Consider the following 72,089-nt stretch of genomic DNA (forward strand, 5'->3'; position numbering starts at 1 on the left):
CGAAACTGCTCAGCACCGGCCCAACTCTGCTCCCATTGAAATTAAAAAAAAAAAAAGAGAGAGACTGCACTCTGCACTAATAGTGCAATTAGAACCATTATGTGTATAGAAACCAAAAGATGTGCATGCACATGTATGCACTCACACACACACACACTCACACACACACACACTTACAGTGCTCCTGTTCCCTGCAGTGATACTGCACTGGGGTATTCAGGGTAGGATTTTCAAAGGAGCAGAGTTAGACCAATGCCTAGCACCTTTGAAAATCCTGATCTCAGACCATTGCCCAAATGCTCTAGGGTTCCTTGAAATTAAAATCAAATTTATCTTTCTAGCAATAGGAAAGGGGATTTACTAGACACACTAACATCCCTACCCACTAGAAATGTGAACTGTTTGGTTAAATCAAAAATATTCAAAGACGTCACTAAGGCAAATAAAATAAAAACATTGCTACATTCAGAATGTTTGCGCAGATTTAATACAGCTGGGCTGCTTGTCATTAAATCTGAAGTCAATCTCCAAAGGGCATAGTTCTGTTCTCCAGTACAGAAGACAAGGAATTAAATGAGAGTTTCAGAGGGTGTTGTCTGATGGGAAAAATCACACAGCTCTAGCAAACTCCAGTGTAACGTTTGCATTGCACTGTAGACCCACTTGAACCAAGTCAGGGGTTCCGGGTTTGATACATCTGTGAACCTCAGGCTTCTGAAAGCCTCATTCACCCCAGATAGTCTCCTTTCCTCCATTGCTGCCTTCTCCTCTCCAAAAAGCCCTAAGATCTACTTACAAGAGATGTCTTCAGGGAGTGGTATGGCTTGCTTAAAGGTTCCCAGGGATCCATGTGGACAGAGAGAGAAACAGGATGTTGTTGAATTTAATGCTCCAAATGAATCTACAGGTGTCAGCTTCCTTTTAGCCCCTGTTCAGGGCATAGGTGCTGGAACTAAGGCTGCGAGGAGTGCTGCAGTACCCCCTGGCTCCATCATATACAGTTTACTATTTGGTTCAATGGCTCTCAGCACCCCTACTATACAAATTGTTCCTGCCCCACTGGTTCAGTGGCAAGTAGAATCCTGTTGGATTTCCACAATCCTAGTCTTGGTGAATACAGAATATATCCACTCACTGTCACACATTGGAGATGCACAGTCTTGTTACATAAGAAAGTTTCAGGTCAGAGGCTTGGTAACAGCCAGTCAGACACCTAACAATTGTCTTTGGAAGTAAAACAGATGAAGAAACATTGAGCTCTATGTGCAGTCCATTTTTTTCTTAAGGGGCTTTCAAGTTCTTCTCTGAGCTGCAAAGGTTCCTATCTTATTGTATTTGAAGGAAAAGGGGAATCGGTTTAGATAAAATAAAATCCAACCTAAACTTTTGTGCAAATATGAAACCAACCTGGGCCCTTTGTTGTATTTATAAAAAGAAGTGAATAACTACTACTACTTTTAATTCATACTCATGTGCTCCTGCTTCCCATTTCCACCTGGACCAGAAGCAGAAGTCCTGGAGTACTCAGAGAAAGGCTGTTCTCATGGTATATCTAGGTCAACTAGAAGCATGAAGTTTACCAAAATTCTTGCAAGATCTCTGGCCCAATTTTGCAAATCTAACCGATTCAGATAATTGGGCAAGACTAGTGGGGATCCTGTATCCCTTTTGAACTGCTCTTCACACCCAGACTTACTGACTGTTTGGTTCTGCCAAGTACAAGACACAATTTTCTCCTCATTTCAGTCCCAAGTAGCCGGGAGTCAGCAGCGTTTATACTGCAGTTCCATCTCCAGATTTCCAGAGCTACAGTTACTACAAAAGCATCCTTGCTTCCTCATCCCCAGCTCTGCCTCCTGGGGCTGCTCCACTCCTAGGAGCAGAGACTTAATGGGAAGAGCCAAGCACCGAATCACCCCACCAGGGGGACAGAATGTCACAAGGGTGCTGATGAATGATGGTGGCATTAGAGGGTTTTCTCTATGTGTGGTGTGGACACATGACGGACTGAAAACAGCACACATTTCATATTGGCCACGGAACGGTCACCATATAGCAATGACTTTCAGTCACTATAGTCTGGGCTGGAACTTAACCCACCTTTGGCTTCTTCCGGGCCTTTGAGACAAAGGCTATGCACCGCTGTATCTCAAGATGAAACCACACACCACACTCTGATTTCAGGCTGTTCCTGTGATGCAGTCTGTGGCATGCTAGCAGAATTACCTGCTTTGTAAGTAAATCATCCCTCAGTTTCAAGTCTTTATGTGGCATCTGTGTGCTTCTTCTAAGTCGAGCATGTAATGTGCAGTAGCCTTAAAACCTACTACCCCCTTTCTTAGATGTGGGAAATACAACAGCAGAAACAAAGAGACAGACAGCTGGATAAGGCATTAGTGGGTCCTGATTACTCAGCCAGCATTCCTACACTTTTTATATTCCTGCCCTTTGTAGTGACCCCGGAACACAAGTGGAAGTGTGAACTGAAAGGGCATTGAACACTGATTTTTTTCCCACTCCGAGACAATTACAGAAACGCCTGTGCTAAATAACATTGTGCAGACATCTAGAGCATTGACTAGACCTCTATTTTTCTTTTCTTGGGCAACAGTAATTTAGCGTCCGATGTTCTCAACACTGCATTTCATCATGCGAGGTGGCAGTAGGGGCAGTGATATTTCTTAAAGGACATGTGATTTCAACATACAGGTCCATTTGCTGCTCTTATATATTTCTTTTCAGCATTTAGCATTGACCTAACTCTGCTCCCATTGTAGTCAATAGTTTTAACTTCACCGGGAGCAGAGTTAAGCCACTAGTGAATGCATTTAAAATGCCACCTGTATAGCCTATGGACCCTGTCCCGCTAATTCTGCATTCACTAAAGCCAGTAGGGTTCCCCATATACCAACTACTTGAGTGAGTAAGGGACTGCAATATTTGACAACATGCCCATGTGGAGGGGTCAGTCACCAGCCAGTGTGCCCCCTCATGGCCAAGCATGGTGCAGCAGACTTTTTAGCTGGGGCCCCTATCAATGGCTAGTCCAAATCTGTGGTGGTTTACCCATTCCCGCAACTCAGCATTCTGGCCAGGTCACTTACAGTCCCCATCCCTTCTGGGGCAGTAAAGAGTCCAACAAAGAAATCTAATTACTGTATCCCAGGTTTTCAGTCCCATCTAGGGCTCAGTAGTCACTGCCCCCTTGCATCAGCAGGCTTTTACATCCCTTTTCCTGCTGGCAGGTAGAGGAACCCAGGCCGTCACTATACTCGGGATTTCAGCCCAGGGACCCCATATTAAGCAACTAAGATCTGCTCCCTCAGACTCACTTCTGCTTCACTGGGACACTTCCTACTTTCATCTGCCTCCAGGCCCCTTTCATAGAGCATCTTCTTCCTGTACTTTTCCTTGGAGCTCTTTACACCACTTCCTGCCAGTTTGCTGCTGCTGGTACTAGTGCAGAAGCAGCTGGGTCCCCTTAGACTCCCCAGCCACCTCCCTCTGCCTGGTCTGCAGTCTCGTAACTCATCTGTTGGCCACCAATTAGTCGCAGTTGAAGAGGTATCTACCTGGTCTCTTAATCCCTGAGTGGCTGTGGCAGAATGGGGTTGGTATACCTCATCACAGCGAGGAAAAGAGATAAAGAGCAGAGCTGATTAAAAATTGGAACATCCATCTCATGGGAAATTCTAATATTTCAACATTTGTTTTTATCCCAAATCAGGATGCAAAGCTGAAATATCTCAATGTTTCACTGAATAAAAAGTTCTGAATAATTTTGGTTCAGTTCAGAAATGAAACTTTTTGTTTTGGTTTCTTGAACTGAACCAAAACGTTTCATTCTGAGTCAGTTCAACATTCATTGATTCCAAGGCCAGAAGGGACTGTTGTGAATATCTAGTCTCACCTCCTGCATAACACAGGCCATACAACTTCCCCAAAATAATTCCCAGAGCCTGTCTTTCAGAAAAACATTCATAGATTCATAGATTCATAGATATTTAGGTCAGAAGGGACCATTATGATCATCTAGTCTGACCTCCTGCACAACGCAGGCCACAGAATTTCACCCACCACTCCTACAAAAAAAAAAAAACCTCACACCTATATCTGTGCCATTGAAGTCCTCAAATCGTAGTTTAAAGACTTCAAGGAGCAGAGAATCCTCCAGCAATTGACCCGTGGCCCATGCTACAGAGGAAGGCGAAAAACCTCCAGGGCCTTCCAATCTGCCCTGGAGGAAAATTCCTTCCCGACCCCAAATATGGCAATCAGCTAAACCCTGAGCATATGGGCAAGATTCATCAGCCAGATACTACAGAAAATTCTTTCCCGGGTAACTTGGATCTTACCCCATCTAATAACCCATCACAGGCCACTGGGCCTATTTACCATGAATATTTAATTACCAAAACCATGTTATCCCATCATACCATCTCCTCCATAAACTTATCGAGTTTAATCTTAAAGCAAGATAGATCTTTTGCCCCCACTACTTCCCTCGGAAGGCTATTCCAAAAGTTGACTCCTCTGATGGTTAGAAACCTTCGTCTAATTTCTAATCTAAATTTCCTAGTGGCCAGTTTATATCCATTTGTTCTTGTGTCCACATTGGTACTGAGTTTAAATAATTCCTCCCACTCTCTGGTATTTATCCCTCTGTTATATTTATAGAGAGCAATCATATCTCCCCTCAACCTTCTTTTAGTTAGGCTAAACAAGCCAAGCTCCCTGAGTCTCCTTTCATAAGACAGGGTCTCCATTCCTCGGATCATCCTAGTAGCCCTTCTCTGTACCTGTTCCAGTTTGAATTCATCCTTCTTAAACATGGGAGACCAGAACTGCACACAGTATTCCAGGTGAGGTCTCACCAGTGCCTGGTATAACGGTACTAAAACCTCCTTATCCCTACTGGAAATACCTCTCCTGATGCATCCCAAGACCACATTAGCTTTTTTCACAGCCATATCACATTGGCAGCTCATAGTCATCCTATGATCAACCAATACTCCAAGGTCCTTTTCCTCCTCCGTTACTTCTAATTGATGCGTCCCTAGCTTATAACTAAAATTCTTGTTATTAATCCCTAAATGCATGACCTTACACTTCTCACTATTAAATTTCATCCTATTCCTATTACTCCAGTTTACAAGGTCATCCAGATCCTCCTGTAGGGTATCCCTGTCCTTCTCTAAATTAGCAATACCTCCCAACTTTGTATCATCCGCAAACTTTATTAGCACACTCCCACTTTTTGTGCCCATTCAATCTTGATTTTAAAATAACCAGTGATGGAAAATCCACTACGACTTTTGGTAAATTGTTCCAACAGTTAATTACCCTCACTGTCAAAAATGTATGCCTTATTTCCAGTCTGAATTTGTTTAGCTTAACTTTCAGTTACTGGATCATGTTGCACCTTTCTCTGATAGAGTGAACAGCCTATTATTAAATATTCATTCCCCACATGGATATTTGTACCAAGTCACCGCTTAACCTTCTCTATGTTAAGCTGAATAGATGGAACTTCTGGAGTCTATCATTATAAGGCATGATTTCTAATCCTTTAATCATTCATATGGCTCTTCTCTGAACCCTCTCCACTTTATTATCATCCTTCTTGAATTGTGGGCACCAGAACTGGACACAGTAATCCAACAGCGGTTGCACCTGTGCCAAAAACAGAGATAAAACAACATCTCCACTCATACTCAAGATTCTTCTGTTTATGCATCTCAGGATTGTATAAGCTCTCTTGGCCAGTCTCACATTGGGAGCTCATGTTGAGGTGTTCATTAAATTGCATCTGCCAATGGTGCCATGGTTGTAACATGATCAGTGAAACTGGTATCAGAGGGCCCCTGTTCTCTGGAGGAGCTGCTATTGCCAGGATACCAAGGTAACAGGGAAGAGGTGGAGTTAGGTTGGAATCAACCCAGCCATGTGGACAAGTTCTACTTATTCAGCTTAACCTGCATTCAGCTTCTCTCTTTGCTAATGAAACAATGGCACCTCATGGGAGTTGCAGTTCAGGCACCTCATGCCCCTATTCTTTCCTCTGGGCTGGGCTGCCCAGCCAAACTACATCTCTCACGAGAAATCTGCAGTCATGTGACTCATAATGCACCATGAGGCTTGGTCAGAGGGGAGAGCACATTGCATCATGGGAGATGTAGCCCAGCCAGGGAACCTGTTCCATAGGGGAGCATGAGGACATTAAACCCCCACAGCACCATTGGCAGAGGCAGTTCAATGTTGAACTGGCTCAAAAAAAAAGGGGTTGGTTTGGTTTAATGAAGTGAAATATGTTCATTTGAGTCAAACTGACCCAAGATGAAATATTTTATTTTGCTTTTCCAGACAGAAAATCAAAGTTTCAGCAAAATTGAACTTTTTCCATTTTTGTGGAAACTGCATTTTCTGTCAAATTCTCACCTAGTTTTATTAACCGTGAGTGAAAGGGAGCATGAAAACTCATCCAGGCCCTTTGTCAAAAGAGGGGGAGAAACCACTAAGGCTTATTGTAGTTCAGTTGATTATTTATCCTTTGTCTTTGGGTCTGATCCAAAGCCCACTGAAATCAAAGGGGCATTTTCCACTAACTTCAGTGCACTTTGGATCAAGCCCTTTCTCCAATTCTCAGGCAGCTGCTGACCTTCAGCTAGCAGCAGAATGTAGGAGAAAGAACACACAAAAAATATGAGGATCAAAGGTGTTAGAGACAGAAAAAAAAGTGCTGGGCATAATCCCGGACTACATCACATATTGATTATAAAATTCACACTGCACTTGGTTTTATGGTATGTCTCTGAATAAGAGGCAAGCTGAAATGACCAGTATTGTGCTGAAGTGTTGTTGTAACCTTGCTGGTCCTAGGATATTAGAGAGACAAGGTGGGTGAGGGAATATCTTTTATTGGATCAACTTCTGTTGGTGAAAAAAAACCAAGCTTTCAACTTTACACAGAGCTATTTTCAGAGCTCTGTGTAAGCTCAAAAATGTGTCTCTTTCCCCAACAGAAGTTGGCCCAATAAAAGCTATTACCTCACCCACCTTGCCTCTCCAGTATTACATAGCAGAGATGTTGAGGGAACTAGTTCAGACCGTGTGGAATCAAAATAGGAAAGGTGAGCAAGAGAAACATGATTGACCGAAGGCCTGAAATGTTTTAGTTAGCCTATAACACTTAACCTAATGCAGCATCATTAATTGTAAATGTCCTGGGGATCATCTTCTTCCTCCTCATTTGGCCTTAATGAGTGTCAAACTGAGCTTCAGTTACTGGCATGCATGGCTACTTTATAATAATTTCCCCACGTAAGTGCAAGGGTGTTAAAAATAGCTGAAGAAACACCTAAAATGACAGGTTCTGACAAGTTATTCAGTTTTGCTTTTCTAGAGTTAATGCTATTTTTCCTTTTAACCCTCATTTCCCCCTGCATGTTCTTCAGTGAAACATGGGGCAGGGTACAAAGCATGGTTTAGTAGAGAGGCCACAGGACTAGGACTCAATAAATCAGCATTCAATTTCCATCTCAGCTACAGGACCACTGTGTTACCATGGGCAAATCATTTAATCTACTCTCTGCCTCAGTTCCCCGGATCTGTAAAATTCACATAATATTTCCATACCTTACACGTGTGTGGTGAGAATAAAATCCATTTAAGATTGTGAGTCACTTGGACTCTGTAGCTGACTGAAAGAACAAGTTGCTTTTCATTTGTTATGACTTCATTAAAATGCCCCTGAAAAGAAATAATAATAAAAGAGCCCTTTATCAGTTTTTGAAGACTTAAAAAAGAACAGCAGATGACCAGCTGAATAACTGGTAATTATCATCCTGTTTGCATTTCTATGTTCAGGATTCAAATGATAATTGCTTTGGACAAGATATGTAACATCCAACTACTGAGTCAAGAACAGCATTCCTGGGTAATATGCATGGCAGGGGTGCGGGTGAAAAAGGCATTGAATTCTACATGAAGTTACAGATAAACATTCTCGTATGTCACCCCGTTATGGTAATAGTTAGCAGCTATTATAAGATTAATACTCACTGGCACAACCGTCATTCACTGGAAACTCAAGTCAATTATCTTATCCATTCAATGTATAGAACTAGCTTATGCTGATGCAAATATAACAATAAAAGATAACTATTAAAACACGGAATATTAAGGACCATAAATTGCAAAAATTAAGTCTTATAGCAATGTTAATAAGCCTGTGTTGCTACTCATGTCTGTTTTATGATACACTTTTGACAATATTAGAAAGAGTGAAAAGATGGTCCTGTGGCTAATACATTGAAATAGAATGCAGGAGATTTAGATTCTGTTCTGATCCCTGCCCCAGACTTCTTGTGTGGTTCACTTAAGCTTTAATAAATAGTTATTAGTTAAAATAGATATTGGAACAGGGACTTGAATTGAGGTCTCCTACATCCCAGGTGAGAGCCCTACCACTGAACTATACAGTCCTTCCCTCTGTCTCTGGCCCAACAACTATTTAATGATTTAATACCGAGTGGAACAGCTTCAACAGAAGAACCTGAGGAACACCTACCTAAGAAGATCCCAAAGCCCAGTGGGCAGGGCATTCTCCTAAGAAACAGGAGTTTGGGGTGCAACTCCCTGTTCCACACCTGGTAAAAGGTGGAACTGAACCTAGGTATCCCACATCCTGGGTCAGTGTTGTAACAAGTGGGCTAATCGTTATAAGGGAGGCAGTGGGGGCTTCTCTTCTAGTGTTTTGTACAGGGCCTGATTGGTCAGGTGGCCTCTGAGCACACCTACTGCACTGGCTCTACAGACAAGATAGGTGGGGCAATGCCAAGTTTGAGGATCTTGCTGGGGCTTAAGCGTGAGCTGAGTGCCTGGACTGAGGCATCGGTGTGCATGCATAATGGCAGATTTTTAGGTACCTAAGGGACTTTATCACAAACGTGTCAAGGCTCACTCACTGCGTATGAGATTCAAGTATTAGCATGCTATCTCACTCTCACACACATTCCTAAACTTATCTCTTGCATTTTGAGTAAATATACAAAGATTTAAAACATTTTTACTCAGGCAATGCAAGAGGAAACAATACATTTGGGCCCTCAGGCCAGGGACTTAGAACTTGGAAAGCTTGTGTACTGTGGTAACCCTGGAGACTACAGGCCTCCGTTCCATATGCATTTGAGAGGAGAGAGGAGGTTACGCAAGGGTTTTCTTGGTGTGTGTGGATACTCAAGGGTCAAAAAAATATGAGTTCACCCACAAAACCCCAGCAGGAATTGATCAACAGTTTGTGGATACTGCAAAATACAGTTCAAAATTTAAATTACACTCGACAAATTCATGTTCTCAGAGATCTCCAACCATCTAAATTTTTGTTCCAACCAGCAAATAGTTGTTTTTATTAAAATCCACTGGTTTGCACTGCATATAGAATTCTTACCTGCCCTAGATTTTAGTATGAATTAGGACATTTAAGTGTTTCATATGCAATATTAAGCAGTGTACATTTTAAAACAAACTACTAAGTGCTGGTTGGATTAAACACCTGAACTATTGGATGTCGCCACAGACAAAAGATGAGGGTCCCTGACTTAAGCAATTATCTAACCCACCTGGAAAGTCACATTCTTCGGCCTTGAATCTCACCCTTTGGGGCTGTAAATCTCACTCTTAAAGACAGCCAAACCTTGGTATCTCTGTTATCAGTGGAAACTTAGGGAGTTTAGGTACCTACTGGGTTAAGTGACAGCTGATTGGAGGTTTTGGACGTAGATGCTTAAACCCCTTTGTGAGTCTATCCCTGTGTTTCAGTTCCCCATCTATACATGGGGATAACATTGGCCCAACTCCCATGGTGTTGTGAGGTTAAATATCTTGATACCTGTGAGGTACCTCCAGCATAGGTACCCAGACAGATATTAAGTTACATGTTAAGGCCTTGATTCAGCAAGGTACCTATGTATGTGTGATCTCCTGTGCCTTTAAATGGTTGGGCAGTCTGTACTCAGGGCAGAGCCTCACTGTCAGTTTGGTTTCTGTTTTGCTGCCTGAACTATGAAGTCACCACAGCAGATAGAGAGGGAGTTGATAGGAAGAAACACAGCTATTGCCTGGTCTGCTGGGTCCAAATATTAGCGTATGAGTAAGCTTCATCTCTGAAGTCTTTGATGCTATGGTATTTTTCCCACTGACTTCAATGGGACGACACACTTGCTTATAATTAGGCATTTGCTAAGTACTTTACTAATGAGAGCCAAAAACAGGCACAGAGAATGCAACTTGTACAACCTAGCTGAGCTCATCTTGCGGTAGAAGCCTTAATTTCTGTATTTCCTGTGTTTTTATTAATAATATTATTTTCCCTCTGCAAACTTACCATTGCATTTGCAGAGGGTTTTGTGGTGGATCTGTGTGTGGGCTCTTAGGACATTTCTTATAATAGAAAGAGCATATTACTGGAGATATAATAAGGCTGTTTTCATACAGAGATAAACTGTGCTGAGACAAAGAGTCTTTGATTATGTCCCTGCACTGAGAGCTTAACAATGCATACACACAGTTTAGAGAAAAGGTGAGAAGGGATATGATAACAGTCAACATGAAAATGCTTTAAGAAGAAATATGTAAGGTGGTTAATTAAGGACAGTAAGGGGAGTAATGGCCTAAAACTAGAAAAGGGAAATGTTAAAGAGGCATTAGGAAAAAGTGTTTTAACAACTATGCCAATTAGGGAATGGAAGAGAGGCACTAAAAGACCAGGTGAAGTATCCACACTTCTATACTAGCACAGGCAGTTGCATGAAAAAGGGGACCAACCCTCTCTTCCTGTGGGGGAGGGACATCTTTCCTTCTTCAAGGGAGTAGGACTCAATGCATGGGACAACTTATTCTTGTTCTGTCTGTCACAAGATAGAAGACTTTGGCTTTAGCTTGCCCGTGGTATTTTCAGCTAAATATATATTAGTTATGTAGACAAGCTTCTATTTTCTGGCAAATCAGTATGCCAATGTCTGCTTAAATAAAGCCTAGCACCATTCTTCCTGAGAGTAGGTAGTTGTATACTAACTCATTTTTCAATTTCTTCATCTGTATTTCCAATTACAGCTTTTCATATCAACTCACTTCTTTATTCGTATCAACAAAGCCAGCATGAGGGAGAAATGCTACTTTTCTTTAAATATGTGCTGGAGTTTGTGTAATTACTGTGCTTGGCAAGAGATATGAAATGCTATTGAATTTTCCAACCTTTTTCTTTGGCGAGTAAAACACTTTTGCCTCCCTAGTAGGAACCTCCAGAGAAAGGTAGCAATAAACATTGTAAAAAGAGGATATAAAACCGCAAATGCAGCTGAGTTTCAAGTTTCCATGTTTTGCAAGACATTTGAATGAACAAGTCACTTTAAGGACTGCACCATTTGAGCTGACCCAAATTTCAGTGAATTCCCAATCATACCTATTTCCAAAATGTGCACTGAAAACATTATCTGTCAAACATGAGCTTTGCAAGCAGGACGTTTTCTATTGAGGAATAGCAAAGCGGCATAGATGCACCCTGTTATTGAAAACATTGATTGAACAGTATCTCTGTGTTGTACTCTCTTTCCTACTTGAAATTACATATAGATGACTACAGTAATACACTACTGTTTAATTCATGACCAGATTAAAGTGTAGATGAGCATGTGGCAGCTTGTTCTTGTTCTGTCTGTCACAAGATAGAAGACTTAGGTTTTAGCTCTCCCATGGTATTTTCAGCTAAATATATATTAGTGATGTGGACAAGAGTCTTCTTTCTGGCAAATCAGTATGACAGTCACATGGCAATTATAGATCAGCTGTCCAGTTCAGTTGCTACGTGGGGAATCTTTCCAGTTATGGCACTTTTCTTCCTGTGTTGCTGATTCAAAGTATTGCTGACACTTGCCTTCTAAAATGAAAATCAGTAAAAATCTGACTGCCTGTATTTGTGGAACTGACAAATCCTGGAAAACATACTTACAAGCTCAGTGCAGAATGAATACGAGTGCTTCAGTGTTCTCACATTAACTGCCTCACAATGGGTGAGGGGTCCGCTAGTCCCTATGCTGACTCAGCACTCCCCAGCCTCTCTTGGTCAGAGCCTGCCAGTTTCTCAGTGGCGAACATCAACAAACATATTTCAGGTGTCCTGTGGATCTGAACGTGCTTTACAGGTGCATACACAACACACACACACACACACACACACACACACACACACAGAGCAGCTGTATGCTTACAGGAGCAAGTAAATTAACTAACATGGAGGCCTGTTCCAACTCCTATTGAAATTGATGGAGGTCTTTCCATTCATTTCAATGGGAGATTAAATGGGCACATAGAGGAAAATTTTCAAAGGGTCTCAGTGAATGAAGAGCCTATGACCCACTGACTTTCAATTAGACTTAGGCTCCTAAACTTAGTTTTGAAAATAGGACATGGGTACTTTTGAAAATTTTATCCTTAACCAATATTTTGTGGGTCATCAACTGAGCCATATTTGGAGGGTAATTGGGATTTTTAGCTGGTATGATGCCTTTCCTTTCATCCTGGGCATAGGTAGAGGGACCAGTCACTTTCCCCATTTGGCTGACCTGGCATAGCTCCCCTGACAAATATTCGTGCTATCCCTGATGTTCCATCCGCCAGATATGCCTCTGAAAGCCCTGAGATGTGGCCCTTTGGTCCGCTTGACCCTCTGTTAGCAGGTAACATAAATTATGGTGTTGTAGAAGCAAAAATGGTCTGTTCAAAAGGCTCCCACCCTGAACACCCAACTTGTCATCTCAGTCTCATAATGGTCCAGAGATGCAACACTCACCTGATAACTCTTTTAAAGAAAATAATATATTTTGTCAACAACTCTGTTTATCTTTCATTCAAAATGACTAAAAATGCCTCCCTCCCCCAAAGTCCCACAATTTATCTTCCCTGAGAAGGAAAAGGAAAGAGCATCTTCCTCCTACTCATAGGATCATAGAATATCAGGGTTGGAAGGGACCTCAGGAGGTCATCTAGTCCAACCCCCTGCTCAAAGCAGGACCAATCACCAGCTAAATCATCCCAGACAGGACTTTGTCAAGCCTGACCTTAAAAACCTCTAAGGAAGGAGATTCCACCACCTCCCTAGGTAACCCATTCCAGGGCTTCACCACCCTCCTAGTGAAAAAGTTTTTCATAATATCCAACCTAAACCTCCCCCACTGCAACTTGAAACCATTACTCCTTGTTCTGTCATCTGCTACCACTGAGAACAGTCTAGATCCATCCTCTTTGAAACTCCGTTTCCGGTAGTTGAAAGCAGCTATCAAATTCCCCCTCATTCTTCTCTTCCGCAGACTAAACAATCCCAGTTCCCTCAGCCTCACAGTACTCCAGATGAGGCCTCACCAATGTCAAATAGAGTGGAACGATCACATCCCTCGATCCGCTGGCAATGCCCCTACTTATACATCCCAAAATGCCATTGGCCTTCTTGGTAACAAGGGCACACTGTTGACTCATATCCAGCTTCTCGTCCACTGTAACCCCTAGGCCCTTTTCTGCAGAACTGTTGCCTAAGCATTCGGTCCCTAGTCTGTAGCGGTGCATGGGATTCTTCCGTCCTAAGTGCAGGACTCTGCACTTGTCTTTGCTGAACCTCATCAGATTTCTTTTGGCCCAATCCTCTAATTTGTCTAGGTCCCTCTGTATCCTATCCCTACCCACCAGCGTATCGACCTCTCCTCCCAGTTTAGTGTCATCTGCAAACTTGCTGAGGGTGCAATCCACACCATCCTCCAGATCATTAATGAAGATATTGGACAAAACCAACCCCAGGACCGACCCTTGGGGCACTTTGCTTGATACCGGCTGCCAACTAGACATGGAGCCATTGATCATTACCCATTGAGCCCGATGATCTAACCAGCTTTCTATCCACCTTATAGTCCATTCATCCAGCCCATACTTCTTTAACTTGCTGGCAAGAATACTGTGGGAGACCGGGTCAAAAGCTTTGCTAAAGTCAAGGAACAACACGTCCACCGCTTTCCCTTCATCCACAGAGCCTGTTATCTCGTCATAGAAGGCAATTAGATTAGTCAGGCATGACTTGCCCTTGGTGAATCCATGCTGACTGTTCCTGATCACTTTCCTCTCCTCGAAGTGCTTCAGAATTGATTCCTTGAGGACTTGCTCCATGATTTTTCCAGGGACTGAGGTGAGGCTGTCTGGCCTGTAGTCCCCAGGATCCTTCTTCTTCCCTTTTTTAAAGATGGTCACTACATTAGCCTTTTTCCAGTTGTCCAGGACCTCTCCCAATCGCCATGAGTTTTCAAAGATAATGGCCAATGGCTCTGCAATCACATCTGCCAACTCCTATAGCACTCTCGGATGCAGCGCATCCTGCCCCATGGACTTGTGCTCGTCCAGCTTTTCTAAATAGTCCCAAAGCAGTTCTTTCTCCACAGAGTGCTGGTCGCCTCCTCCCCATGTTGTGCTGCCCAGTGCAGTCGTCTGGGAGCTGACCTTGTTCATGAAGACAGAGGCAAAAAAAGCATTGAGTACATTAGCTTTTTCCACATCCTCTGTCACTAGGTTGCCTCCCTCATTCAGTAAGGGGCCCACACTTTCCTTGACTTTCTTCTTGTTGCTAACATACCTGAAGAAACCCTTCTTGTTACTCTTAATATCTCTTGCTAGCTGCAACTCCAAGTGTGATTTAGCCTTCCTGATTTCACTCCTCCATGCCTGAGAAATATTTTTATACTTCTCCCTGGTCATTTGTCCAATCTTCCACTTCTTATAAGCTTCTTTTTTGTATTTAAGATCAGCAAGGATTTCACTGTTAAGCCAAGCTGGTCGCCTGCCATATTTACTATTCTTTCTATACTTCGGGATGGTTTGTCCCTGTAACGTCAATAAGGATTCTTTAAAATACAGCCAGCTCTCCTGGACTCCTTTCCCCCTCATGTTATTCTCCCAGGTGATCCTGTCCATCAGTTCCTTGAGGAAGTCAAAGTCTGCTTTTCTGAAGTCCAGGGACCGTATTCTGCTGCTCTCCTTTCTTCCTTGTATCAGGATCCTGAACTCGACCATCTCATGGTCACTACCTCCCAGGTTCGCCTCCACTTTTGCTTCCCCTACTAATTCTTCCCAGTTTGTGAGCAGCAGGTCAAGAAGAGCTCTGACCCTAGTTGGTGCCTCCAGCACTTGCACCAGGAAATTGTCCCCTACACTTTTCAAAAACTTCTTGGATTGTCTGTGCACCGCTGTATTGCTCTCCCAGCAGATATCAGAGTAATTGAAGTCTCCCATGAGAACCAGGGAACTGCGATCTAGTAACTTCCGTGAGTTGCCGGAAGAAAGCCTTGTCCACCTCATCCCCCTGGTCCGGTGGTCTTTAGCAGACTCCCACCACGACATCACCCTTGTTGCTCACACTTCTAAACTTAATCCAGGTTTCAGAGTAACAGCCGTGTTAGTCTGTATTTGCAAAAAGAAAAGGAGTACTTGTGGCACCTTAGAGACTAACCAATTTATTTGAGCATAAGCTTTCGTGAGCTACAGCTCACTTCATCGGATGCATACTTTGGAAAGTATAGAAGATCTTTTTATACACACAAAGCATGAAAAAATGGGTGTTTACCACTACAAAAGGTTTTCTCTCCCCCCACCCCAGTCTCCTGCTGGTAATAGCTTATCTAAAGTGATCACTCTCCTTACAATGTGTATGATAATCAAGTTGGGCCATTTCAGCACAAATCCAAGTTTTCTTCCCCCCTCCCCCCCCCCCCCCCACAAACCCACTCTCCTGTTGGTAATAGCTTATCTAAAGTGATCACTCTCCTTACAATGTGTATGATAATCAAGGTGGCCATTTCCAGCACAAATCCAGGGTTTAACAAGAACGTCTGGGGGCGGGGGGTAGGAAAAAAAAGGGGAAATAGGTTACCTTGCATAATGACTTAGCCATTCCCAGTCTCTATTCAAGCCTAAGTTAATTGTATCCAATTTGCAAATGAATTCCAATTCAACAGTCTCTCGCTGGAGTCTGGTTTTGAAGTTTTTTTGTTGTAATATCGCAACTTTCATGTCTGTAATCGCGTGACCAGAGAGATTGAAGTGTTCTCCGACTGGTTTATGAATGTTATAATTCTTGACATCTGATTTGTGTCCACTTATTCTTTTACGTAGAGACTGTCCAGTTTGACCAATGTACATGGCAGAGGGGCATTGCTGGCACATGATGGCATATATCACATTGGTGGATGTGCAGGTGAACGAGCCTCTGATAGTGTGGCTGATGTTATTAGGCCCTGTGATGGTGTCCTTTGAATAGATATGTGCGCACAGTTGGCAACGGGCTTTGTTGCAAGGATAGGTTCCTGGATTAGTTGTTCTGTTGTGTGGTTGAACTGGACAGTCTCTACAAAAAAGACTCCAGCGAGAGACTGTTGAATTGGAATTCATTTGCAAATTGGATACAATTAAGTTAGACTTGAATAGAGACTGGGAGTGGCTAAGTCATTATGCAAGGTAACCTATTTCCCCTTGTTTTTTCCTAACAATCCCCTCCCCAGACGTTCTTGTTAAACCCTGGATTCGTGCTGGAAATGGCCCACCTTGATTATCATACACATTGTAAGGAGAGTGATCACTTTAGATAAGCTATTACCAACAGGAGAGTGGGTTTGTGGGGGAGGGGGAGGGGGGAAGAAAACCTGGATTTGTGCTGAAATGGCCCAACTTGATTATCATACACATTGTAAGGAGAGTGATCACTTTAGATAAGCTATTACCAGCAGGAGAGTGGGGTGGGGGGAGAGAAAACCTTTTGTAGTGGTAAACACCCATTTTTTCATGCTTTGTATGTATAAAAAGATCTTCTATACTTTCCACAGTATGCATCCGTTGAAGTGAGCTGTAGCTCATGAAAGCTTATGCTCAAATAAATTGGTTAGTCTCTAAGATGCCACAAGTACTCCTTTTCTTTTTGCATACTTAATCCAGAGACTCTCAGGTTTTTCTACAGTTTCATACCGGAGATCTGAGCAGTCATACTGCTCCCTTACATACAATGCAACTCCCTCACCTTTTCTGCCCTGCCTGTCCTTCCTGAACAGTTTATATCCACCCATGACAGTACTCCAGTCATGTGAGTTATCCCACCAAGTCATAGACTCATAGATCCATAGATATTAAGGTCAGAAGGGACCATTATGATAATCTAGTCTGACCTCCTGCACAATGCAGGCCACAGAATCTCACCCACCCACTCCTCCAATAAACCTCTCACCTATGTCTGAGCTATTGAAGTCCTGAAATTATGGTTTAAAGACTTCAAGGTGCAGAGAGTCATCCAGCAAATGACCCATACCCCATGCTACAGAGGAAGGCGAAACCCCCCCAGGGCCTCTTCCAATCTGCCCTTGAGGAAAATTCCTTCCCGACCCCAAATATGGAGATCAGCTGAACGCTTAGCATGTGGGCAAGATTCACCAGCCAGATACCCAGGAAAGAATTCTCTCTTGTAACTCAGATCCCACCGCATCTAACATCCCATCACAGGCCATTGGGCCTATTTACCATGAATAGTTAAAGATCAATTAATTGTCAGAATCATGTTATCCCATCATACCATCTCCTCCATAAACTTATCGAGTGTAATCTTGAAGCCAGATAGGTCTTTTGCCCCCACTGCTTCCCTTGGAAGGCTATTCCAGAACTTCACTCCTCTGATGGTTAGAAACCTTCGTCTAATTTCAAATCTAAACTTCCCGATGGCCAGTTTATATCCATTTGTTCTTGTGTCCACATTGGTACTGAGCTTAAATAATTCCTTTCCCTCTTCGGTATTTATCCCTCTGATACATTTATAGAGAGCAATCATATCTCCCCTCAACCTTCTTTTGGTTGGGCTAAACAAGCCAAGCTCCTTGAGTCTCCTTTCATAAGACAGGTTTTCCATTCCTCGGATCATCCTAGTAGCCCTTCTCTATACCTGTTCAAGTTTGAATTCATCCTTCTTAAACATGGGAGACCAGAACTGCATACAGTATTCCAGATGAGATCTCACCAGTGCCTTATATAACGGTACTAACACCTCCTTATCTCTACTGGAAATACCTTGCCTGATGCATCCCAAGACCGCATTAGCTTTTTTCACGGCCATATCACATATCATAGTCATCCTGTGGTCAACCAATAGTCCAAGGTCCTTCTCTTCCTCCGTTATTTCTAATTGATGCGTCCCCAGCTTATAACTAAAATTCTTGTTATTAATCCCTAAATGCATGACCTTACACATCTCACTATTAAATTTCATCCTATTACTATTACTCCAGTTTACAAGGTCATCCAGATCCTCCTGAATGATATCCCGGTCCTTCTCTAAATTGGCAATACCTCCCAGCTTTGTATCATCCGCAAACTTTATTAGCACACTCCCACTTTTTGTGCTGAGGTCAGTAATAAAAAGATTAAGTAAGATTGGTCCCAAAAACAGTCCCTGAGGAACTCCACTGGTAACCTCCGTCCAGTCTGACAGTTCACCTTTCAGTATGACCTGCTATAGTCTCCCTTTTAACCAAGTCCTTATCCACCTTTCAATTTTCATATTGATCCCCATCTTTTCCAATTTAACTAATAATTCCCCATGTGGCACCGTATCAAACACCTTATTGAAATCTAGGTAAATTAGATCCACTGTGTTTCCTTTGTCTAAAAAATCTGTTACTTTCTCAAAGAAGGAGATCAGGTTGGTTTGGCATGACCTACCTTTTGTAAAACCATGTTGTATTTTGTCCCATTTACCATTGACGTCAATGTCCTTAACTACTTTCTCTTTCAAAATTTTTTCCAAGACCTTGCATACTACAGATGTCAAACTAACAGGCCTGTAGCTACCCGGATTACTTTTTTTTCCTTTCTTAAAAATAGGAACTATGTCAGCAATTCTCCAGTCATATGGTACAACCCCTGAGTTTACAGATTCATTAAAAATTCTTGCTAATGGGCTTGCAATTTCATGTGCCAATTCCTTTAATATTCTTGGATGAAGATTATCTGGGCCCCCTGATTTAGTCCCATTAAGCTGTTCGAGTTTTGCTTCTACCTCAGATATGGTAATATCTACCTCCATATCCTCATTCCCATTTGTCATGCTACCATTATCCCCAAGATCCTCATTAGCCTTATTAAAGACTGAGGCAAAGTATTTGTTTAGATATTGGGCCATGCCTATAGTATCCTTAACCTCCACTCCATCCTCAGTGTTTAGCAGTCCCACTTCTTCTTTCTTTGTTTTCTTCTTATTTATATGGCTATAGAACCTTTTACTATTGGTTTTAATTCCCTTTGCAAGGTCCAACTCTACTTGACTTTTAGCCTGTCTCACTTTATCCCTACATGTTCTGGCCTCAATAAGGTAGCTTTCTTTGCTGATCCCTCCCATCTTCCACTCCCTGTTTGCTTTCTGCTTTTTCTTAATCACCGCTCTGAGATGCTCACTCATCCATCTTGGTCTACAACTCCTGCCTATGAATTTTTTCCCCTTTCTTGTGATGCAGGCTTCCGATAGCTTCTGCAGCTTTGACTTGAAGTAATCCAGGCCTCCTCTGCCTTTAGATCTGTAAGTTCTTCAGTCTAATCCACTTCCCTAACTAATTTCCTTAATTTTTGAGTCAGCCCTTTTGAAATAAAAAACCCTAGTCGCAGATTTATTTTTGTTTATCCTTCCGTTCATATTGAACTCAGTTTGCTCATGATCATTTGAACCAAGGTTGTCCCCTACAACCATTTCTTCTATGAGGTCCTCACTACTCACCAAAACCAAATCTAAAATGGCATCCCCTCTAGTCGGTTCAGCAACTACTTAATGAAGGAATCCATCAGCTATTGCATCTAGGAAAATCTGAGCCCTATTATTATTACTAGCACTCGTCCTCCAGTCTATATCTGGGAAGGTAGAGTCTCCCATGATCACGCAATTTCCATTAGTATTTACTTCATTAAAAACATTAAAGAGGGCTCTAACTGTATTCAAATTAGATCCCGGCGGTCTATAGCACACCCCAAGTACTATCAAAGGGGAGGTTCTCGTAGTTTTCTTCCCCAATGTGATTTTTGCCCAGACAGACTCTGTCTTATCCATTCCATCGTTTCTTATTTCATTACATTCTACCTCATCCTTGATATACAATGCTATTCCACCACCTTTACTTTTATTTCTGTCTTTCCTAAACAGCACATACCCTTCAATAGCTGTAGTCCACTCATGACTACTATTACACCATGTTTCTGTTATCCCTATAATATCTGGTTTCACTTCCTGCACCAGTAGGTCTAGTTCCTCCATTTTGTTACCTATGCTACTCGCATTGGTGTACAAACATCTTAATTTTTGCTGTTTGGCCTCGCTCACATTCTGTACCCTATTAGGCACGGACATTCTACAGCCAGTATAACCTATTAGACGGTATCCACTCTGCCCTTCCTCCTTATGTCCATTCTCCTACCCACGGCTGTATCCTTTCTTACTTTGTTTTATAGAATCATAGAATATCAGGGTCAGAAGGGACCTCAGGGGGTCATCTAGTCCACCTCCCTGCTCAAAGCAGGACCAATCCCCAATTTTTGCACCCCAGATCCCTAAATGGCCCCCTCAAGGATTGAACTCACAACCCTAGGGTTAGCAGGCCAATGCTCAAACCACTGAGCTATCCCTTCCCTCTCAATGCTAATATCCGGCGTGGAGATTACCTGGACATCTCCCAACCATCTCCCCAAAATTCCTAGTTTAAAGCTAGGAATAATACAAATACAAAACCAAATACAAATACTTTCTCCTCCAACAGATCTTCCACTGAAACTGCCCTGTTTACAGCTCTGTTTGCTGGCTCCTGTGCCGCTGTAACTGTCTGTGCCGCTGCCTGACTGGCTGGCTACCTTTAAAGGACCCCCAGTCAGAGAAGCCCCGCCCCCTAATCAGGGCTCAGCTTCTCTCCCAGCACAAAGCCCCTACAAGCCTCTACACATACAAATAATACAAATCACATCATAATTTCTTGACTGTGCCAGGACTTCCAGTTCTCCTTGCTTGTTTCCCAGGCTTCTTGCATTTGTGTAAAGGCACTTAAGATAACTCGCTGATCATCCCGCTTTCTCATTATGAGGCAGAAGACCTCCCCTCTTGTGCTCTCCTGCTCGTGCTTCCTCCTGGTATAGCAACTTCTCCACTTACCTCAGGGCTTTGGTCTCCTTCCCCCGGTGAACCTAGTTTAAAGGCCTCCTTACTAGGTTAGCCAGCCTGCTTGCAAAGATGCTCTTCCCTCTCTTCGTTAGGTGGAGCCTGTCTCTGCCTAGCACTCCTCCTTCTTGGAACACCATCCCAGGGTCAAAGAATCCAAAGCCTTCTCTCTGACACAAACCTGTGTAGCCATTCGTTGACTTCCACGATTCGATGGTCTCTACCCGGACTACATCTTTAGTCTGATTCAGAAACACAGGATAGTTCTGTGGGGAATATGTAGGACATGTTCCTTGATTACTTCATTTCACCTCTACTCAGGTTTAGAGCTGGTTGGGAATTTTTCAATGAAACTTTTTCTTTGGAAAGGGCCAATGTGTTGTAACTGAAACTGTTCCCAGGAAAGGGTCAGTTTAGACAAGTTTCCTGTTTTGAAAAAAGTTTCAAAATTGGGCACTGACTTTTTTGAAACAAAAATTTTTTTTGGTTTGACCTGACTTTTCATTTCAAATTTTAAGCTAGTTACAGAAAAAAAATTGAAATGAAAAAAACCCATTTTGATCGATTCAAAGAGATTTCCCCGCCTTGATTGTCAGGTCAGGAAAAATTGAGATTTTGACTTTTCATTCTAATTCACGATGAGATTTTTTTTTTAAAAAAAAATATCAGGAAAACCATTTCCCACCTAACTCTACTCAGGTCCATAGGTCTAACGGGGGACATGGGCACCTGTTCTTACTCAGAAGAAAACCTCCGCTAATCTTCAGGAAAAAGACCTCTTTCCCAAAGTTTCTTTCTGATAAGAGTACTATGGATGTGTGAATGTGATATACATGCAAGTGCCTTGTCTACACTGCAGTTCCCACCATGGCTACTACCTGTTGAGTTATAACCGTGCAGAAAAAGGATGATGCATGAAGCTCTACTCCATTTCTGTAACATATCTATATATGTTAGATTTCAGATTAGCAGTAATGGAACATGTGATTATAATGAGTGTCAGGTAACTGCTGTGACACTTTATAGCACTGCTTGAAGTTTTTAATAATTTTTTACGAATTTCCTAACAAGTTCTACAGCTTTCCCCTCAGGAGAAACATGATCTGAGGGACACTGTTCCCAATACTGAAAAGACCAAGTTTCAGTCCAGTTAGTAGATAATACCTCACCCACCTTGTCTCTCACTCACATCCTGGGACCCACAGAGCATAACAACACTGCAAACAGTTTTTTACTTTGGCATTCTCATGCCTTTAGATCCAAGTTCAGGGCTCTGGGTTATTTCAACAAATGCACCAGGGGAAGAGACATCATCCTAGAATCCTCATGCAGTTTCAGAGGTAAATTCTGACTATGAATCACATCCTAGTGGGAGATAATATTATCCATTTTGTGAAACAGTGGGATAAGATTACTAAGGGCACATAGTTGCTATCTATTATTTTCAGGAGCTACTTTATGGAATGTTCTGCCTGCCTTAAAATTCAAGACAATTTTATCTTTGCCCTACTCTGCTGGAAAAAGAAAAGCTGCAAGCCACTCCTAAGAGATATATTCATGCTAGAGATCCAGTCCCATCTTCAGGGCAAGAATCTGGTATTTTTGCCCCTGCTGTTCCTGGTTGATTCCAGAACCATCTTAGGTCTGAGAGGCTAAATTCTTTAAAAAGAATACAAGGTTATCAGAACTGATTACGTACATTTAATTTCTTTGGGACACAAAACTCAAAGCAAGCCTCAGGCACTGAAAACCTATAAGAATTGAAAAAAGAAAAAAAAGTTCTAGGCCAGAAGGGACTATTTATGATTGTCAGTAAGTTGTGGCTGACGTATAGCATGTGCCTTATTCTCATTTACAGAGGCCTCTTTACACTGTTTATACATACAGCTAGTTGGAACATTTTCAATTAAGTGTTTTTTGTCAAAATACGCAGTTTCATTGAAGCAGAAATGTTCCATGGAGACATATTGACTTCAACAAAAAGTTTTCAGCTGGAAGGTTTCTGAAGTCCCGCGTGGACTGCCTGAACACTTCCAGAGGGAGACGCTCAGATTGAAAACCTGACATTTTTGAGCCGAGAATATTTGTCTAGACACAATTCCATTTTCCAAAAGCATTCAAACAGTTTCAAAATGGAATTCTCATCCTCCAGCCAGCTCTACATACATCTACACGAACTTTAAGGTCCCTCTACATGGCCAAAGCAGTGTAAAAGTCCTTTGTGTAAGTAACAATAGGGTCTCACACCTGTTAAAAAGACATCTAATCTTGATTTACAGATTTCAAGTAATGGGGATTCCACCACATCCCTTAGTAAGCTATTATAGGGGTCAATTATCCTTACTGTTGAACTGGGGATAAGCCATAATTTTTTATCTAGATGCAACTTCCAACCATTGGTTTATGTTTTGCCTTTATATAATCATACATTTACCCAATCCCTACAAACAGATATGGCCAAGTTTTACACACTAACAAATCATACTTTTCGTAAGAGATGAAATCAAGAAATGGGTAGTGCATTTTTCATATAATTTAATACTGTTCTGTTTCTATGGGAGAATGTATGGTAGGTGCTGAACTAGGTGTTGACCCTGAAAGACGCTGAGAGTCTATGCCAGAGGCAGGCAACCTATGGCACACGGGCCAAAGGCAGCGCGCAAGCTGATTTTCAGTGGCACTCACACTGCCCAGGTCCTGGCCACTGGTCCGGGGGGCTCTGCATTTTAATTTAATTTTAAATGAAGCTTCTTAAACATTTTAAAAACCTTATTTACTTTACATACAACAATAGTTTAGTTATATATTATGGACTTATAGAAAGAGACCTTCTAAAAACGTTAAAATGTATTACTGGCACGCGAAACCTTAAATTAGAGTGAATAAATGAAGACTCGGCACACCACTTCTGAAAGGTTGCCGACCCCTGGTCTACACCCACCATATTAATGGAATCTCTTTCCAATGGGTGTTGAGGGTGCTGTACCTCCTAGGATCGGGTCTCTATAATGCTTGAGTCACTATGGGTACATCTACACTGCAGCTGGAAGCGAGCCTTCCAGCCATGGGTAAACAGAGTTGCTTTAGCTTTGTTCAAGCTTTGTTCAAGCTCTAAAAATAGCAGTGTGGACATTGTAGCTCCAGCAAAGACTCAGGCAAGCTCAAGCCAAGTGGAGTCAGGCTTTAACTCCAGTGGCTAGCCTGAGCCTCCACCAGAGCCACAACATCCATAGTGTAGACATATCCTATCAGTCTTGTAATCTTCATTCCTTCATGTTTTTTCTGCAGAGAGAGAGGGAGAGAGAGAGAGAGAGAGAGAGAGAGAAAAGTCTGTGCCCATGTTCTGTTGGTGAAAATGACCAGTCTCTTGAATTCTTATCCACAGATGTGCCTGAGATTGCCACTGTCCCCTCATGTTCTGCCTATCACATCTCTCCATGTGCTTATATCAAACTGAAAAGCCTCTCTTTTCAGCAAAGTGTTTCAGTATTTTCTTATGCTGCCTAATGCTCTTTTACTGCTTCATCTGTCATTGATATTTTATTCCCCAGGTTTCATTCTCTGGAGGTTTGTGATGTATCTTGCATGGAAAGTACTTCCTAAATAAAAACTGATTGACTGATGTTCTGCATCATGAGACCTGTAGACTCATGCACATGAACAAAAAGACCAGAAATATACAGATGGAAACTTGGTTTCATATTTGAATTGAAAGATGCCAACTTCAGTGTTGTTACATGTCCAGTACCACAGTATGCATCTGTCTCTGAATAAAATAAGACTATAACTTACTGATTCCATTACACGGATACTGAGAATGGTATATCAGGGGCCCTTTTTTATTTATATTTTTCAAAATCCTCCTGCATGAATGCTCGGGCACCATTTCCAATTTTCTTTGTTGTCCATAAGTATTGTAGGGTTTTGAGACTCTATAAAGAAATCATGCAGGTTTATGTTTGCCACATAAGTAGATTTATTTTTCCTATTGTTGAAATAATTGCTTCAACAGCTGAAATAAAGAAATCTATTTTCAACAGTAAAAGTGTTTATTTCAACAGTGACATTGACTTAAATTTTTGGTCAAATAGGCCATCAGTCAATTTGTTCTTGCTCTGATCAACCAGTATAGCAGATTTCAAATAGCTAGTGATATCAGAAAACAGCTGTTCCGTCTTCAGACAAACATCTGAGCTATAATGAAAGCCAAAACTGCTATGTAATCTCTTTCCAATCAGAGCAAATATTTTTTATAAAAGGTGATATTCTGCAATTCAATGAGAACATCAAACTCGTGATATACGCTACCTGATTCTCCCATCACCTCGTGCAGTAATTTATAGTGGAAAGTGGATGTAAAATGCTGCTATTCTACTCTCATTTGGATGGCCATAAATGACTACCAAAGGCGGAAGGTAATGAAGAATCAAGCCCAGAATCTTTTGAAGAAAATAAAGTGGTGCAAAGAAAGTAGGGAGTGTGTGAATGGTAGGGGATGGAGCATAAAACTTTCCCTCTTTTCCTTTTCTTTGTCTCCCTTATCCTATTTCTCCTCTATGTCCCCTCTCCCTTCACTTTTCATTCCATTTAGTTGATCGCCTCCTAACTAAACCCAGCTTCCCCCACAAAATTGCGGCACAAACATGACATTACTCTGTGTTTGTACAAGGCATAGCACAATGGGGTTCTATTCTTCATTGGTGCTTAGGCACTACCATAATAAACATGATTAATAATATAGCATTATTGAGTATTTCTAAATAGTTAAGGGCCTAAGTCCACCATCCTTATATTAAGTAGTCTTACTCTACCAGCAAGTCCATTAAAATCCATGGGACTACTTATGTAGTTTGAACTTGTATTGTGCTTTATAGGTGGGATATTTAAGAGTGCTCAGACTTGCCTACTTTTGCTCTGACTGAAGTTGTTGGTAAATCTTCCAGGCTAATATTTAAATAGAATAGAATATCAGGGTTGGAAGGGACCTCAGGAGGTCATCTAGTCCAATCCCCTGCTCAAAGCAGGACCAATCCTCAACTAAATTATCCCAGCCAGGGCTTTGTCAAGCCTGACCTTAAAAACCTCTAAGGAAGGAGATTCCACCACCTCCCCAGGTAACCCATTCCAGTGCTTCACCACCTTCCTAATGAAAAAGTTTTTCATAATATCCAACCTAAACCTGCCCCATTGCAATTTGAGACCATTACTCCTTGTTCTGTCATCTGCTACCACTGAGAACAGTCTAGATCCATCCTCTTTGGAACCCCCTTTCAGGTAGTTGAAAGCAACTATCAAATCCCCCCTCATTCTTCTCTTCTGCAGACTAAATAATCCCAGTTCCCTCAGCCTCTCCTCAGAAGTCATGTGCCCCAGCCCCCTAATCATTTTTGTTACCCTCCGCTCGATGCTTTCCAATTTTTCCACATCCTTCTTGTAGTGTGGGGCCCAAAACTGGACACAGTACTCCAGATGAGGCCTCACGAATGCCAAATAGAGAGCAATGATTACGTCCCTCGATCTGCTGGCAATGCTCCTACTTATACAGCCCAAAATGCCGTTAGCCTTCTTGGCAACAAGAGGTCTAGGGGAATTAGACTGCTCAACTCCTACTAGAAGTCAATGGTTCCCAACTTCCATAGGGTACATCCACGCTGCAGCTGGGAGCAAGACTCCCAGGCTGGGTAGACAGACTTCCACTAGCTTGGCTCAAGTTAACACTAAAACTAGCAGTGTGGATATGCAGCTCCAGCAGATACTTGCTGTCCAAGCCATAATGTCCATATTGCTATTTTTAGCATGCTAGCTCAAGCTGAGCTAATGGGAGTCTGTCTACCAAGCTGGGAGGTTCATTCCCAGCTGCAATGTAGACATACCCATAGGCTCCTTTAACAATCCCAAGCCTATTGGCTAGAATGGGAGCAGAGGTAGACCAGGGCTGAGTGCTTTTGAAAATCCCATATTAAAATGTTCAAAGCGCATGAATTAAACTAATGCACACTGTCATATTCTCGTCTATTTTAATTCATTAGTTGATTTTGTATGCTTTGTGCTGAAGTGCATACATATATAGTATTTATTTGTTTTACTCTGGATAGGTTTCTTACAAAAAAGTGAGTTTAAAACAGTTGAGGTGGTTTAAGTGTTTGGTGAATTAGACTCTAGTTGAATAATGCAGGGAGGTGGACTGGCCACCAGTCAGGGGAAGGTGACTCACAGCTCTGCCACTGGTGAAAAGCCCACTTGTTTGTCCTTGATTAACAAAAATAAATGCATTATTATGGTGCAGCTAAAGGTTGCATTACAGAGCTCACTTTTAACAAGAACTTTAAGCCTTTAATTTTAAAGAAAAATCTCATTGAAATGGCAAAAGCCATCCCACTGAATATAAACTTTGAGCACTATGTGACTTGTTCATGGTAGAAAAATGAATTGATACAGAGAGAATAAGAAGAGCTTAAAACTCACTCCTTTGGGCATTTTTTCCCCACCAGATTGTCTCACTATTCCTTGTATCCCTTTTGCAAGAAATCTAACACACTCTGGGACTTGTCTTTTGGCAATATTATAATCCCTTATATGCAGATTCCTAGAATATCAGTTATACATTGGTAGTATTGGTCTATAGAGTATTCCGTAACATTTAGCCATAATGGGAAATGTGTGCTCTACGCTGAACCAGCTGAATTTTAATTTGATGAAAAATCTACTGCAGTATGAAGGGTGTCATTCAGTTCTCAGAGCAAAAAATAGACATATAGATGAGAGAAAGGAGAAAGAAAAGAAAAAGAAAAGTTTTCCTCAGATACTTCTATAGCCTGGAGGTAACTTTCCTGATTTAGGAAAATGGAGGCCCTCAAGTTCAAATCCTTCCTTGTAACTTAAATTTTCATGTAATTTACTACTCCTATTATTAAGTAAAGTCATAAATCCCAATGCAGAAAACAGTTAAGGAAGAGCTACTGAACACTACCCTGCTTTTTTACAATTAGCTAGTCTACACACAAGGTCATTGCAGGCCCAGAACTCAGGACTCTAATATGACACACCCTAATGTTAGCCACTGTACCACATGCCTTTCGGAGTGACTAAGCCACTTTGGGCAATGCAACATACTGGGAAATTGGTTGTCCAGTCCTCCTCTGGCTGTAAAAACAACTAGGAAATTAGCATTTACACTGTAACACAAAACCTTAACAGTGACCTCAGTGGTGTTAAGGCAGAATAACTTCCCAAATGCACAGAAAGCAAGATAGGTTTTTATATCAATTATATGAACAGATCTACACGTATGACTATGAGGTCACTCATAAGAACGTAGGATTGGAAGGGACCTCCTCAGTCAACTAGTCTAGTCCCTGATATCACTGGTAATCCCATCATGTAATCCCATTCATAAATTTATCTTGCTTTAAGATGCAGTTTGATAAGTTTCTTGTCCCCACTACTCCTAGTGGGAGGCTGTTCCTGAACCTCACTCCTCTCATGGTTAGAATCTGCTACATTCCAAGGTAAATTCACTCATGGCCAGTTTATACCGATATGTTCTTATAACAACTTTGTCCCTTTAGCTTAAATAGCTCTTCTCACTCCCTGTTATTTATCCTCTGGATATATTTATAGAGAGCAACAGTGTCCTCTCTCATTCTTCATTTTGCTAGGCTACTCAGACCATGCTCTTTCATTCTCTTCTCGTAAGATAGGCTCTACATCCCCTAATTATCCTCGTAGCACTTCTCTGCACCTGGTCCAGTTTGAATTCATATTTCTTGAAGGGGTGACCAAAGTGTACATAGTATTCCAAATGAGGTCTTACCAGTGTCTCATACATTGGTATTAGTGCTTCTCTATCAACCAGAAATACCACATCTGTCACATCATCGGATTGCATTTGCCTTTTTCATGGCCACATCACATTGGTGAATAATCCTCCTGTGATCAATGAATTCATCCAACTAATACAATCTTGAAGTTTTGCATTAGAGCACAAGTTTGATGGCGCACAGGTACGAACTGTTTTTCAGTATCTGTTGGAGATGGAAATGGAACCTTGGAATTCATTATCAAAGCCTTGCAGGACTATAAAGGTGGAAAGGAATGCATGACTTTTCCCCCTTAACTTCTTATTTCCATTCTTATAAGGTTTTGGGTGGATGGAGTGCTTCCTGCTGCAAGCTTAACGGTCACTAAACAGTTTTTGTTTGCTAATTTTATTGTTAGTAAAGAGTTGCTACCCACGTGTGGCAGTTTTGTCAGAATGATTTTGTGTGGCAGCTGCCAGATGGCATCCTTTAGAAGGATCTAGGTGAATATTTTGAAGTGTCAAATGCATTTTACCTTTTTAGAACATTATCTGCACACAAACAGAGAGGTTGCATGTTTTTAGTTTGAATAATAAACTCTTCACCAAATAATTTCTGATACATTAGCTAACAGTTCTTTCTGAGTGTCTGATATTCAAAAATTGAGCTGCTTTGATTGGACACACAGGTCACATGGTATGTTTTTTTGAGTAACTCTTCTAATTGCTATGAATGCCCCTGGATTATGTATTTACATTTCATTTTCCATGAATATTCCACATTATATGCCTAAAATTCACTGTGTTAACTAACATTTCTGCTAGCATATTTGTTTGTTAAAGGGTTGCAAATATGGTCAAAGTGAATTCGTATAGAAATTCAAAAAAATATTCACTACACAGATTTTGTGAATTCACCCAGCTTTGGGAACTACCAAAAATGTAGCCATGCTAGAAGTTACTGTTTACTTTTTCCTCACAGGCAATCCAACTGAGATAAATCTCACCAAAAAGTTGGCTCTTTTACCAATAAGTAGCCACTTTTTAATTTTTTAAAAAATAAACACAGATCAGTTAGCAGGGATACCAGAGGATGTCATCTTTTAATATTTAGGGACAAGGTAGCTGAGATAATATATTTTACTGGACCAATGCCTGTTGGTGGATGGTACAAGCTTTTGACCTACACAGAGCTCTTCTTCAGGCCTGGGGAAGGAAGCAGAGTGTCTGAGCTAACTACAAATGGGGACAGAATGTTTAATAATCCTGTAGTTGACACCTTTCATTTTCCAAGGAAAAATCATAATATATTCTCTTGAAAACAATTTGGCTTAACACATGATCTAAGAACAGCTGCAGAAACTCCCCAACACTCCTACATAAGCACTTTCCTGCAGAATACTTAACATACACATATAATATAAAAATACAAAAACCAGGGCCATTTTTTTCACAGGACACTTGCTATCAGAGCTATTAAGTGACCACCCGAGAACCCATAATTTCCTTTAAACAACTAAATATCAGCTCTTTAGAGGACCTACACTGTCTCACACCTTTTCCCAAGAAAAAGCTAGACGAACATCATTTCAAAAAGCTCATTTCACCAGTGGACTAGAAATTCAGCAACAGAGTTTCAAGACATTGTGCAGCATGCAAGAAGCTGCAAGCATATTTCCCAAGGATGATCTCCCTGTGAACTTTAAAGACATGGATCTTTCAGCTACAGGATGTAAGACAAAGCTCTTCAACAAACCAAATGACTCAATGCCCCTGAACAATTGCTACTGAATCAAGATTTACCCTCTTCCTATAGAATGATTTATCAGAGTGGTAGAAAATATTGAGCTATTTCTTAAGACATGCCAGAGGATAGTGGACCCAGGAAGAGCACATATGTAATTCATGGAACTGATCAACAATGTTCCCAAGGAACAATAACTACTTACTGTTCTTGTGTGTTCAGAAAGTTGCATTTTATTAAAGGAAATTGAACAGTCTCATCTTTATTCATAAATTATAGGGCAACGTCTTTCTTGAACCCATCAGCAGAAATAGACATGCATAGGTGTGTTCATATGTATCACTGTCCAAGGCCATGTGTGTTCTAAACAACCAGGAATAATTGGGGGAAAAGGGTGGACAGTAAACAAAAGGATGAATTTACCAGTACACACCATCTGCTCTTTATCACAATGGATCACGACAAGATTAGTTTCTGCTCTTAGCTGAAGCACCTGCAGTGTGAAAAAGTATAATTTGAGGAGATAAGTAAGTACTAAGTTATTTTGAGTGGTTAGTCTTGAGTGGTATGCTCAATTTACTTTACTCACAAGAGTGATGGTCCAGTGGCTGGTTAACTTGGGACTCAGGAGCCCTGAGTTCAATTCCCAGATCTACAACAGACTTCCCGTGTTCCCTTAGGCAGGTTACTTAATGTGTCTGTGCCTTAGTTCCCCCTCTGTAAAATGAGGCTAATGGCCTTCACAGGTGTGGATAAATGCATTACTAATTGTGAGGCACTCAGATACTATGGCAATAGAGCGCATATAAGTACCTTAGATAGATTGTTTGGAGAGGCAACATCATGCTTAAAACAATATTTTTAACAGTATGTAGAAAAAAAATGTAAAAGTAAAAGTAAAACTGGTCAGAGAAACTACAATGGAACCATATTCCATTAGAATATGCAGTTCCATTGAAGTCTTCTTAATGCTTTTTGAAATTTGGTATATTTCCCTGTCATTTTATTTTAAAGAAATAGGTGTTATTTTGACATTTTTTGAATTAAACTTTTCAAATTTTTTTGTTCTGAATTTTTTTATTTTGTATTCTATGCTCTGATACACTGTAACATAAAATCAAAATGAAATGTTTTCAACAACCCAAAATTCCTTTGCTGAGAATTTCATAATCCAGTCTTTTCTCTGATTTGGAATGAAATCAAATTTCAAAACCAGTTTGAAGAAATAAGATGCTATATAGGTGAAGGTCTAACCTCAGACAGTGATTTGCTGTTTATTACTTTCTCAATATATTCATTTGTGTTACTTTACACATTAAATGCTTAAGAAAAAAGGTTAATCGAAGGTTGGAGAAGGATCTGTTATTGCCTAGTTGACATTTCTCCTTGATGTTATGAATAATCTTGAAGTAGTTCAATGGTGTTGAAGCCACTTACAGCAGATCTGAACTTGACCTGCAGTCTTTCTTCTCGATGTGCTGTCACTCCTTTGTCTTACAAGGCTTTATAGTTTTTTTTTCCATAATGAATTACTAATGGCAGGAGGAACACAGAGATAGACAGAGAAAAGACAGCATATTTCACAGCTCCCGATTCCTACAGGATCTTGAAAAAGAAAGAAAAAAGTTAAACATATATACCTGAAGGTTGCTCTTTTGCATGACAACAAAAGATATGGAAGAAGTACAAAGAGGCTTTGAAACTAGAGGATTATCAGAACAAGGAGAGTTTTGAATTAATCAGGACAAGCTTGTCTAAGCAGATCCAAAGTGACAGAGGGCCTGGACACTCTTTTTCTTAAATCCTTACCTCCACGTAGAGGAGCCGATTAAGAAGTGAAGAAATCCTATAATTGGCATCCCCTAAATTAATGCAGATCTGTCACATAGGGGCTGAATTGGGAAAACATGAATCATATTAGAATAATTTTTGTTTGCTACACAGAATACAAGAAGACAAACCTTTATAGAGATGTCCTCAGGAGTAAGATGTACAGCCCCAAAGAGTGAGATTCAAGGCCAAAGATGGTGGGTTAGGTCATTGCTTAAGAACAGCCATATTGGGTCAGACCAAAGGTCCAACAAGCCCAGTATCCTGTCCTCTGACAATGGCCAATGGCAGGTGCCCCAAAGGGAATGAACAGACAGGTTATCATCAAGTGATCCATGCCCTGTCACCCAATCCCAGCTTCTGGCAAACGGAGGCTAGGGACACCATTCCTGCCCTCTGTTCCAGAGGTTGACAGTGTGTTGCGTGAAAAAATACTTTCTTGTGTTTGTTTTAAACCTGCTATCTATTAATTGCATTTGGTGGCCCCTTGTTCTTGTATTATGAAAAGGAGTAAATAACACTTCCTTATTTACTTTCTCTATACCATTCATGATTTTATAGACCTCTATCATATCCCCCCTTAGTCGCCTCCTTTCCAAGCTGAAAAGTCCCAGTCTTATTAATCTCTCCTCATAATCTCTCCTCAGAAGCCATTCTGTACCCCTAATCATTTTTGTTGCCCTTTTCTGAACCTTTCCCAATTCCAATATATCTTTTTTGAGATGGGGCAACCACATCTGCACGCAGTATTCAAGGTGTGGGTGTACCATGGATTTATATAGAGGCAATATGATATTTTCTGTCTTATTATCTATCCCTTTCTTGATAATTCCCAACATTCTGTTCACTTTTTTGACTGCTGCTGCACACTGAGTCAGGGAATCTCATCTTTGGGCCTTGGCGACATCCAATAGTCCAGGTTTTTAATCCGACTAGCACTTAGTAGTTTATTTTAAAATGTACACTGCTTAATATTGCATGTGAAACACTTAAATGTCCTAATTCATACTAAGGTCTAGGGCATGTGAGAATTCTATATGCAGTGCAAACCAGTGGATTTTACTAAAAACAACTATTTGCTGGTTGGAACACAAACCTGGATGGTTGGAGATCCCTGAGGACATGAATTAGTCCAGTGTGGTTTACATTTTGAAGAACCCGCAAACTTTTGATCAAGTCCTGCTGGTTTTTTGGGTCAAGTACTCACATACAACCTCCCCCACCCACACACACACGTAGCCTCCTCTCTCCTCTCACACCTACATAGAATGCAGGCCTGTAGTCTCCACAGTTACCACAGTACACAAACTTGGAAAGCAGCTTTCCAAGCTCAAGCCCCGGGTCTGAAGCCCCGGATGTATTGTTGTCTCTTCAGCACCTGAGTAAAAATATTTTAAATCTTTATAAATGAGTGAGATAAGGTTAGGAATGTGTGCAAGAGTGAGTTAGCATGCAATGAGTGAGTCTCACGCCCAACAAGTCAGTCTTGACGTGTCTGCCTTTAGCAGGTATAAACTGTCATAGGTCCAATGTAGCTATAACAGTTTACACCAGCAGAAGCTCTAACCCTAGGTCTAGTGTTTTGACTGTCCTTCTCCCACCCCCTTTTGTTTTATGATAAATAGAATGTGAACTCTGCCAAGCCTCACAATTCCACATGTAGCTGATGACTCATTAAGATTTTATCACTTCAGTGACATGTTATTGAACCCAGTTTCCTTAGGGGGCCAGTCTGGTGATTACAGGAATAACCAGCGACTGCTTAATCACCCACTTCATTATCTTCCTATTAATAACAAATACCAGGAGGTGGATACTTATAATTACATTGCTAGTTTAGGAAGGCACAAGAACATCAAAGTTGGCAATGCTGAAATACAAATTCAGTCTGAAATAGCACACAAGCAGTTGTGACTTGGAAGATGTGGGAAAGGGTGAGAGAACATAAAGCTCTTTATTTTGATGGAAAACTAGTGTCTAAACAATGCTGATAATGTTTAAGAAAATTTTTTTAGAAGACTGAGTAGCTTAGTAAATTTAACATGCTCATCTTAGAAGAGGGTGTATCCATGGGCTGGCTGGGGACAAGATATCAGGAGGGTAAGACTGTGGCTAGGTCAATGTGCTATACTGTTCCCCAATCCATAGTCACAGTCCCTAGGCACCGTCCTCGCCAACAAAAGTTACAGCGGCCTTGTGTGTGTTCCACTTCGCGGCAGAACCATCCTTATTGTGTGTGCTGTAAGGTGGTGAGCACATTGCTGGCATGAAACTATTTTGTTACAATGTACCTTGTAAAACCTGAGTATACAGGTCTTAATTCCTATACCACAGCAGTCTCCAACTGCACCCTGTGTATCATTGGGCCACAATCAGGTCAGGTGGTAAGAATCCCTTATAACTACATATTTAAAATTTGTATTAAAGCTAATGTTAAAAAATATATATAATACATAGGTTGGAAAAAGAGCGTCTGTACATCTGGGTATAGTGCTTAGATTATCCACAAATACAAAGTTAGTTTTTAAAAGTCATATGATACATAGAGTACATAATCAGCAATAACCCAAATTTAGGTGAATAGACTTAACAATACAGTTTAGATATTAGAATCCGAATACTCAGATACATCACTCATGAAAAGTTGTACAGAGATTTGGTTGTGGAAAGCAAAATATATCAATGAGTGGAGATTGTCCCTCAGTAATTGAGAATTAGGTTGGTTGTCCATTTAGAAAATACAATCCATGAGGAAAGTATTTGTTACTTTCCTGACTGCGCTTCTTATTGGCACTCCAGCTCATCCTTCCTGGTATTGCCCATGTCCAGTGATGTGTTCTATTAGATATCCCTCGACGACCTGATGGCGTCTTACACCATGAGTTGCCGCATCAGCTGAGCACAGCATTGACTGATTCCGCATTCTCTCAGCACTCACTCATTACTGGGGTCCCATGCACTTAAGGCTCTGACAATCAGTGCGTGTGTCTGGACCTGGTAACCCTTAGCTCTCAAGGTTTTGGCAAAGGGGCATATTTCTCTACCTTTCGAGTTCGGGCATCGTGGAAGGCCGGGGTCCTGTTCTCGAATGGCACTGTGACATCCACCATGATGATCTTCTTCCGGTCCTCGTTGGTGATGACGATGTCCGGTCGCAATTGGTTGTTGGTCCCGGGGATGGCAGAGTTTGCGGCAACCTTCCCCATGGGTGTTGGGATGGCTCTGGCCAGGTGCTCTTGGATGGCATTGTGTCGCAGCTGCTGATCTCTCGAATGGGGCTTGCAGCTACACAGGATGTGGGGTAGCATCTCGTTGGTATAGCTGCACTTCCTGCATCACTTGTCCCTATTCCCGTGGCGGATGGCTCCATTCAGTGGGACGCAGTTGAGCCGGGCCCTGTGGATGAACCTCCAGTCGGCAAATCAGGTGAAGCTGCCACAGGGGAGAAAGTGGTTGCTGGCGTCCCACTTGCACATCACCTCAAAGGCCTTGTCCTGATCCGGCTTCTGTTTCAGGTTTTCCTTGTATTGGGAGCGGATGGCATCTTCCAGGGTTCTCTCCAGCATGGTTCTAGCCCTTGGAGTGATGATAGTGTGATCTGTATTCTTCACCTGTGCACTACAACTACAGCTATGAAGGAGTAGGTACTTTTGAGTTTTACATGTCGATAACAGGGTGGCTTGCCCTGAAAGGCTTGAAGGCCTAGAGCTAGCCAACCCTGATTATGAAGGAGCCACGCCTAGTCTGAATCAGATGAGTTTCACTATAAGAGCAGCAGGAAGCTGCAGTGAAGAGTTGCTGAAACTCAGAGAGTTGTTGAAAAGTGACCCCTGAGGACAGAGCCTAAGACCTGCAGGGCAATTGTTTTGTTGTTTGCAGTTGTGGGTGAGTTCTTGTATTAGGAGAATGGAAAAGGAATAAAAGCCTGGACAGAAGGGCTGGAGACTGTTTGGTAGGAATGAAATGGGAGAACCCTGAAGAGGAGAGTTGTGAGCAAGGCACTGCAAAGGTACCATTGGCCGTAAGGGGGTGCAAGGGAAGCGGCTGACCCTACTACATGTGCCATGCTACATCTTCAAGTCTGAGAGTTGTTGTTACATGATACAAACTGTATCAAAAGTGCAGTCAAGAAATGTGGTCAACTATTGTCCTTTGACCTCGTTTTGTCTAGTGCTGAAAATTAGGACAAAATAAAAATTGTACTCTTACTAATGAAAGCTGGTGCTGGCTAATAGCCTAGGGCCAGATCCTGACACTTATGCTGAGAAGTGCCTTACTCTGCAAGCAATAGAGCTCATTACTCATTGAGCTCATGAAAACTGATACAATTTCTCAGCGTAAGATACTATTCCTTGTGCGAAAGTATTTCATACCCATAATATTCTGTACGGTATACTTGGAAAAAAAATATGGGCTTTGTCCAGAAGAAAGTAATTTTTCACAGGACTCTTGAAACCACTCCTTGGTCCCTCAACATGTTTAAAATTAGGTTGAAATGATCCCTGGTTTTATTTTATTTTGAACAGACTATGTTTTTGCTACAGAGATTTACTTTCAGACAATTGAAAATGTTTTCAGCTCACTTTTTTTCATAAAATGCATGTCTATAGGGAAAAATACATCAAGTCTACAGAGCATTATCTCTGAAGTTGGGAATTGCATGGCTGAAGGAGCTTCTGGAATCTAATGTGAAGGCAGAGTAGCATCATAAATGGGAGATAGACACACCAGAGCTAACATATTATTCCACATTTCACAGTCATGTAACAATTAAGGAGGTTGACAAAGTCATAACCTACAGACTGCTGTGAGAATGATTCAGGTTTGTCTTTTTCCCATTCTGATCTTAGTCATAATAATGCAAAGTAATAACTTAAACTTCTAACAGATTTAAACTTTGGGAATATTCTGCATTTTGACTGGCTGTCCATTCTTTCCTCACTTAGCTAGGCTGAGGTGCTATTTGCCTTACCAGGACAATAGCTGGCTAATACAACATAACATTATGTTCAATTTACTACCTGGTTTTCAATGATGCAAAGTGAAACCCTATGCTTTCACACGGGTGTAATTCATAAAATATAAAAAAGCCTAAAAGAGCTGAGAAATTAAAAAACTGGAGGATAACAAGGACCATGAATCCCAGTGACGACTGAGCGTGGTGATATTCTAAACAAAAAAAGAGCTCTCAGCTTTGCTTGTAGTTGTGTCCATCCCCTCCTACGGGCTCAGACATTGTAGGCTTCAGAGTGACACAGCCAGAGAGTGACAAGGTGGGCAGGGTAATGTGTTTTACTGAACTAACTTCTGTTAGGCATGACGAGCAGCCAGCTGGGTGGCAGGTGGAGGGGGATGGCAAGAGCAGTGAGCAGGTGGCTGACCATCAGACCGAATAAGATGCCTCTTTACCCTCCCAGCCAGGATGGGAGTTAAACTCTGCAGATGCACCTTTGAACTCTGGGTCTGCACTGGCCAAGGACAGCAACTGTGAGTGGAGTGCAGAGAAGGGTCAGGCATGTGAAGGGGACTTTTGGGTGGCTGACCTTAAGAACCTGAGGGGATTCAGGGTATCAGGGCTCACACTGGTGCCACGGGTGGTGTTAGGTTTTCCCAGATTACCGAGTGGGGGTTTCAACCAGTTCTGTTTTGTACACTAACTCCTCACTTAACGTCGTCCCGGTTAACGTTATTTCATTGTTACATTGCTGATCAATTAGGGAACATGCTCGTTTAAAGTTGTGCAGTGCTCCCTTACAACGTTGTTTGGCAGCCGCCTGCTTTGTCCACTGCTTGCAGGAAGAGCAGCCCGTTGCAGCGAGCTGGTGGGGGCTTGGAACCAGGGTGGACTGGCAGCCCCCCTATCAGCTCCCCTAAGTTCCCTGTGCGGCAGCTGCCCAGCAGGCTATCATTTGCCTGCCAGTTCAGCTGTCTTTCCCCCCACTGCCATGTGCTACTCCTGCCCTCTGCCTTGGAGCTGCTCCTGGGAGCCTCCTGCTTCCTGTGTGGGGGGTGGGGGGAACGAGAGGGATGCTAATGTCAGGGTGTTCCCCTTCCCCCGGTCCTGTCCCCCGCTCTGTACCTTATCTCCACAGAGCAGGGGGGTGGGCACATGACAGGGCTCAGGAGGGAGGGAGCTTGCTGGCAGCAGCTGCCGTCTCAACTTGCTGATCTACTTAAAAAGGCAATGTACGTAGAGTGTGGTCAACAAACTTAAAGGGGCAATGCGCGTCTCTCTCTCACACACACACAGTGTGTGTCTCGGTCTCTCTCTCTCTCTCTCACACACATACAGTGTGTGTCTCTGTCTCTCTCTGCCATGCTGTGTCTCCTCTCTCCATTCCTGCTGTCTTGTAGAATGTGAGGCAACATTAACAATAATGTGTTAACAATTGAGGGCTCAGCTGAGTGCTAGTTCATCATTTAGCAGTAAGGCATTCCCTGGGAAATATCCTGCCCTCTTCCACCCTCTGACTCTACCACCTTAACCAAGCTTCACAATCATCATTGCTGTGTACAGTATTAAATTGTTTGTTTAAAATCTGGTGAAAAAAATTTCCCTGGAACCTAACCCCCCCATTCACATTAATTCTTATGGGGAAATTGAATTCACTTAACATCGTTTCGCTTAAAGTAGCATTTTTCAGGAACATAACTACAACGTTAAGCGAGGAGTTACTGTATTGTTAAGAGGAACCCCTGGGTAATAAACCTGGCCCTTGTTAAATGACCAGAGAAGGCCTTGTGGCTGAGGTCAGAAAAGTTGTACCATGCAGGCATAGAACAAAACACATGCATATAAATAGGCAGAAGAGGGCAGGAATGCTGGAAAGCAGCAGAGGGGACATGAAACCAGAAAACGGAGGATACTTATAGAGAGCTTATCAGGAAATGAAATTGGATGTGAGAGCAGATGGAGGACCAGCTGGAAACAAAGGTGGGGGGAGAATAGAGTCAAATGGTTGGCATAAAGAAGCTGACTTCAGCAATTCACATTTTGTATGGATTCATAAGGTGAATCCTAATCACAATAACTGGTGAAATCTCACCTGTGCTGTGATGCCTATAAAATACTTGTCAATGGACAACTGATGTGCTGTGACTTCTGATTATTACACCTATCATAGTCATCCCACTGTAACTTTATGCTCCCTTCGCCGGGTTATTGTATCTACCTGTTTTCTCTTTGCACACAATCTGGGCTTGTCTACATGGCAAGTTACTGTGCTGCAAGATGGTGCACTGCACATTCACACTCTGACCTGACAGGTATTGACTTGCCATGTAGACAAGCCCCTGTACTGTAAACTCTTTGGGTAAAGGTCCATTTTTCCATCATGTGTGTACAGCGCCTAGCAAAAACGAACCCTGATTGGGGCCTTTAGGCACTGCAATAATAAAATACTAATAATATAACAGAGCCCCTTTGAACTTTGGGATTTGAACTTCATGATTAATGGTTATTTCCTGTTCTAACTAAAGAAGTATAACACTTGCCACGTGACTGCCATACTGGCTAATAAACAAACTGCTTTTATGCCACATTGTTTTGCTGGCTGCTGTTCCCTTTTAAAGCTCATTAGTAAGTACGCAATTGTTCTGTGCTACGCAAGCCCCTCATCAAGTAATACTGTGGCAGTTCCCTAGTAATTTCAAAGTCATGATGATACATGCATTTGTCCCCCATACATTTAAACAGTTTCCATAAGAGACAGAAACTCCAGACTGCCTGTTTGTTATGCTCAGAGAAACAGAATGATCTTTGCCACCAAATTATCAAAGGATGATGTGAAGGTTTTCAATTCAGTGGGAGCTACTCAGCTAAACCCTGCACAGAGCTTTGAAAATTAACCCCTTCTCTTAGTGGAAGCTAGGGCACGCTGCTGAATGACAAAGGATTCGGTAATCAGATTTCAAAATGTCATTACACAATCATTGTATGCCTCAAGCGTCAGTTTCCTCTTGTTTCGGAAGCTATCATCACTGCCATTTATTATAGCTGCACAAAGCCTGTGAACCTTTGATGTTAAGTGGCGATAGATTATAGGGTACAATTTGCTCATGGTTGTAGGCTTTAACCTCAAGAGCACCCTCTTGGGGTGGGTTTGGGTGCTTCCTCTGTCTCCAGCAGTTTCCTTTCGCAGCAGTGGTGGCCACAGGGTCAATCCGGAAAGGGGCCACCGCTCTCCAGCTACAAGTATCCGGAAGGTAGTTCTCCCCCCTGCCTTTTGGGAGTTATCAGTAGCCCAAATGAAAAAGGCAAGTTCCCTCTCCTTGCCAGATCAACATGCTCTGAGACAGGGCGAGGGGTCCAACCCCTTGTCAGTGTAAGGACCCAGGCCAAGATTTCTGGGCTCTGAAGGGGAAAAGAAACTGAAGTACAGAAGATCCCTCTATTTATCCAGAGTCAGGCGGCAGAGGATCAACAACAGCTTTCCTAATCAGCAGTCTCTGCTCTGTGGGTTCAGGGGACTCTGCATTCTCACTCTGTTTCTCTCTGAGTGCCACCCCTTATCTGAGCTAGGATCCTTCCTTTCAAGGAGCCACCCTTCTCCAGGCGCTGCATGTCTCAGAGGTGCACTGGGTTGGAGCTGATTGTGCCATAGGAGTTTGTTAACCCCTTCTTCACTGGGGTAGAAGCCAGTCCCACCATACTCATATTTAAGGATCCACTGCTACCCGTTTATTATTACACATGCATCCATCTCTTAGTATGATGCACATCTCTCTAGAAATCCCATGCTTGAATAATAAGAGTATAGCTGGGATTGTTTGAAAGGGGATGGATCACATGATAATACGCCCTGTTCTGTTCATTCCCGATGAGATGGAGTGGGAATTTTTTGTAATGTTTGATGAAGACTGTGTGTGCCTCCATTTCCCCCTGTGTGACGCATTGTGACTAGGGGATGGGAAAAGGCTGCTTGCTCTCAGGCTTGGTGAAGAGGCAGATATGAGTGTCACTTAACTGTCTGGGCCTCGGGCCCCACATCAATGGAGCCTCTGAGAAGACAATGGCAAATCCAATTGCCCAGACATTAATACGAAGCAACCAATGACCCAGAAAGATATAGGGCATGGCTTACAGTGGTGCAGATACATTCATGCAGCTTCACTGCTGTAAGCTCTCTAACATAGCCACTCTAAACCGATGTGAAGGAGGTCTCCCGTGAGCTTAACTACTCCACCCACTGTGAGCGGCAGAGACTCCCACTGACATAGCGCTGTCCACACTGGCGCTTATGTCGGTGTAACTTATGTCGCTCGGTGGGAGGGCTGGTTTATTCACAGCCTTTAGTGACATAAGTTATGCCAACATAAGCTATAGTATAGACTAGCCATAGACATCTTCACCTCTCAGCAGGGGGGCTGAGCAGCAGCGCTCCAGCTTGGGAACAAAGGACTGGAGAGGTGCAAGGCAGGGGATAAGTGTTGGCTCCTGGAGGCAATTGGGACTCTCACCTGGATTCTGATGGAGGAGATTAGACGGAGCGCGAATAATGAGGTTCACTACAGCTTGTCTGGGCTGTGGGTTAACCCGATTGAACTATGCCTTAATCTTTTTTTCCTCTATGATAATCTAAGGACTTCCTATGCTGCATTCCAGCTGACTAATAAACCCTACCGTTTTGACAATGCTGTGTGAGTGTCCCTGCAAATGCTTGACAAGGTGCATTGATCCCCAAAGAGTGTACAAGTGTCCATCAGGGTCTGTCTCAGTTTGACTCACTGAACAGAGTTCACAGTTTAAGGAGGGAGTGAAGCTGGTGGCTTACCCTGGAGGAAGCGTGAGAACCCTCAAGGGCCTGGTACACTGAAGATGTTCCTCCTTACACCTGTTCCAGAGCTGGGGCTATAGCACTCATCTTGAGGATCCAGGACACTCTCTGAAGCTCTGGCATTGGTTACTGTTGGAAGACAGGCTACTGGGCTAGATGGACCATTGGTCTGACCCGTTCTTTTGTTCTTATGACTTGACAGAAAGTAGTTTTCCCTGAAATTTGGGCATTGTTACAATGAATATGGGTAAAATACATGCAGGTCCATGTCTCTACATCTAGGAGTGGTTTAGAGTACCACTCCTTTCATACAGCCAGACCATTACAGCTATGGGACATACTCCACTTTCAGAAAATGTACAGTCATGGAGAAACAATCTTGTTCCCAAAATCATGGAGAAAAAATGCCTACGCTGCCATGTTGAAAGAGGCCCCAGTGAATAAGACGCCTGGCTTCCATTAAATTCAAATGGAGTTGGGCTGCTAACTCCTGCAGGGCCCTGTAAATTCCACCTTTAAGTCAGTTCACTTTCCTCATGCTTTCAATGTATGGAATCAGGTTACGGAGGGCAAATTCCATTGCTTCAGTCCTGGTGGTCCTATTTAAACAGGGTTATTTTGCTGAGTGTTTTATTAATTTAGAAGGACGACATGGGCCCAAAGAGTCAAAGGAGTTCATATGAATTTGTAACTGTCCAACATTAAACAGTTTTAACAAGGTTCAGAGTTTGGTATACAGAGACCTCAGCCTGCTTAGTACAACGGCCAACACACCATTAAACATCCTTTTATTAAAGACAGAGAAAAAGGAAAAACAGTAAAAGAATTTGAAGCAAAAAGTATTAAATAAAGCTTTCATTTTAACCATATTCCATATGGATTTGCCATTGTCTTCTCAGAGGCTCCATCCCTTTCCTTTAGATGGAGGGAGTTTTTATAAGGGAAAGTTCCATGTTTGATCATCTTTTAGATGCTATTAAAGATGGTAATCACTGTCTTTCTGGGGGAAAGAGAAACACTTAGTTGGGCTGGGCTGGAGCTATTGTAGATGCTCTTGTTGCTAAAGTCTAGTCCCATTTCCTAGAAGACAAAATAAGGCAAGCACACACAGTAGGGGAGAAAGAAACGCAGCACAGATAGAAAATGCAGCTCTGCCTGGTCTTGACTTTCATGTGCAGTCTCACTGCTGGAAAATACACAAGCACAACACAGTTTTATCAACTACTCCAAGACCTGGCAAACTTGGACCAGCATCTGGAGGTTTAGGACATTGCTTTTAGCTGCCTTCCTGGTCACAGGTTTACAGCACTGTTACAAATTACACAGTCTTGGCTGGCTAAACCAGACTATTCAACAGAAGGCAAAATGAGAGGGATAGGAAAGAGAATAAACAAGGGGAAGGAAAAGAACACATATGTGTGTGGGAAGAGGGGGAGGGACAAAGTCTCACATCCCAGGTAGCACTTAGAAGTCAGCTGGAACCAGTGAAGGTGCCAATATCATCTGGATTCCGCTCCTGGCCTGGCCTGTTCTGGTTAGGACATGTCTCAGGATCTGGACGACAAAGACCCAGTGGTGTCATAGTAGATCCCAGGGTCCCATCAAACAGTGGGGTGAAGTTCATTCCTTCCCTGTCTTTCAGTCAGACACCATCTGAATCTGAGCTCTGCCAGTTTTCTTCCCCAAGTCTCTTCAAATGATCCCAGGAGGAGAGTGATAGGCGGACTCTCTCATATCCCTTTTAGTTTGTTCACCAATGAGGCCTAATTTCTGCTGCACCAATTTTGCTGCATTGAGTTCGGGTCCTACGCTGCTCCTGTTTAACAGAGAGGATATTAACATATTCCGTGAGGGACAGTAATAAGTCTTTTTCTTTAGGCTGATTCAGTCTATCTCCTTTTTGCCCCTTTTCCCATCAACCTTTTTTATAGGTTACTGTGACTTTATAAACTTTTCCCCACAGCTGAGCTCACAATTAGGGTAAGTTTGTAGGCCCACTTATTACAACAATGTTATTTGGTTTAAAGTACTATCCAACCAGAAACTTGGATATGAAATCTGAAGACTTGTCCAGTACACGTGAACATCTACAGTACCTCTGCCCTACCTTTCTTTTTCCTTGCAACAAAAGCCATTTCATATACATAAGATTCTGCAACCAAGCCCACTGAAGAGGAACCAAAAGGTACATTACAACATTCTATGAATCTCTCTAGCAGGGTGCCATTCAACAAAATGAAGGAGCCTGGTTAAGAGCATGGGTGATTTTTTCAAAGGCACCTAAGTGACTTAGGAGCCTACATCCCATTTTCAAAACAGACATAGGCACTTAAGCTCCTAAATGTCATTGAAAATACCTTTAAAAATCTGACCCTAGAGCCCATATTTGGGCACCTCAAGATGCAGAGAGGCACCTAAAGAGAATTTGGAAAGCATCTATCTGCATCTGTAGGTACCTAAATACCTTTAAAAATCAGGCCCTATGTCACTTTAAAAATGGGCTTAGATGCTTTTGAAAATTTTACTCAACAGTCTTTAAAATTAAACAATTTAAAATAATAAACAGAATTTTCAATTTGCTACATAAAAATAATCTCCAAGGGCTTTTCCACAATTGGTAAAACATTTAATAAATAGGGGTAAGAATGAATGGTATTTACAGCATTTTTCAGTCCAGGGTCTCCTCTCACTTACACAGGGCACCACTCCATGGAGTAACCGAGGTCGGAATCCTTCTCCAGGTGAATAGCTGAGAATTCAGCCTTCAGAGCAGAATTCTGCCCTTGATTTTCTAAGTGCTTTAAAAAACCTTAATAAATTAATAATGATTTTTCACTGGCAATTATAAAACATCATGGTCTTTATTTAATATTTTATTCCTCCTGTGCACTTCAGTGTGTGCATGGTGCCTGATGCAGCACACTGCAATCATTTGTGCAGTATTTTCCTTGATATTATTTAACATTAATTTTTTATGACCTGTAAATAATTTAACAAAGGTTAAATACAAATTTCTATCTACACCACCCCATTCCCTGATTGAGTGAAGTCTAAAGAGCTGTCTTAAGCCACAAACTGCTGATCAGAAGCTGGTGTAAACTAGTGTAGCTTTACTGAAGTCAACGGAGTTACGCTAATGTATACCAGCTGAGGATCTGTCAGTTTTCTTGGGGCTTTTCTACAGAAGATTTCCACCACTGTAAGAACAGTGATGGTACTACACCAGTACAAACCCCTAATATAGACGCTCACCACCAATGCAAACAAGGCTTGCCCTAGTTTTTATCTACCCAATCGTTTACTAGAGTAAGCCTGGTATACAGCCAAAACTTATGCTGATTTATCTACATTGCTCAAGGGTGTGAAAAATTCACACTTCTGAGAGATATATTTAAGCAGATCCAAGCCCTGGTGTAGTCACTACCAGGTCAATGGAAGAATTTTTAGCTACTGCCTCTCGAGTGTCACTGAAGTAAATGTCTACACTACTGTGGCATAGCTGTAGCACTTATAGTGTAGACGTACCCAAAGTTGCACTTTGCAAATCCCATCATATGCAGGTGCAATTAGTACGAAAAGATCCCAGTATAGACAAGGGCTAACTTCGAAGATGTTCACTTAAAAAGAAAACTAGGACAAGGGGGGAAAATGAGGACTCAAACTACTCCAGAACTGAGGTTTTGAAACTAACAATTAATCATTTACATGTATCTCCTATGAGCTACAGAGCTTATAGTGATTACAAATATTCATTCGTTGAGCCTTGCCACAGGTAGGAAAGTACAAAAGTGGACTCATTTCACAGGTGGGTAACTTAGGACAAACGGCAAATTCACTCTGGAGCTCAAGTATTTGGACGCTATGCATATGGCAGTGAAATTTACCACCACCCTCCCACCCAACCCAGGGCTAGGGGCAGGGCCTCCATGCAGCCTCCCTATACCTTTTACTAGATGAAAATAGCAGCACAGCCCCTCTGTGTTGGCTGCATGAGGCACAGGAGCCACCAGATCAGTATTAACGCCAATCCACAGCCCTCTTTCATAGTCACTTTCTGCACTGGTTCCACAAAGGCTGTCCTGGAGACTCCAGAGGGGCTGTGCTTCCATACATCGTGCATGGCCATTCTGCCAACTAATCCACACTGGGTCCGGGTGGCACGAAAGGCCTTGCAGTGGGCTTCCATACCATGGGTAAATTTCACCCAGGAAACTCAAGTGGCTCCTTAAGTTTGCACAGTGAGAATCTGGAAAGAGAATGCACTCCTCCATTCTAATCACTCACTCAGCCCTCTTCACCCTTTCATAGGCCCACGGATTTTAAAGCCCAACAGGATCGTTGTCTGACCCCCTGTACATCACAGACCATAGAAGATCCCTGAATTAATTCATGCTTCAAGTCCAATAGCTGTGGTTGAACTAGAGCACATCCTACCGTCCACGCACCCCTTCCCAAACTCCATCCATGTAATGAACTGAGTCAACAAAAACCTCAAAACAATGCACCTGTAAGTGTGAGACTTAGTAAACTGCACCACATGCCCTTGTAAGACTAAGTGGAAGAACTTGGATCTGGAATAACTTCTAGGGTTGTTTGGACCCAAGGTTTCATTCAGCCCATCAAAAGAGAAGCACCATTTGCAAAGTTTAGGACTGGATTCAACTTTGGATGTTGATTCCACCCACATTCCTTCCACCCCATGTACACACAACAAGTTTGAGAGTTCTCTGGGCTTTGGTTTGAGCCACTTTCCAGGAAGAAGTTTACAGTGAGCCAGAGATATGATAAGGATTGTGTACATGGTCAGCAGATAAACTGATGTGGGTGCATGGTGGGTCAGGTATGGGTTCTGTGATACTGAATAAAGTCAGGAGGAAGCAGAAATTTGTGCAGAGGGGCTGGATAGAGGATCATTCAGGAAAGGAGGAGTGGGAACTTGTGCCAACTCACACATGAACATGAACACCCCTTGAATAATTACTCACCCATAAACACCTGACTTCAAGAAATTGTACCCCCTGAAAAACCCTTCCACCTATATTTATCCCGAGAGATGGTCAAATGAAATTTGACAAACTTTCTTTTTCCCCATTGGAAAATGCCAAAATGTTTTGCGGAAATGCATCTGTTTCAATCACAAACACTTCCACTTGGAAAATTTCTCAGGTTCAGGATGGAATTTCTGGTGTGTGAGACAGAACCCCACCACCATTGAGTATCCAGCAGCAAGGGGGTTAGGGAACTTGCCTGGAATGTGAATGACCTGGGTTGGGGTCCCTGCTCTGAATCAGGTAAAGTACTGACTTGAACCTGGGTCTCCTACAGCCTGGTCAAATGCCCTAACCAGCAGTGTACTTCCTGGGGGAGGAACAGGAGCTCAATCTTCCCTTCCCCCTTGAAAAAATTTGAGAGATCCTGACTTTCTTCTAAAAAGAAAAGGAGTACTTGTGGCACCTTAGAGACTAACAAATTTATTAGAGCATAAGCTTTTGTGAGCTACAGCCCACTTCATTGGATGCAGAGCAAAAACAAAGTTTGAAATGTCAATATTTAGTGAAAGGTTTCGGATAAGCAGCCGTGTTAGTCTGTATTCGCAGAAAGAAAAGGAGTACTTGTGGCACCTTAGAGACTAACAAATTTATTTGAGCATAAGCTTTCGTGAGCTACAGCTCACTTCATTGGATGCATTCAGTGGAAAATACAGTGCGGAGATTTATATACATAGAGAACATGAAACAATGGGTGTTACCATACACACTGTAACCAAAGTGATCACTTAAAATGAGCTATTACCAGCAGGAGAGTGGGGGGGGGAACCTTTTATAGTGATAATCAAGGTGGGCCATTTCCAGCAGTTGACAAGAACGTCTGAGGAACAGTGCGGGGGGGGGGGGGGAAATAAACATGGGGAAATAGTTTTACTTTGTGTAATGACCCATCTACTCCCAGTCTCTATTCAAGCTTAAATTAATTGTATCCAGTTTGCAAATTAATTCCAATTCAGCAGTTTCTCGTTGGAGTCTGGTTTTGAAGTTTTTTTGTTGAAGTATTGCCAATTCTAGGTCTGTAATCGAGTGACCAAAGAGACTGAAGTGTTCTCCAACTGGTTTTTGAATGTTATAATTCTAGATGTCTGATTTGCGTCCATTTATTCTTTTACGTAGAGACTGTCCAGTTTGACCAATGTACATGGCAGAGGGGCATTGCTGGCACATGATGGCATATATCACATTGGTGGATTTGCAGGTGAACGAGCCACTGATAGTGTGGCTGATGTCTTTAGGCCCTGTGATGGTGTCCCCAGAATAGATATGTGGACACAGTTGGCAATGGGCTTTGTTGCAAGGATAGGTTCCTGGGTTAGTGGTTCTATTGTGTGGTGTGTGGTTGCTGGTAAGAATTTGCTTCAGGTTGGGGGGCTGTCTGTAAGCAAGGACTGGCCAGTCTCCCAAGATCTGTGAGAGTGATGGGTTGTCCTTCAGGATAGATTGTAGATCCTTGATGATGCGTTGAGAGGTTTTAGTTGGGGGCTGAAGGTGATGGCTAGTGGCGTTCTGTTATTTTCTTTGTTGGGCCTGTCCTGTAGTAGGTGACTTCTGGGTACTCTTCTGGCTCTGTCAATCTGTTTCTTCACTTCAGCAGCTGGGTATTGTAGTTGTAAGAACGCTTGATAGAGATCTTGTAGGTGTTTGTCTCTGTCTGAGGGGTTGGAGCAAATGCGGTTGTGTCATAGAGCTCGGCTGTAGACAATGGATTGTGTGGTGTGGTCTGGATGAAAGCTGGAGGCATGTAGGTAGGAATAGCGGTCAGTAGGTTTCCGGTATAGGATGGTGTTTATGTGACCATCGCTTATTAGCATGGTAGTGTCCAGGAAGTGGCTCTCTTGTGTGGACTGGTCCAGGCTGAGGTTGATGGTGGGATGTAAATTGTTGAAATAATGGTGGAATTCCTCAAGGGCTTCTTTTCCATGGGTCCAGATGATGAAGATGTCATCAATGTAGCGCAAGTAGAGTAGGGGCATTAGGGGACGAGAGCTGAGGAAGTATTGTTCTAAGTCAGCCATAAAAACGTTGGCATACTGTGGGGCCATGCGGGTACCCATAGCAGTGCCGCTGATTTGAAGGTATACATTGTCCCCAAATGTAAAATAGTTATGGGTGAGGACAAAGTCACAAAGTTCAGCCACCAGGTTTGTCGTGACATTATCGGGGATAGTGTTCCTGATGGCTTGTAGTCCATCTTTGTGTGGAATGTTGGTGTAGAGGGCTTCTACATCCATAGTGGCCAGGATAGTGTTTTCAGGAAGATCACCGATGGATTGTAGTTTCCTCAGGAAGTCAGTGGTGTCTCGAAGATAGCTGGGAGTGATGGTAGTGTAGGGCCTGAGGAGGAAGTCTACATAGCCAGACAATCTTGCTGTCAGGGTGCCAATGCCTGAGATGATGAGGTGCCCAGGATTTCCAGGTTTAGTGAGAAATTGAATTTTCCAGCCAGCCCGGCTCATTCCTCTTATCCGTGTCCCCAGCGGAATGCCAGACAAATACACACACAACACATTCAAACCTTCACAAGGGAAGAAATAGAGTGCCAGATTCCAATTTCAAGTACACAAATTTATGTAAATAATTTAATGGACTTCTCGCTGAATTATGCCCTGATTCAGGAAAGCAGATTTATGCGTGAAAGCATGCTTCGGCATAGACTTCACTTTAAACACATGCATAAGTGTTTTCCTGAAGCAGGGCTGTTAATTAATATAAACAAGATCAGAATCAGGTACAGATTCTTTTCTTTTTTTCTCACTATTTAAGTGTTAGTGCATGAGGTAGAGTAGGACTAATCTCTATTGCTATGTAATAAATGGTTTTGAGATTGATTAAATGCTTCATCTTTGCATTGACTATTAATCAGTCTCGGCAGCTGTTTATTGCTTTGTATAGTACAAAGCCACAAAAATTATCCCTTAATGATACAACACTTTATGTATAATCAAATGTATAATCAGAAGATTCATTTTCTGGTGAAAATGTTGTGTTTTTTTATTTTCAGTGAGCATTGTGGGGCTCTCTCAAAAGGGCACAGGATAATGGCTTTTATTAGACAAATTGAAAGCTCCATTTTTACTTTTTAAACTTGTTTTATTTTTTTAATGAGGGGAGCAATTGTGGAAAATGGGAGGAGACAAACCTACCCTGGTCTTTATGGCTCGAGTATAAAATACCCTGCTTATTTTACAGGGTTGAACTAATTGCATGAGTTTTCAAGTTTCAAGTAGAGCTTGTTGTTGAACTACATTTTGCCCAGCTCTAATTTTAAGACCTTCCTTGTCCTTCTATGTCTCATTCACGGATCTTTTCCCTTCACTGAAATGAACACAGCACTGTGACAATGTGCAGTTCCGACCACTTTTATGTGAATGCAAGGCTAGGACCAGACACACGGCTTTCCTCAGTTACCCTTATACTGACTTTTTATCACCATGAGCCCAAACTTCCTCCCTCGGCCCTTGCTTGTATCTCACCAAATTCTGCCCCCTCAGAAACTTGCTCTGCTCCCTCCAGTTCCTCTGTAATTACTGTTATAATCAACATTCATCATAGCATTTCTGAAGCATCCTGTCCTAAACACCTATGTAATCTACATGCTTGCATTGCATCATTTTGTGGCGTAAATAAGGAAAGAAATACTGGGAAGGATACATACTTTCCTGTTTTTGTTTTGGGGGATTGCATGCCTTCATACTTGTCAGAGTGGGGTGGGGTGGGGGAAATCAGTTGGATGAGCCAGCATTATCCAGAAACTGGTGGACATAAGGTGTGTTCATTAGCATTTGAAGCTTTGGGGGTGATTTCCGTTGTGGGCAAGCAGCCTGGTAGGATATATCCAGAGTCAATCTGTGGGTGGAACCAATAAGAATTCAAGGGGAGGGGAAATCATTTATAAATAGAAGGAGAGGGAGAAGGTATCAACGATGGAGCAGTGTTGTCAAGATTGTGTTCCGGGGGCTTTGCCAGTTTTGCTGGATTTTGACTACAGGCTCCATCACCCCACTAGAGAAGGTAAGGACCAGAGTTGTTGCAAGCTGTACAAACTGCAGACAGTTGTTGCAAAGACTTCAGGGGAGTCTGAAGAAGACTGTGGGCCTATCCTTTGTTTCCTCAACATTAAGGAGCTTGGACACTTCTCTGCAGAGACTGGAGTTACATCTACACTGAAGCGAGGGAGCATGCTTCCGAGTGCAGGTAGATACACAGGCAATAGTTCTGCTCAAGCTAGTGTGCTAAAAATATTGGTTTAGTGCGGGGTACTATGGTTAGTAGCTTGCGATAATAACAAGTACTAAAATGTGGGGCCTCGCCTCCTCTCCCCAAAAGTGTGACATTAAAAAGTTGTATTGACGATATTTGTAACAGTTTCATGGGTTACGTAAAATGTTATGCGTTTACACACACACACATACACAGATTGAGTAAATATTTTTCCTTTGGAGCTTGTGTGACTTTGTTCTCAGAGATTTCGCTCAGAGATATACAGATACTATGTCAAAGTGCTAAAAAGACAAAACTCTGGTCTTTATCCCAACAGAGAGGTAAACTGAGGTTCAGGAAAGGGGATAGAAATATTATACCCAATATTATCATGCTGCTTTTCACAAGCTTGTTATAACTGCGCCTTTGTTCTATTAGCCCAGCTCATTTTTAGCTGTGTGTCTTTGTGAAAAGTCTACTGATTTGGACAGAAAACAGTCCCCGTCCCCTCCCGCCCCAGTATAATTTGCCAACATCTTGATTTCAGCTATTCAAACCATTCTTTTCCAGGTATTGTCAAGGAAATACAGATACACAGCTCACATTTAAAGCAAAATAGGATCTCTAACACCATCCTGACTCTTATTTGCACCCCAAAGTCTCAGGATTTTGCAAACCTGGGCAACTCTACTCCTACAGTTGTACTTACGCGTGATAAGTACTATTTAATCTGCTTAGGACCTCACGGCTTCTTATATGTAAACCTGCATGGCACGATCTTCTAAAGGGAATCTTCATATCAAGCATGTGCAAAATTGAGCTGCCACATTTTTAACTTGCAACTGGAGAGATAGCACCTTTCTTTTCTCTCCCTTTTGCCCCACTTCCTGCTACTCAGCACCTGATTGGTGGTAGATGCCAGTCAAACACACAGAATTAATGCTGAGCCCTGGCAGAGTTTGAGCCAATGAGCAGATGGGGGGAGGGACCGAGGACCAGCCCAGGAAGATTGAAACAGGAAGCAGAAGGACCCCTGAGCTAGGGCAGAGACACTTGCTTGGAGGACAGACAGCTGCTGGCAAAAGGGGATCGGCCTGGAGCTGAGACTATGTCACTGGCACACCATGCTGAGCTCACATGGCAAACCAGCCCCAGACCATAGCGTACAGACAGGTTGGACTGACCCAAGGGGTTTGCACTGCTTCGGGGCAGAGAGTCTGTGCACATCCAGCCATATGGGGAGAGCTGTTTTGCTGTATGTTGTGCTGCGGTGAGGGAGTCTGGATAAACCCCTGCTAGAGATCCTGATCTGGGTGTGCTCCTGGCTTTGCCTGGGTTGGGTAAGAGTGTTGTGCTTGTCCCAGGGATTAACTCTGATTTCCCCTTGTCCCTTGCAGAAGGGAGAGTTGGTGTTTGTGCAGAGGTGCATGGATAGGACCTGGGACCCTTCTCCAGATCCTGGGAATCCTTACCACCACCACCTACCACCATTAGAATCATTGTTCATTTTTAAACATGTATATATTTAACAAACTGTGTAACTGTCCAAATATATCGGAGGCAATTAAACATGTACCATACAGAAAATGTTCTTGCATAAACATTAATTTATCACAAATTACTTGTTATATTTACTGCCTTCAAAGAGCCACCAAATGGATTTCGTTTGTTAAACACTGCATTTATTTTGTACCAGCATAATCACCAGCACTTAAGCTATTAGTGCTATTTTTATCTGGCTCTTGGTCTGTTGTAAAATGTTAGTAAATCTGGCTTAAAGAGCCTTATTTTTATAGCTATTAGGAACAATCAGGCAGGCCAACATGGCTCATTTCAGACAGTTCCACTCTTCGATCACCCACAGTCATTTTTAAATATTTTACTATTTAGTGTCTCAAGTTCTAAATTCCTAACAGTACGACACAGCAATTGTCAAGATGTCTCTCTGGGTGTCTTGTCATTTTGGATTCCTTGCCAAATCAATTATTTGTCTTGTGATTGAGGCTCTGACAGTTCAAGGGGAACTTCATTACAAACCCTACTTAGGAACCTCAATTGTTATTTTAATATTGATTCTGGAGAACAAAGTAGTTTCATACAAAAATACCCCCACATGCAATGACATCATTATATTTCTGTTCTGGTTCAATGATGCTTCTTATGCAGGAAATCTATAATACATATTGGCAATCACAGAACCATGTTATGCTGCCTTTTCTTTAATACAAATCTATATTGCTGTCTGCCACAGTTAATCCAGATTTCAATAGAGCCGTCTTCTGAATAGCAACACACTGACACCCTTTTATGAATAAGTAGGCAGATTTCCTTGGTCCCAGTAAATTAGATTTTGAAGTGTGGCACCAGCTGCTGCATGTGCAGAGCAGCCTCACATGTGTTCATGTACATTGTGTAATTTGATGGATTTCTGTGGGTTTTGTGCTGCATAAAATTTACAAACAAGTACTATTCAGTTTGCTTGGTTTTCCATTTTCTGGAGCAAAGACTCCAGAGTCTCTTTGGGAGATTCCCCAGGATGGCACATCCAGAAAACACATCCCTAACATAGTGACAGGAGTTACACCAAAGATAAAATTGTCTTTTGACTTTGAAATGAGGCTGCAAACAGTGGGGTCTCCGCTTGCAAACTTATCTGCAGAGCCAGCTGTGGCAATGTTGTAGCTAGGAGTATCTTTCTGAGATTCAGTCAGCTATTCCTTATCAATGCTTTAGAGTCAGCATATTAGAACAGCATCTGCATCAGATGTATTGGAAAGAAAACCTAGTACACAGTTTGCTTTAAACTTACCTGTGTCAGAGAGTCACTCAGACCAGCAGACCCCATTTGAGACCGGATGGAGGTAGTAGTCTCTCCTCCCCTGCTAGCCTGCTCTAGCCCTACAGTGGTGGACTTTTCATGACTCAGCCTTCCAGACAGGTCATGTTCAGCCCCATCTTTTCCAGCATAAGAGTCCCACAAACATGGTCCAATGACCTCCCCTGGGTCTTTAGCCCTGACTCTGGGCCCAGTGGCCCTAATAGTCCTTGCCACATGGCTTCCGATAGTCCTCATCCCTTGTGCCATGGGGTTTCACATCACCTTCCTCATTGGTATGGGAACAGTCCCTCTACTCTGTAGTGAGCCTTTAAGGTCCATGCGGCTTCCTTGGACTACTTCCAATCTTGTTCTGTCTCCAGGGTCTTTTCCCCAGCTCCTTTCCAGGCTCTGCAGAGTCCCTGCCGGCCCTGGTAGCAAACAATGACTCCCAGGACTTTCTCCCTGGAAGCCCAGTTCACGACCATTGATCAAGGTTCGCTACAGGAACTTGCTCCACCTCAGTATCTCTCCAGACCTTTTGCCAGCATTCCTTTCTCAGGAGACCCATGCTAAGGCCGACTGTCTCCCAACACTCCTTCCTGCACACTCTGAAACCCTTCCTCTGTACTAGCCATCCAGCGCTTTCCCAGCTGAGTCTCATCCTTAGTTGAGCCTGACATACCCTGTAGTTGCCACCCGCTGTACTATCTGAGTTCTCCAGCTACCCTTAACCCTTTCAGTGCCGATGTGGGGATACACCCCATCACAGCCTGACCAAGGACAGAGAGTTTTGCTCAGGTGTAACAAAGAAGCTGTACAGAGAAATGAACAGTAACTCTCAGGGATAGATGTTGCCCTTGCCATCTGCAGCCCTTGGACATGGTGCGGAGGACCACACTGCAGCCAGAATGCTCAGGAGGATTTCTGGCTGGCTAATGATTGTCAGTGATGTCAGTGGGATCTTGGTTGGCCCTTACACAGTTGTTAAATTCAGGTAAGAGTTAGATTGTTTAAAAATACAGAGCATGGTTTAGTGACACTACTGTATGTTAGTTCTGGAATTAGTACCATTGACTGGGGTTCCCTTGTCCTCTACCAGCCTTTAAGAAGTCTGGCTTAGTGGATAGCTATCTGGGCTATCACCTAGGAGACCTGGTTTTAGTTCCAGTTCTGGCCTGCTGAGTGACCTTGAGAAAGCCACTTCCCCTCCCTGTGCCTCCATTTCCCATCTGTAAAATGGGGATAACGATATTGCCCTCATTTGCCACGTGCTTTGAGATCTACTGAGGAAAAGCATGATATAGGGACTAGTTATTCTATGAATTGGAGTCTGGCCTTCATTCTTGATTAAACTGGTAGAAAAATCTTGAAAGAATGAGAAATGTATGATATTAGTCAAATTTCACACAGGTCAGGGTAATAATAAAGGGCCCAACTTGTGCCTCGTTGAAATCAATGCCACAAGTCCATTAACTTCAGTGGGAGCCAGAGCACGCCCACTAATGCTACTTTGCACTTATACAATGCGTCAAAACAGCTGTTGTAAATTGGCAGAGCTCCATCATCTTACACCAATGAAGGATTTGTCTTCCATTTGACAATTTCAAGGTGCTTTACAAAAGGTCATACAAAAGTGAGCGAGCAGCTGTCAGGACTAGAACCCAGGCATCCTGACTCCCAGCTCCATTTTACAGTGACATGACATGAACATATCTAATTCCCTCCTCGATTACACCAGCTCTATGGAAGTCTAACTGCATTAAAATCGATGGAGTTACATCAGCCTAAATCCGGCGTCATGCCCTGGACCACAGATTTTAGATTAGGAAGAAATAAAATTAATGGTTTTCTTTATCCTGAAGGGTATGTTCTGTAGTATAAAAGATTAAGAAATCAAGTTAGCATTTTCTACTTATAGACTGTAATATAGGCCTTTGTTATTTGTGTTATTTTTAAACAAGCAGGAAGTTTGACTTGTAATTTTTCCAATAAACTGGCAAACTCAGCTAACAAGTTATGTTTTTTTAAGCCTTTAATCCTGTGCATACAGCTTGGCATATGCCAGACACCATACAGAAATGTAGCAGCAGCATATTGTAAGTCTTTGGCATTGCTTCCTGTTTTGTAACACTGTATTTTGTCTGCTAGAGATGATAAAAAAAATCTGTAGATCTCTACAGGCTATTAAAATTGGCTGGAGTGAAAAGAAATGCTTCTAAAGGTTTCCTTCCTCTACCATATGTTGTTAGAAAATCGCTTATATGTACAGACATCATATATTAGAACTCTGGAAAACAGACAAATTTGCTTTAGGTAAGTTTCACGCGTGCACACACAAAAGTGCCACATTTTGCAAAAATCATGTAGGATTTTTTTTCACCTCATAAAACCACTGAGGCTCCCTGAGCAGCTTATAGCATATACTGTCCAACAGGAAGAGAAAGTGTAAGTAAGTGTGTGGTTTTTAAAAAGTAAAGGATACATTAACTATTGAGAGGGATCTCAGGGAAGAAAATCAAGGGGTTTTGCTTTCAGTATAGTACATAGCACAAGCAATTTGATAGGCCTTGGCATGACTCATGGAGAATTTTTCTGCCTGCAGATTAGATTAAAACAGGCTTTTGGGAGAAGTTTTCAAAAGCACCCAAGTGACTTAGGAGCACAAGCCATATTCAAGGTCAGTTGGACTTGTTCTCCTTAGTCAGTTGGACACTCTTGAAAATTCCACCTTCATGTAGTGGTCTCTACTGCATTTATGGCACCTGATTGTGGATTAATGATGAAAGATCCTCAGTTTGGAAGTTCAACTTAATTTGGATAAGTACCGCAAAGGTGTTGAGATGCTCCTCCACAAGTTAGCTGAGCTAACCTGGGCTAATAATATGGTCAGGACAGACCCTCTGCTGAGATTCTTGGCATATCCTAGAACTAACATAGGAATAGCCTCTTAAAAATATTCCAGCACTTCCACTTCATGTCCCAGCTAGAAATCCAAAGAGGAGGAGGCACACAAAAATGAAAGATAACTTGGCTCTCTGTCTCTCCATCCCTCCCCACTGTTATCAAATTATTTTCTAACCTGTAAAAAGTGATTGGCTTGAATGCTGAGCAAAGATCTGAGCCTATTCTTACTTCATCTGGAATGATTCAATCTATCACTTCCTGAAGTGTGCTGTGTCGGTGATGAATACCATGTGGCACCAACTACTTGTATCCAATAGGTATGGGCAATTGAGAGCTCTGTATCTAAGACATTGTCTACACAGGGGGCTCAGTTTGCCTTCATTTGGGTTAAAAATGCCTGCATACACACGATGGAAGCCACCAGCTTTGTGGTGAAGTCTGTAGTGTGGTTTCAAAGAGTAGAAAGTTCAAGATTGAGTATTTGCCTGTTGGAGTGATGTTAAGGGAGCTAAAGCATGCTGGGCTCAAGGTTGGTTCTAGGGGCAGGCAAGGCTCCCCCATCTCAGCTGCTCAAGGGTGTGGGTGTGGGACCTGGCTGGAAAGCGAGGGCCACTCCTGCCTGGGCTGGCCCTTCTGCTTGGGGTCAGGGTGTTCTGAGATGGAGAGAGAGCATAATGGAGGCTGTAGAGGCTTGGGCTAGCATACAACAAGCTTACCTTGGGGTGCCATTCTAACCCACACAAGTTATAGCAGCCCTATCTGTCTTTGGCATATTGCTGGTGCTAACCTAATAACCTGAAAAATAAATAAAGCTGTACAGCTAATCAAAATATTCTCTTGCCTTAGACAACTGACCTTTTGTCAGCTGAAGAGCTGCTCATTAGAGCAATGATTATTAGTGGAAGGGTCATAGACCACATGGCCATAAAGGACCATTGTGTTCATCTAGTCTGATTTCCTGCACAATACAGGCCATAGGACTTTCCTGAAAATATCTCTTAGAAAAACATCCAATCTTGATTCTAAAATTGCCAGTGATGGATAACCCACCACAACCCTTGGTAAATTGTTCCAGTGGTTAATTATTAAAAATGTGTGTTTTCTTTATAATCTGCATTTGTCTAGCTTCAGCATCCAGCCTAGACTGAAGAGCCCTCTTCTCCAATTTTTGTTCCCAGTGTAGATACTTATAAACAACATGTTTTTTAATCCTTTAAACATTCTTGTGGCTCTTCTCTGAACCTTAACCAATTTATGAGCATCCTTCTTGAATTGTTGACACCAGAACTGATATCAAATTAGCTGCAAAATGCAAAGTTCAGATCTAAATTTATCCAAAATCTGGGAATATTTGGTGGTTTTGGTCCAGCTCATAATCGATAGAGACCATTTGTGGAGCATCTAGCTCCAACTTCTCCAGTGTCCACCAGTGTGTGGATCAGGTTTGATTTGAGCTCATCATTATAGCTAATAGGGACAGTTCAAGCAAAGCTGTGCCCAATTCTGCAAAGCTATTTAACTCTGTCCCACTCATCCATCCCCTCAGCTGCAACATCCAGATGAGTGTATAACCATCTTTCCCAGACTCCTATGCCATGCCAGCTTGAGGCATGGGAGGTTTCTGGGTGGGTCAGAGAACAACCGGAGACTCATCCAGAACCAGTGTGTGTAGAGTGAAGAGTAGATGAATATCTTCTATAAACATAAGGAAGTGATGTTCCCCAGCCAGAGCAGTAATACAGCAGGAGATGCCTTGATTTCCCATGGGCATATCACCACAGAACTCCATTCCCATAAAGCCCTCTTGTACGCCACACCCTGAGGCACTGGGACAGAGCCCAGTAATGACTCAGGCATCCCCATATTGCTGCAGATTCAACAGCACCAAGTGAACCAGCACTGAGTGCTAAGGCACATGCCTACACAAACACAAATAGCAGGGAGAGTCTTGAAGAGAGCACTGAGCTGCTATTAATTTGACTGGCAAATTCCAATAAATAGGGCAGAATACTTGGAATCTGAGCCAGGCAGAAGATATATGCGAGAGACACAACATGGTAACGCTGGAACCACCATTGTTTGGCCTGTCAAATGCTTGTCAGAACACTGGCCTCTGAGCTCAGCAGGAAGATGAGAAAGTTTTACAGAGACAAATGTTGCATTGTGGTGGATCTATTATGTTTTTTTTTTCTTTCTTTCCCAGCATTGTGAAGATGGATTGTACTTCTCCCTTCCCCAAGGTATCAGCTGTTAATAATTCATTGTGTTGATTTTGGACATTTCATATTTAAACCTGCATATAACCTACTGATTAAATCACATTATGAATAGTTGGGTGAATATCTTATTTAACAAATTACCTTCTTCTGCTACCATGAACTGCTATTTTGCAGCAAATGACTGGATGTTTTAATAAGACTGAAAGTAATTATTTTACAGCCAGTGCTCTTTAGAGGCTGATGTGCTTCATTTTCATGTAGGAAGCCTTCTGATGAGTGAATATTACTAGAAAAGAGGATTTTTAAAGTTAAAGTTTGTGCCCATAACTTACAGAAAGTGACCTTGCTTAGAACATAAATAACACTGGCAGCGGGTGCTAGAGAGAATCACTGAACCTACAAAGACATGAATGACTGACTGTCCCTTGCTTTGTGACAAATCCCATGGTGGTATTTTTTCTTATTCTTTCAACAACTAAAACAGGCCCCAAACAAGCTGAAACAAGCTTGGAAATCCAAAGGGCAAAGCTGGCAGTGTAGGGCCAATTCTTCCTCGAAACACACATAAACTGTTAGGTTTAGTGGAAGCATATCCAAAGGCAGATTGGATAAAAATGACCAGTAGTTTGTAATCATCTCCCAGCTCTGCCAAGTGGCATAATCAGACCACCCAGCGTACCCTTCTCTGTACTTTATGGGTCCATTATGTTTTGCTGAAGCTCTTTCTTTGTGCATGGACACTCCCCTAAAATAATTTGTTTTAGGATTATACGAGCCAGACCCTGAGACTGTGTAAACAGGCATAGCTAAAATGAATCCATCGTAGCTATGGATCTTATTGTAGACTCCTTGGGTAACATTTTCAAAAGCACTTAAATGACTTGGGAGATTAGGTCCCATTGACTTTCACTGAGACTGAGGGGGAGATTTTCAAACATATAACTGGCAATGAGAGGCCTTGTTCCCACAGAAAGTCAGTGGAAGTTAAGCTCCTGTCATTTATGCCTTTTTATGTCTCCCGCTTAGGCTTCTAAGTCACTTTTGAAAATGGACCCTATCCTCTTAAGACACTTAAACGCTTTGGGAAATTCTACCCCTTGCCCCTTGTATCCACAGAACAAGATAGCCTGTGGTCTTTTACTATTGTACTGTCTAAAATAAACTATATAAAAGAAATGAATTGAGGCCTGTCATAAATATAAAGGGAAGGGTAAACACCTTTAAATCCCTCCTGGCCAGAGGAAAAACCCTTTCACCTGTAAAGGGTTAAGAAGCTAGGATAACCTTGCTGGCACCTGACCAAAATGACCAATGAGGAGACAAGATACTTTCAAAGCTGGAGAGGGGGAGAAACAAAGGCTCTCTCTGTCTGTGTGTTGTTTTTGCCGGGACCAGAGCAGGAATGCAGGTCAGAACTCCTGTAAAGTGCTAATAAGCAATCTGGTTAGATATGTGTTAGATTCTGTTTTGTTTCAATGGCTGATAAAATAAGTTGTGCTGGATGGAATGTATATTCCTGTTTTTATGTCTTTTTGTAACTTAAGGTTTTGCCTAGAGGGATTCTCTATGTTTTGAATCTGATTACCCTGTAACGTATTTACCATCCTGATTTTACAGAGGTGATTCTTTTACTTTTTCTTCAATTAAAATTCTTCTTTTAAGAACCTGATTGCTTTTTCATTGTTCTTAAGATCCAAGGGTTTGGGTCTGTGTTCACCTATGCAAATTGGTGAGGATTTTTATCAAGCCTTCCCCAGGAAAGGGGGTGTTGGGTTTGGGGAGGATTTGGGGGGGAAAGACATTTCCAAATGGGCTCTTTCCCTGTTCTATATTTGTTAGACGCTTGGTAGTGGCAGCAATAAAGTCCAGGGGCAAAAGGTAAAATAGTTTGTAACTTGGGGAAGTTTTAACCTAAGCTGGTAAAAATAAGCTTAGGGGTTTTTTCATGCAAGTCCCCAAATCTGTACCCTAGAGTTCAGAGTGGGGAAGGAACCTTGACAAGTCCTCTACTCATTTGAGAGCTGTGCGAGGTATTGGCATCAGACTTCAAACCCACAGAACCATAACAACGGAGAATGGGTCAGGGTGCTTGTGAACTCCATGAACAAACATTGGCTGAGGCTGCGCCTTCAGACAGCCCACCCCACCTGGGCCTTATGTGACGTTATCTGATTAAAATATGACCACATAGATCATTGTTGCAAACACTGTTATATATTTGCAACGAATCTTGTACAAAATGTGGCATGTAAGATGTCTATAAAAAGGTTATGATTTGCTGGTTACGATTATGCTATCTGTATGCATGAATCATTTTTATATTTGAAGTTATGAGTATAGGCTCTATATCTGGATTTCAGATGTTTTCTCCTGGGGTAACACCCACAAGGTATTTAGCTTGCACATCTTGGAGGGACTACTCAAGTTAAGTGGCTCACCAAGAAACACTTAACTGACAAAAAGAAAAGGAGTACTTGTGGCACCTTAGAGACTAACAAATTTATTTGAGCATAAGCTTCAGTGAGCTACAGCTCACTTCATCGGATGCATTCAGTGGAAAACACAGTGGGGAGATTTACATACTTAGCCCTGGTCTACACTAGGAGTTGAGGTCGAATTTAGCAGCATTAAATCAATTTAACCCTTCACCCGTCCACACGATGAAGCCCTTTTTTTTCAACTTAAAGGGCTCTTAAAATCGATTTCCTTACTCCACCCCCGACAAGGGGATTAGCGCTGAAATCGGCTTTGTCGGATCGAATTTGGGGTACTGTGGACGCAATTAGACGGTATTGGCCTCCAGGAGCTATCCCAGAGTGCTCCATTGTGACCGCTCTGGACAGCACTCTCAACTCAGATGTACTGGCCAGGTAGACAGGAAAAGGCCCGCGAACTTTTGAATTTCAATTTCCTGTTTGGCCAGCATGGCAAGCTGCAGGTGAGTGCAGAGCTCATCAGCAGAGGTGACCATGATGTCCCAGAATCTCAAAAGAGCTCCAGCATGGACCGAACAGGAGGTACGGGATCTGATCGCTATATGGGGAGAGGAATCCGTGCTATCAGAACTCCGTTCCAGTTTTTGAAATGCCAGAACATTTGTCAAAATCTCCCAGCCCATGAAGGACAGAGGCCGTAACAGGGAGCTGAAGCAGTGCCACTTAAGTGAAACTTAAGGAGCTGAGGCAAGCCTACCAGAAAACCAGAGAGGCAAATGGCCGCCCTGGGTCAGAGCCCCAAACATGCTGCTTCTATGATGAGCTACATGCCATTTTAGGGGGTTCAGCCACCACTATCCCAGCCGTGTTGTTTGACTCCTTCAATGGAGATGGAGGCAACACGGAAGCAGGTTTTGGGGACGAAGAAGATGATGATGATGATGATGATGAGGTTGTAGATAGCTCACAGCAAGCAAGCAGAGAAACCAGTTTTCCCGACAGCCAGGAGCTGTTTCTCACCCTGGAGCTGGAGCCAGTACCCCCCGAACCCACCCAAGGCTGCCTCCCAGACCCGCCAGGTGGAGAAGGGACCTCTGGTGAGTATACCTTTTAAAATAGTATACATGGTTTAAAAGCAAGCATGTTTAAAGATTAATTTGCCCTGGCATTCGCGGCTCTCCTGGATGTACTCCCAAAGCCTTTGCAAAAGGTTTCTGGGGAAGGCAGCCTTATTCCATGCACAATGGTAGGACACTTTACCACTCCAGGCCAGTAGCACGTACTCGGAAATCATTGTAGAACAAAGCATTGCAGTGTATGTTTGCTGGCATTCAAACAACATCCGTTCTTTGTCTCTCTATGTTATCCTCAGGAGAGTGATATCATTCATGGTCACCTGGTTGAAATAGGGTGCTTTTCTTAAGGGGACATTCAGAGGTGCCCATTCCTGCTGGGCTGTTTGCCTGTGGCTGAACAGAAATGTTCCCCGCTGTTGGCCACGGGGAGGGGAGAAGAGGGAGGGGCTAGCCACGTGGTGGGGGGAGGCAAAATGCGACCTTGGAACGAAAGCACATGTGCTATATATGTAATGTTAACAGCAAGGTTTACCATGAAAGAGTGTACCCATTGTTCTATAAAATGTGTCTTTTTAAATACCACTGTCCCATTTTTTTCTCCACTAGCTGCATGTGTTTCAAGGATCATAGGATCTTCTCCTTCCCAGAGGCTAGCGAAGATTAGAAGGCGAAAAAAATGCACTTGCGATGAAATGTTCTCTGAGCTCATGCTGTCCTCCCACACTGACAGAGCACAGACGAATGCGTGGAAGCAGACAATGTCAGAGTGCAGGAAAGCACAAAATGACCGGCAGGAGAGGTGGCGGGCTGAGGAGAGTAAGTGGCGGGTTGAAGCTGAAAGGTGGCAGCAGCGTGATGAGAGGTGGCAGGATTCAATGCTGAGGCTGCTGGAGGATCAAACTAATATGCTCCAGCATATGGTTGAGCTGCAGGAAAGGGAGCTGGAGCACAGACCGCCGCTACAGCCCCTGTGTAACCAACCACCCTCCTCCCCAAGTTCCGTAGCCTCCTCACCCAGATGCCCAAGAACACGGTGGGGGGGCCTCTGGCCACCCAGCCACTCCACCCCAGAGGATTGCCCAAGCAACAGAAGGCTGGCATTCAATAAGTTTTAAAGTTTTAAACTTTTAAAAGTGATGTGTGGCCTTGTCCTTCCCTCCTTCCCCCCCCCCCCCCGGTGCTTCTCTCCTCCACCACCCATCCTAGGCTACCTTGGCAGTTATCCCCCTATTTGTTTGATGAATTAATAAAGAATGCATGAATGTGAAGCAACAATGACTTTATTGCCTCTGCAAGCGGTGATCGAAGGGAGGAGGTGAGGGTGGTTAGCTTACAGGGAAGAAGAGTGAACCAAGGGGGAGGGGGTTTCATCAAGGAGAAACAAACAGAACTTTCACACCGTAGCCTGGCCAGTCATGAAACTGGTTTTCAAAGCTTCTCTGATGCGCACCGCGCCCTCCTGTGCTCTTCTAACTGCCCTGGTGTCTGGCTGTGTGTAACCAGCAGCCAGGCGATTTGCCTCAACCTCCCACCCCGCCATAAACGTCTCCCCCTTACTCTCACAGATATTGTGGAGTGCACAGCAAGCAGTAATAACAGTGGGAATATTGGTTTCGCTGAGGTCTAAGCAAGTCAGTAAACTGCGCCAGCGCGCTTTTAAACATCCAAATGCACATTCTACCACCATTCTGCACTTGCTCAGCTTGTAGTTGAACAGCTCCTGACTACTGTCCAGGCTGCCTGTGTACGGCTTCATGAGCCATGGCATTAAGGGGTAGGCTGGGTCCCCAAGGATAACTATAGGCATTTCAACATCCCCAATGGTTATTTTCTGGTCTGGGAATAAAGTCCCTTCCTGCAGCTTTTGAAACAGACCAGAGTTCCTGAAGATGCGAGTGTCATGTACCTTTCCCGGCCATCCCACGTTGATGTTGGTGAAACGTCCCTTGTGATCCACCAGTGCTTGCAGCACGATTGAAAAGTACCCCTTGTGGTTTATGTACTCGCTGGCGTGGTGCTCCGGTGCCAAGATAGGGATATGGGTTCCGTCTATAGCCCCACCACAGTTATGGAATCCCATTGCAGCAAAGCCATCCACTATGACCTGCACATTTCCCAGGGTCACTACCCTTGATATCAGCAGATCTTTGATTGCTTGGGCTACTTGCATCACAACAGCCCCCACAATAGATTTGCCCACTCCAAATTGATTCCCGACTGACCAGTAGCTGTCTAGCATTGCAAGCTTCCACAGGGCTATTGCCACTCGCTTCTCAACTGTGGGGGCTGCTCTCATCTTGGTATTTTTGCGCCTCAGGGCAGGGGAAAGCAACTCACAAAGTTCCATGAAAGTGCCCTTACACATGCGAAAGTTTCGCAGCCACTGGGAATTGTCCCAGACCTGCAACACTGTGTGGTCCCACCAGTCTGTGCTTGTTTCCCGGGCCCAGAATCGGCGTTCCACAGCATGAACCTGCCCCATTAGCACCATGATGCCCGCATTGCCAGGGCCCGTGCTTTGAGGGAAGTCTGTGTCCATGTCCTCATCACTCTCGTCACCATACTGACGTCGCCTACTCGCCCGGTTTCACTTTGCCAGGTTCTGGTGCTGCATATACTCCTCTCCCAGTACATTAAAAGATATATATGATTTATTTTCTTTCTCTGTTGCTCTGTTTTACATTTTACTTTTTAGCATCAAGTAAAAACTATACACAAAATAAAACAAGGAAAATAAAGAAGGCAGAAAGGAGACTGGGGGGAAGCAAAACAGCTGTTGAAAATAACCTCAAATAAATAAGAACAGTTTACCATGTAATATAATGTTTTTCATGACCGTGGAAAGGAGAAAACTGCTCTGCAATACTAAGTAATCCAAAGGAACAGCATCAGGCGGGAAAGGGAAAGACTCAGTATTTACAATCCGAAGGGTAGAACATTATATGACTGAAGTGTACTTGGGTAGCTAGTGACCATAGTCAGATTCTCAAGGAAGGAATGCTCAGTAGTGAATATGTTATGTCTGCAAACCTATAAAAGTCGAGTTGTAGCTTCTGTCTGGCCTTTGTGCTGACTTTTATTAGTTTTTCTTTGGACAACTTTAATGAGAACAGCAGCTCCTGCCTCTCTGCTCCAAGTCTGATGTCATTCTACCTAGCAACACTTATTATGTCAGCTAGTCCCAAAAGCCAAGAATTGTGTTCTCTGTGCCTTGTCTTACAAAGGTTCTTTAGTGTAATTACCTCCAGGAAATGAATCCTGATCCATCCAAAACTCATTTGTCTTGCAGCAGTTTCCTGAGTGCTGCTGGTTTCTGGTTGGGAAGGATGGTGATATTTAATTTAAAAAAATGCTTGTAAGAGATCATAATAGGAGTTGGGAGAATTTTCCAACTTTAGTCATTTATAGCATATTCGAAATTTTAAACAAATACACAAAACTTCCAAAGTAAACTCTGTGGTTACACACATACTGTTTAAGCCTGAAGTCATTCAGAAAGTGAGGCATACATCAGCTGAAATGAATAGAATAATTATAAATGCTTTTGCATCTTCTGATTCATTGCAGTTTGGGTATTTCTCACACCCTCTCCCCGCAATACATATGTCCTAACACTTACCAGAAAGTAGTTACATGAAGGGTATTGGCAGTATGTTTTTCTTTAAAGCGTAGCTCTCCAAAAAGTGACCATAAAAGTAGCACTTTATCCCTGGGCATTTTCAGAACTGTATCTGCTTATTTTACTAAGCAAATTGGGGTGGGGGGGTGTGTTACTACTTTTTACTCCCTTTAGAGCCTCAAAACCAGCATAGCTAACAGAGAGGATACTGGGTTCTATTCTGGGTCATGCATCAACAGAAATTGTTAACTGCATTTCAATTGCAGAATCTTTATTCTTGAAATGAGTGACTGAAATAACCCAGCTTGACTTTCAGATCCCACAGATTTCATTCATAGAAGTTGCAGTTTACCTGCTCTTTTCTTTTCTGCCACTTATCTTCCTAGTCTCAGCATGCAGAGCATTCATCATTTTATGCCCCATCTCTCCAGTTTCTGTGGTGCATAGCAGAGGTGCAATGTGTGTGTGTGTGTGTGTGCGCGCGCACACATGCACACACAAGTGTATCTGGTACCACAGCTTTTTTATTTGGGGAAATATGGACTATTTTTGGCAGCTGGAAATGCTGAAGGGAAAGGATTACAGGACTCTCCAGGCAATCAATCAACACTCCCAGCTAATCAGATTTGTTGCAGAAGCAGGAGAACATAATCCAGTTCCCCCCATGTAACTGTGATCCATTACTTTGGAGTATTTATATCCCACTCTCAGTGGCAGATTCCACTTTTAGCCTTCTTCTTGCCTCCCAGTCACCATTTCTAATCGTCTGCAGGTCCCTTTCAGGCTTTTCCCGCATTAATAACGGGCTCTGTTTGAGTCCTTTTGCACTCCCGCACAGGGGAGGAAGGGGAATAAGAAGGCTCATTAGTCCCGGGTGGGCTAGCTGCATAGCTGAAGCCTGAACAGGGAAAAAAACAACTTTGAAGTGCTGCTACCCTCTCACCCATGTAGTGAGTGGGGAATAGGCAGGCAAGGATGGGAAAGGGACAGAGCTATGGCTCCACCCACTGAAGCCATCCCATTGGTGCTGGGCACAGAGGGAGGAAGTGGTCTGCATCATCAAAAGGGATAACGCCTGGCTGCACCCAGTGCAGTGTGGATTCTTTGCCTCTTACCTGGGCTGGATTGTGGGGTTACACCACTACATTGTAGTAAAATCCAGAGGCCCCCACTCAGAACTGAGGACCCATTGTGCTTGGCACAGTAAAAAACACACAGAGAATCCTTGCCCTAAAATGCTTACAAATCAATGACCCAATCCTGGAAAGACTTAGGCACGTGGTGACCCATTGACATTAACAAGCATAAAATTGAACATGTGCATAAGACTTTGCAAGATAAGGGCCTAAGAGTACATACAAGATGGACTGGGGAGTGGGAAACAAGGGTGATCGTGATAAGGCTACGTGATTGCTTAGGTCTGTTTTGCATGTTGTGACAATCAGGGTCCAGACACTACAAGGGAAGACCAGAAGGTTTAAATGCTCCAAAATAAGCACATAAACCAACAGTTTGCATAGTACATCCTTTTACTGTAAGTCTATTGAGTAAGATTTTTTATGAAAGCTTGTAATGCGCTGAAGTTAATAGTCATTATGAGACACACATCCAGGTTATGGTTATGAATGCATGTAAGTGTATAAAATAGAAAATTGTATTGTAACTGTGGTGCGACTTCAGCATCATTTCACAACAGGGCGGTGAAGTAATCAGGCAGAGAAGGGCTACCTCCCCAAACACACAAGCCCGGCTTCAAGGACCTAGCCATTGTCCAGCCCAGGAAGAACAGTAAGGAACCATCAAAGCAAGGTTGAAACTGAAAAGAAAACCTCACTCTGAAAACGAAGAAAGAAGGGTGTTTTCCCAACTTTGAATATCTATAGTGACTGAAGGAAAAAATGGCAAACCCCTTTAAAATGAACTGAACTGAAGAATATCCAGAACTTGGGGGAAGGTCTCAAGGCAGGAGACTGTCTGTGAACGCTTGATCCCTCCTATAACTAGGGGGTATGCTGGGAAACTGTTTTAAGGCAGTAGGTAACTTACATGACAGGGGATTTTATCAGATATGGACATGAGGTTGCTCCTTTATGTTTATTTTCTGTGTAACTTGTGTACAGTTGCTTTCTGTTATTATTGCACCTTTGAGTCGGTAGTTTTTCTATTAAATACACTTCATTTATGTTTATCCCAGGCCGGTCTCTGGTGTGCAAACTGTGTGGAGTGTGTGCGCCAAAGTGAGCTGGTAACTTGGGGGGCGACAAACCAGAGGGGGCAGTCCAAGTAACTGGTAATTAAGAACTCTTGAAGGAGATATTTGGGGAGACCTGGGACTGGAAGTCATCGTGAAGAGTGCAACTAGGCTGGTGACAGCCAGGGTGAAACTTTATGCTTGTGGGCAGGTTACTGGTGTCAAGAGATTGAACCATAGCTGCATAACACAAAGGCCCCTGAAGTTACAGGCCAGGTAGTGATGGAGCCTCTTACTGCTCTGGGTGGACCCCAAAACTTCACACATGTATCATGAGGATTATGACTTTTAGTTTCACAATCCTCATATCTGAAATATTTGTCTCAAATGAAACCCCACCAGCCTAATAAGGGACACGAGAAAGGGTCTGACACAAGCCCGGCTCCAAAGGCAAAATATCCCTGTTACAAGACAGGAAGTCAGTCAATGTCTAGTGGCTCCAGTGGCTATAGTTACAGAGTAATACAGTCTTTTGGATTGCGTTAATTTAGTAAACCATCACAGCCCCTGCTTCTGGAGCTGCTCCAGCAGAGTGAAACTTACATGTGCCTGCTCACTTTCACTACCCCTGCTCAAAGGACTAGAGGCATGAGTAAGGGATAGCAATCTTGTCACTTTCATTCACCATCTTTTACTAACTGGAGAGAGTTATATCCCTGCCTCTAGTGAGTGGCAACACTGTAATAAGTTATAGTTGTAGGGAACCACTGTCAACAATTAAAGGCAATTGTGTATGTATAAGCCATGTAGCGTCCTATTGTTCAGTAATGAAAATAAGTGATGTGACACTGACCCCCTAGGAATGGTGGCTTTAAGTTTTCTTGGCTGCATGTGAAGTAACTGCAGTAGAATAGTCCATGGAAGGTGCAGTAATAGCCTCCTTGCTATGCTATTAGATTCTATAACATAAATGTCCTTGCTTGATAGTATCTGCTCAGGACTAATGCAGCATGAAGATTGAATTAGCTCATATCCATTTACAGCTAACTCTTTCGGTCACTAATGAGAGGAAAAGCTGCACTGTAGCCATCTTGCTTTTCTTAGTCAGGACATGAATAAAGGACATGAGTTTAGTCCTCAAAACACTGATTCATTATGAAATAAAAAGAATTGGTGTCAATCAAGCTTAGATTTAAAAAAATTAGTACTCTTTCAAATTAGAAAATGTTTTATTTGGGGCTTAATTGATCCTACCAAGGTTGCTTCCATAACAACTTCACAAAGGGCCTGATCCTATGAGGTGCTGAGAGCCCTAGGCTCATGCTGAAGATTCTCCCTCTTTAGTCTTTCTCCTTCTGCATCCTCATGTGCATAGGGTGTCCCCCCGTTTCCACCATTTATTTTGGTCTTGTGCTGGTCTGTTCTGGCTTTTGAGTCTCACATTGCAGAAAATAGAGAAAGAAGCCAAATCCATCAATGTTTCTATAGGATGCCTGCTTTTTCTCTTCCCAGGTGTGTCCATATTTAGAATAATAGAATATCAACTTTGGAAAGGACCTCAGGAGGCCATCTAGTCCAACCCCCTGCTCAAAGCAGGACCAATCCCCAACTAAATCATCATTTCAACATTTGATATGGAAGTCATGTTGGTGGCATCCTTAAAGCATGTCCTAAATACGACCATCATCTTCTTACCATGTTTGATGCTTTAGCTTGGTTTGTTCTACTGAGAATTTTGATGTTGTGAGAAATGCTGTCCAATGGACCCTGAAGATATTCTGCAGGCATTTACTTTGGAATGAATTGATCTTATCAATTTTTGTTGTAGTTTTCCAGGACTCTGCTCCATAAAGAAGGAGAGACATGTCAGTATTAGAAATTTGAGTTTTTGCATAAGTGTCAATTATGCTACTTTCCAACTCTGTTCAAGTTTGTGAAAGTTGTTTGCTGTTTTTGATATTTGTTGCTTCACCTCTAGCATGGTGTCACCATCACTGCATATTTCAGTCCCTAGGTAGATAAGAATGACTTACTTCTTCTAGTGTTTTTCCATCTGATGGTTGCTTTTGGGACATTGATAGCCATGGTCCTTTGTCATCCCCTTGTCAATAAACAAGCCAGCTTGCTTTGTGGTGTCTGCCAAAAGCTTGGTCTTTTCTTCCATTAAGCAGTGTGTTGAACTAATAACGATAATACCATCAGCAAAAATGTGATAATTCAATTGTGCTTTGTCATTTGTCCATAAATTCTTTGGTTGCCTTCTGGTTTATTTTCCTCATGACAGTCAATGAATAGTGCTAACAATAGTGGGGACATAATACATCGTTCCCTTACTTCACTGCTTGTCACTGCACACTATTGGCTGATGCTGTCATCATCTGTGACTGCATATTCAGCATTATCATTTAGTTACTTGATTATTTTAATTGTTTTTGCTGGTATCCCATAGTATGCCATAATGTTCCAAAGACTGTCTTTAGGTACACTGTTAAAAGCTTTCCGGAAAGCTATAAAGTTTACCACAAGAGGTGCTTGCATCTCCACACTTTATTCTATAATATGTCTGAGATCAACAATATGGTCTACACATGATCTTAATGGTCTAAAATATGCTTGTTCCTCTCTAAGCTGGACATTTATTTTTTTCCCCTTCAATGTAGTCCATGATGTGGTCACATGATTTTCCCAGGCACGGAGAATAATGTGGTTCCTCTCCAATTATTGCAGTTGGTAAGATCACCCTTCTTTCACAATTTTACTATAAGGCCTCTCTTCTACTGGGTTGGGTTCTTTTCTTCATTCCATATTCTGTCCAAAAACGTAAGGAAAGTCCGGAGGGCTGGTTCATCACTTATTTTAAGCATCTCTCCAGTAATGTTACCCTACGCAGCTGCCTTCCTATGTCTGAGTTTACTAATAGCTTTTCTAAACTGCTTTCCTAAATCAATATTACGCTCTGGTGGTTGGTCTTCATCATGCATTTCCAGTAGCTTGCTTATGCTTGGTCTATTTAAAACAGCCTGAAAATGATCTGCCCATTTTTCTTTGTTCTGCAAGTTTTTCCATTTTCATCTTTAGCAGGGCTTCCAGTACTGCTAAATTTTCCTGTTAGTTGTTTGATTGTCTTGTACAATGTTGTAAGGTCACCTCTTCAGTTAGCATCTTCAGTCTCTCA

This window comes from Chelonia mydas, chromosome 1 (assembly GCF_015237465.2).
Source record: "Chelonia mydas isolate rCheMyd1 chromosome 1, rCheMyd1.pri.v2, whole genome shotgun sequence".
Taxonomy (NCBI): Eukaryota; Metazoa; Chordata; order Testudines; family Cheloniidae; genus Chelonia; species Chelonia mydas.